This window comes from Oncorhynchus mykiss, chromosome 8, assembly GCF_013265735.2.
Source record: "Oncorhynchus mykiss isolate Arlee chromosome 8, USDA_OmykA_1.1, whole genome shotgun sequence".
NCBI lineage: Eukaryota > Metazoa > Chordata > Actinopteri > Salmoniformes > Salmonidae > Oncorhynchus > Oncorhynchus mykiss.
In genome coordinates, this window is record NC_048572.1 from 78,579,649 (window position 1) to 78,651,026 (window position 71,378).

At 43.6% G+C, this 71,378-nt stretch overlaps 4 protein-coding genes across 7 annotated transcripts; 3 read left to right on the plus strand and 1 right to left on the minus strand.

Moving 5' to 3' along the window:
* The first annotated feature begins 12,649 nt into the window (after positions 1-12,649).
* Positions 12,650-18,119, plus strand: LOC110530701. Of its 4 annotated transcripts, none has more exons than XM_036986358.1 (6): positions 12,650-12,806; positions 15,020-15,098; positions 15,991-16,116; positions 16,243-16,377; positions 16,555-16,718; positions 17,276-18,119. In XM_036986358.1, exons 1-6 carry the CDS (start codon positions 12,774-12,776, stop codon positions 17,645-17,647), a joined length of 909 nt encoding a protein of 302 aa, XP_036842253.1. In that variant the 5' UTR covers positions 12,650-12,773; the 3' UTR covers positions 17,648-18,119. The 4 variants fall into 4 exon arrangements, with proteins under 4 accessions (XP_036842253.1, XP_036842255.1, XP_036842254.1 ...); XM_036986360.1 differs by having other exon boundaries at positions 12,651-12,806; positions 16,555-16,652; XM_036986359.1 differs by having other exon boundaries at positions 12,651-12,806; positions 15,020-15,092.
* A 91-nt stretch (positions 18,120-18,210) lies between these two features.
* sf3a2 (splicing factor 3a, subunit 2) lies at positions 18,211-27,648 on the minus strand. The gene is made up of 8 exons (XM_021613946.2): positions 27,437-27,648; positions 26,540-26,821; positions 20,498-20,544; positions 20,292-20,401; positions 19,923-19,972; positions 19,261-19,401; positions 19,088-19,156; positions 18,211-18,969 (listed from the first exon to the last, which is right to left on the minus strand). Exons 2-8 carry the CDS (start codon positions 26,735-26,737, stop codon positions 18,658-18,660), a joined length of 927 nt encoding a protein of 308 aa, XP_021469621.1. The 5' UTR covers positions 26,738-26,821; positions 27,437-27,648; the 3' UTR covers positions 18,211-18,657.
* A 116-nt stretch (positions 27,649-27,764) lies between these two features.
* On the plus strand, positions 27,765-30,597 carry plekhj1 (pleckstrin homology domain containing, family J member 1). The gene is made up of 6 exons (XM_021613948.2): positions 27,765-28,228; positions 28,421-28,488; positions 28,587-28,653; positions 28,869-28,959; positions 29,096-29,159; positions 29,260-30,597. Exons 1-6 carry the CDS (start codon positions 28,135-28,137, stop codon positions 29,341-29,343), a joined length of 468 nt encoding a protein of 155 aa, XP_021469623.2. The 5' UTR covers positions 27,765-28,134; the 3' UTR covers positions 29,344-30,597.
* A 16,275-nt stretch (positions 30,598-46,872) lies between these two features.
* On the plus strand, positions 46,873-54,430 carry LOC110530703 (fizzy-related protein homolog). Its single transcript, XM_021613950.2, has 13 exons — positions 46,873-47,042; positions 48,390-48,460; positions 49,301-49,429; positions 49,807-49,870; positions 49,986-50,116; positions 50,269-50,351; positions 50,494-50,677; positions 50,818-50,883; positions 51,067-51,169; positions 51,385-51,569; positions 51,922-52,155; positions 52,314-52,511; positions 52,694-54,430. Exons 2-13 carry the CDS (start codon positions 48,392-48,394, stop codon positions 52,733-52,735), a joined length of 1,488 nt encoding a protein of 495 aa, XP_021469625.1. The 5' UTR covers positions 46,873-47,042; positions 48,390-48,391; the 3' UTR covers positions 52,736-54,430.
* The last annotated feature ends 16,948 nt before the right edge of the window (positions 54,431-71,378 follow it).

The window sequence follows — 71,378 nt, forward strand, 5'->3', positions numbered from 1 at the left end:
AGACTCTACAGCACTAGACTCTACAGCACCAGACTCTACAGCACTAGACTCTACAGCACCAGACTCTACAGCACCAGGCTCTACAGCACTAGACCCTACAGCACCAGACTCCTCAGAATCAGATTCTACAGCACCAGGCTCTACAGCACCAGACTCTACAGCACCAGGGTCTTCAGCACCAGACACTACAGCACCAGACTCTACAGCACCAGACTCTACAGCACCAGGGTCTTCAGCACCAGACTTTACAGCACCAGACTCTACAGCGCCAGGGTCTTCAGCACCAGACTCTACATCACCAGACTCTACAGCACCAGGGTCTTCAGCACCAGGCTCTACAGCAACAAACTCTACAGCACCAGACTCTTCAGCACCAGAATCTACAGCACCAGACTCTACAGCACCAGGGTCTTCAGCACCAGACTCTACAGCACCAGACTCTTCAACACCAGACTCTACAGCACCAGGGTCTTCAGCATTAGAATCTACAGCATCAGACTCTACAGCACCAAACTCTACAGCACCAGGGTCTTCAGCACTAGACTTTACAGCATTAAACTCTACAGCACCAGGGGCTTCAGCACCAGACTCTACAGCACCAGACTCTTCAGCACCAGACTTTACAGCACCAAACTCTACAGCACCAGACTCTATAGCACCAGACTCTACAGCACCAGAATCTACAGCACCAGAATCTACAGCACCAGGGTCTTCAGCACCAGACATTACAGCACCAGGGTATTCATCACCAGACTCTACAGCACCAGACTCTACCGCACCAGACTTTACAGCACCAGGGTCTTCGGCAAGGGTCTACAGCAGGACCTACTACTTTGCTCATCTCTTCTCTCCTTCTCTTGTTCCTCCTCTCTTCTCTCTTTCTCTTGTTCTTCCTCTCTTCTGCTCTCCTGTCACTGCAGATGTCCATTTAGCATGGGGAATATTATGTGGTTATCAGCCACCCTACTAACACCTGTGCCTGCTACTCCAGTATCAAGTATGCCAGTTCTCATGACTGGGACTGTGATTACTGAGGGACATCATTTGCCTCGCCAGTGACCCCCACCTCATCATCACCAGAGAGAGAAACATGCATACACTGTACACACACACGCTACACACACACACACCCCTACCTGCCTACTATATCCAACCTCACATGTACTCCAATAATCACCTTCATCCTCTGCTGACTCCTCCCACCAGGAACTACACCTTCTACCAGAACACAGAACACAGATAACAACCCAGAAGACCCTTGAAGATTCTAAATGAGGAAACAGGAGCTCCAGAGGCTGTAATCAGTGAGAAGCAATGCAGGGCCTGAACTGGATAGGAAACAATGTAGTTTTAGGCTAATGTAACCAGAGAACAGTATGGTAACATAGTATGACTGTGGATGTGTCAGCCCACCTCTAGGACAGTGGCTCATGCCCACCTCTGGGACAGTGGCTCATTACAGGCCACTGCATGCCAAGCACAGAACTCTCTGTTCTGCCCTTTATTCTCAAATGTCCCTCCTCTGCTTTCCTCTCCTCCGGTGGCAGAATGATGGACAGATCGCCACGGGATGAGACATCTGAACACTCGTCAAAGTGGGAATTGTAGTCTTTTCCCCCATAACTAGGGAGGGAACGACATACAGTATGGTACATGAAGGTGGTCTATGGAAGAAAAAGATGGGAAAAATTAAAATACAGAGAGTGTAAATTTTACAGTTTTTATTTATTTCTTTAATTCATTATTTCACCTTCATTTCACAACTGCGACCTGGCCAAGATAAAGCAAAGCAGTGCGACAAAAACAACACAGAGTTACACATAAACATAAAGAGTAGAGAGGTAAGGAAATAAATAGGCCATAGAGGTGAAATATTTACAATTTAGCATTAACACTGGATTGATAGATGTGCAGATGATGTGCAAGTAGAGATACTTGGGTGCAAAAGAGCAAGAGGACAAGTAACAATATGGGGATGAGATGAGTTGGGTGTTCTATTTACAGATTGGCTCTGTACAGGTACAGTGATCGGTAAGCTGCTCTGACAGCTGATGCTTAAAGTTAGAGAGGGAGATGTAAGTCTCCAGCTCCAGTGATTTTTGCAATTTGTTCCAGTTATTGGCAGCAGACACCAGGAAGTAAAGGCGGCCAAAGGAAGTGTCGGCTTTGGGGATGACCAGTGAAATATACCTGCTGGTGCGCGTGCTACGGTTGGGTGTTGCTATGGTGACCAGTGAGCTGACATAAGGCGGGGCTTTACCCGACATAGACTTATTGATGACCTGGTGTCACGGCTGATTTCCTCCTCTTCGTCTGACGAGGAGGTGTACCAGGGGTCGGACCAAAATGCAGCGTAGTTCGTGCTCAACATGTTTTAATGAAAGACGAATAACGTGAACAATACACAAATACAAAAACAACAAACGTGGCAAAACCCAAACAGTCCTATCTGGTGCAGAGAACACAAAGACAGGAAACAATCACCCACAATGTACCCACAGAATATGGCTGCCTAAATATGGTTGCCAATCAGAGACAACAATAGACAGCTGCCTCTAATTGAGAACCAATCTAGGCAACCATAGACATACACTATACCTAAAAAGGAGACAGCCCCATAAACATACAAAAACCCCTAGATAAGACTAAACACATACATCACCCATGTCACACCCTGACCTAACCAAAATAACAAGGAAAACAAAGAATACTAAGGTCAGGGTGTGACACCTGGAGCCAGTGGGTTTGGCGACAAATATGTAGTGAGGGCCTGCCAACGAGAGAATACAGGTCACAGTTGTGGGTAGTATATGGGGCTTTGGTGACAAAACGGATGGCACTGTGATAGAATACATCCAGTTTGTTCAGTGGGGGGTGGAACAATGTCCTACGACATATTGAGCAGGGCTGGAGGCTCTACAGGGAAATTAGACAATAATCACTAACCAAAACAGCAATAAACATGCATATTGACATTAGGGAGATGCATGTGTAGCCGAGTGATCATAGGGTCCAGTGAGTAGCTAGGCGAGCAGGAGACACAACGATTCAGACAGCTAGCGGGCCGGGGCTAGCAGGCAAGCAGATGGGCCTCCGGGGGACGTCGCAGCGGAAGAGCCTGTTGAAACCCTCTCGGACGGTTACGTCGGCAGACCAGTCGTGATCGATCAGAAAGGCTCCGTGTCGGCAGTAAAATGGTCCAGGCCAATTGGCAAAATAAGTATTGTAGCCCAAGAATTGGCTGATGGACCTCTTCGGCTAGCCGGGAGATGGGCCTAGCTCCAGGCTAGCTCCAGGCTAACTGGTGCTTGCTTCGGGGCAGAGACATTTGCCAAGAGTAGCCACTCGGATAGCAGCTAGCTAGCTGCGAATATCCGGTGTAAAGGTTCAGAGCTTGCGGTAGGAATCCGGAGATTTGGTAGAGAAAAAGCAGTCCGATATGCTCTGGGTTGATATCACGCTGTGCAGACTGGCAGGAATTGACCGGGCTGAGGCAGGCTGATGTCCGAGTTAATGGTGATGACCGCTAGCAGTGGCTAACTGACTACTAGCTAGTAGCTAGTTAGCTGGCTAGATTCTGATGGGGGTTCCGGTTCAAAAGTGTAAAAAATAGCAGATCGATACCACATTGGGTGAGCGGGTTGCAGGAGAGTATGTTCAGTCGGGACGGGACAAGACAAACAGACATCCGACTGCTACGCCATCTTGGAATCAAGAATAAGTTAATTTCTGATTGTTTTTTTCACTGTTGTTTATTATCTATTTCACTTGATTTGGCAATTTAAACATACACACTGACTATACCAAACGTTAAGAATACCTTCCTAAAAGGTAGTTCAACCCCCCCCCCCCCCCCCCCCCCTTTTGCCCTCAGAACTGCCTCAATTCGTCGGGCCTGGTCTCTACAAGGTGTGGAAAGCACAGGGATGCTGGCCCATGTTGACTCCAATGCTTACCACAGTTGTGTCAAGTTGGCTGGATGTCCTTTGGGTGGTGGACCATTCTTGATTCACACGGGAAACTGTTGAGCATGAAAAACCCAGCAGTGTTACAGTTCTTGACACAAACCGCTGTCTTTGCCCCTTCATCTACACTGATTGAAGTGAATTTAACAAGTGACATCAATAAGGGATCATAGCTTTCACCAGGATTCACCTGTCATGGAAAGAAACCTTGATCAAAGGGAACAGTAATGCTGTGGTTCCCACCTATCTCGAGGCCTGAAGTTAGAGTTGCTGTACATTCTATCTACCCCAAGGTGTTCTGGGGTTCCCTTTGTAATAGATCTTAACCAACATCAACAGTCTGCCTCTTCCACTCCAGCGTCGCTCAGTCTCTCAGTCAGCCTCTCAACTCACTTTAGTCTATGAAGTATTTTAATGTCAACTCATCTGAATTGCAAACGAGGAAGTGAGAGTCAGACGGCAGATGCCAGACTCATTGCCAGGCCTGGAGAGGAGCAGTCTGTCAAAGTCACTGTGATCAAATGGACCAGTGCCACTACTACTGGGATAAGGAGCACACTGTTGTAGCCCTAGCTGGACACTACTGCTGAATAATATCAATCAGATGATAGTCAAGTCTCAAGATGTATTATTCAGGATAATGCTTATCTATAACCATCCTTACAGGTCTGTAGTAGTTTAATTTCAGAGCCAAGATGGTAAGTTGTTTGTATACACATTAATTCTTCACTTTCGTTTTGTTCGATCAACCAATTCAACCAACTCCCACAAAAACTACTGAACTTCCTTTTACTCCTCTCCCCTAGGTCTGAACATTCTAGTCCCATTCTCCTCAATATTCTAACATTTGAACGTTCTAATTCCGGAACACTACCCCACTCTGAGTGTTCTGTTACTCTGTATGTGGAATCCTCAACGACTGTCTGTTCTACATTAGAACAGTTTATCAGGCAGAATCCTGATTTTTCACCACAGAAACACACATCATTCTATAGAGATTTGCATGGAATGGCTTTACCCTCACTCTCACTCCCATAAAAACACTACTGGCAAATCCAGTATCCGGAAGCAATGATTCATTCTCCTCTTTTGTTAATGGATTTGCCAGTCTGCTCATCAGGTTTCATGACGGCTGTACCTCTCCTCTGTTTTTTCCTCCCCTCATCATCATTGTCCCTTCGTTTGCCTATAATGCAGTTCCAGTTAATGCTGTTTCATACTTCCTCCTTTTCCTAAAAAGTTTTAGAAGTATGTACAGTTGAAGTCAGAAGTTTAAATACACCTTAGCCAAATACATTTCAACTCAGTTTTTCACAATTCCCTCACATTTATATCCTAGTAAAAATTCCCTGTCTTAGGTCAGTTAGAATCACCACTTTATTTTAAGAATGTGAAATGTCAGAATATTAGTAGAGACTGATTTATTTCAGCTTTTATTCTTTCATCACATTCTCAGTGGGTCAGAAGTTTACATACACTCAATTAGTATTTGGTAGCATTGCCTTTAAATTGTTTAACTTCGGTCAAACGTTTCGGGTAGCTTCCCACGATAAGTTGGGTGAATTTTGGCCCATTCCTCCTGACAGAGCTGGTGTAACGGAGTCAGGTTTGTAGGCCTCCTTGCTCGCACACACTTTTTCAGTTCTGCCCACACATTTTCTATAGGATTGAGGTCAGGGCATTGTGCTGGCCACTCCATTCCTTGACTTTGTTGTCCTTAAGCCATTTTGCCACAACTTTGGAAGTATGCTTGGGATCATTGTCCATTTGGAAGACCCATTTGCGACCAAGCTTTAACTTCCTGACTGATGTCTTGAGATGTTGCTTCAATATATCCACATAATTTTCCTGCCTCATGATGCCATCTATTTTGTGAAGTGCACCAGTCCCTCCTGCAGCCAAAGCACCCCCACAACACGATGCTGCCACTCCGTGCTTCACGGTTGGGATGGTGTATGTCCGTTCGCAAGCCTACCCCTTTTCCTCCAAACATAACGATGGTCATTATGGCCAAACTGTTCTATTCTTGTTTCATCAGACCGGAGGACATTTCTCCAAAAAGTATGATCTGTGTCCCCATGTGCGGTTGCAAACCATAGTTTGGCTTTTTTATGACGGTTTTGGAGGAGCTGCTTCTTCCTCGCTGAGCGGCCTTTCAGGTTATGTCGAAATAGGACTTGTTTTAAATCAAATCAAAGTTTATTTGTCACGTGCGCCGAATACAACAGGTGTAGACCTTACAGTGAAATGCTTACTTACAGGCTCTAACCAATAGTGCAAAAAAAAAGGTATGTGTGTGTGTAGGTAAGGAAAGAAATAAAACAACAGTAAAAAGACATTTGAAAATAAGAGTAGCAAGGCTATATACAGACACCGGTTAGTCAGGCTTATTGAGGTAGCATGTACATGTACATATAGTTAAAGTGACTATGCATATATGATGAACAGAGAGTAGCAGTAGCGTAAAAGGAGGTGTTGGCGGGAGGTGGGACACAATGCAGATAGCCCAGTTAGCCAATGTGCGGGAGCACTGGTTGGTCGGGCCAATTGAGGTAGTATGTACATGGATGTATGGTTAAAGTGACTATGCATATAAGATAAACAGAGAGTAGCAGCAACGTAAAAAAGGGGTTGGGAGGGGCACACAATGCAATAGTCCAGGTAACCATTCAGAAGTCTTATGGCTTGGGGGTAAAAACTGTTGAGAAGCCTTTTTGTCCTAGACTTGGCACTCGTGGGTGAACAGGGAGTACAGGAGGGGACTGAGCACGCACCTCTGGGGAGCTCCAGTGTTGAGGATCAGTGTGGCAGATGTGTTGCTACCTTCCCTCACCATCTGGGGGCGACCCGTCAGGAAGTCCAGGATCCAGGCCGTGTGGAGTGCAATAGAGATTGCATCATCTGTGGATCTGTTTGGGAGGTATGCAAATTGGAGTGGGTCTAGGATTTCTGGGATAATGGTGTTGATGTGAGCCATTACCAGCCTTTCAAAGCACTTCATGGCTACAGACGTGCGTGCTACGGGTCTGAAGTCATTTAGGCAGGTTGCCTTTGTGTTCTTGGGCACAGGGACTATGGTGGTCTAAATGAAGCATGTTGGTATTACAGACTCAATCAGGGATATGTTGAAAATGTCAGTGAAGACACCTGCCAGTTGGCCAGCACATGCCCGGAGCACACGTCCTGGTAATCCGTCTGGCCTCGCAGCCTGGTGTATGTTGACCTGTTTAAACGTCTTACTCAAGTCGGCTACGTAGAGCGTGACCACACAGTCATCAGGAACAGCTGATGCTCTCAAGCATGCCTCAGTGTTGCTTGCCTCGAAGCGAGCATAGATGTGATTTAACTCGCCTGGTAGGCTTGTGTCACTGGGCAGCTCGCTGCTGTGCTTCCCTTTGTAGTCTGTAATAGTTTGCAAGCATCCGATGAGCGTCAGAGCCGATGTAGTATGATTCAATCGAAGCCCTGTATTGACTCTTTGCCTGTTTGATGGTTCGTCGCAGGAACCATAGCGCAATTTCTTGTAAGCTTCCGGATTAGTGTCCCGCACCCTGAAAGCAGCAGCTCTGCCCTTTAGATCAGTGCGAATGTTGCTATAATCCATGGCTTCTGGTTGTGGTATGTACGTTCAGTCACTGTGGGGACGACGTCAGCCAGTGACTGATGTGGTGTATTCCTTTACTGTGGATATAGATACTTTTGTACCTGTTTCCTCCAGCATCTTCACAAGGTCCTTTTGCTGTTGTACTGGGATTGATTTGCACTTTTCGCACCAAAGTATGTTCATCTCTAGGAGACAGAACGCGTCTCCTTCCTGAGGGGTATGACGGCTGCGTGGTCCCATGGTGTTTATACTTGTGTACTATTGTTTGTACAGGTGAACATGGTACCTTCAGGCATTTGGAAATTGCTCCCATGGATGAACCAGACTTGTGGAGGTCTACAATATTTTTTCTGAGGTCTTGGCTGATTTCATTTGATTTTCCCATGATGTCAAGCAAATAGGCACTGAGTTTGAAGGTAGGCCTTGAAATACATCCACAGGTACACCTCCAATTGACTCAAATTATGTCAATTAGCCTATCAGAAGCTTCTAAAGCCATGCCATCGTTTTCTGTAATTTTCTAAGCAGTTTAAATGCACAGTCAATTTAGTGTATGTAAACCTCTGACCCACTGGACTTGTGATACAGTGAAATATAAGTTAAATAATCTGTCTGTAAACAATTGTTGGAAAGATTACTCATGTCATGCACAAAGTAGATGTCCTAACCGACTTGCCAAAAGTATAGTTTGTTAACAAGACATTTGTGGAGTGGTTGAAAAACGAGTTTTAATGACTCCAACCTAAGTGTATGTAAACTTCCCGACTTCAACTGTAAGTCCTCCTCGGGTCTGAAATCCTTGCCTGTTATTGAGACTAAGACTGCATGAGAATAAAATACCAAAATAAACATTTTATTCATACTTCTTTTTTTGGGAGAAGGCTTCATTTTTCTCGCTCTTTTCTGTTTTATTCCCTCTTGAAAATCACAGGTACAAACTTTATACAGCACTGGTAAAAATTGTAAATGGAGCACATCTGGCCCTGTGGTTAATGCACTGCCGCACTGTAAATTGTTGTAGCAGCCATTATCATTACAATCTGGGGCCACGTTCATCATCGGCAGACTGTCGCTGACTATTCAACAATAGAGTTAACATTCACGCTTACTTACTCTGTGAGGTCATCATACCCTCTAACTGGCAGCCAGGAAATAAGAGCTAATATGATTTTACGCTTCATAATGTCCCGTTGTGAGGCAGGGCACAGAGAGTATCTCACACGGTGGTGGACAGACACACAGTCTCTCTGCCCTCTGAATTATTTCCTCATTACATAAGGACAAAAGGGGCAGATTCAAAAGCGCCACAGCCAGCCATAGGCCTCCCTTGTGAGATAATGTGGGGCATAGGGAGTCCGGAGGCTTTGTTAGCCCACTTTACCCCGCACTGTATGTGGGGCTTCCGTAAGACCTTGAAACAGTCCCCAAAACTTTGGGACAAACTTGGCCGAGTATGACTTATCCCTATTGTACCAACAGCAATGACAAGATGACGAGAGAAAGTCACTCTGATTCCTCTGGTTATTTTAATCAAATGAGGCGTGAGATCATTCTGTTTGGAAATGGGGCGGAAAAGGCACAGTCTTGACGATCAAACAGATAACGCCTTCCACTCTCCAATTCTTACGAGGTCATGTCCTGATCACTAATCAACGATGACAAACCAACTCAGCAAAAAATGTTCACTTGGTTAATTAAGTCAGTTAAGACTTAATACTTCCCATTTATGAGCAACAATAACTTACAATGCAAACATCCAGAAATGTGACTGACATGTCCTGCAGCATATACAGTAGAGAATGTATACTATACATACAGTGCATTCGGAAAGTATTCAGACCCCTTGACTTTTCCCACATTTTGTTACGTTACAGCCTTATTCTAAAATGAATAAAACAATCATAATTCCTCATCAATCTACACAAAATACCCCATAATGACTAAGCAAAAACAGATTTTAAAAATGTTGTGCACATTTATAAAAAATACAAAACTGAAATATCACATTTACATAAGTATTCAGACCTTTTACTCAGTACTTTCTTGAAGCACCTTTGTCAGCGATTACAGCCTACAAGCTTGGCACACCTGTAGTTGCGGAGTTTCTCCCATTCTTTTCTGCGGATCATTTCAAGCTCTGTCAGGTTGGATGATGAGCGTTGCTGCACAGCTATTTTCAGGTCTCTCCAGAGATGTTCGATCGGGTTCAAGTCCGGGCTCTGGCTGGGCCACTCAAGGACATTCAGAGAGTTGTCCTGAAGTCACTCCTGTGTTGTATTGGCTGTGTGCTTAGGGTCATTGTCCTGTTGGAAGGTGAACCTTCGCCCCAGTCTGAGGTCCTGAGTGCTCTGGAGCAGGTTTTCATCAAGGATCTCTCTGTACTTTCTCTGTTCATCATTCCCTTGATCCTGACTAGTCTCCCAGTCCCTGCGGCCCTGTGTATGTAACCTTCTGAACCAGTAGAATTGTGATACAATGAATTATAAGTGAAATAATCTATAAACAACTGTTGGAAAAATGATTTGTGTCATGCACAAAGTAGATGTCCTAACCGACTTGCCAAAACTATAGTTTGTTAACAAGAAATCTGTGGAGTGGTTGAAAAACGAGTTTTAACCAGTTTTGTATGCAAAGTTGAAGTCGGAAGTTTACATGCACTTAGGTTGGAGTCATTAAAACTAGTTTTTCTGTATTCTGAAAGCTCTTTTCTCTATTTAGTTTTTCTGTATTTTCAAGGCCAATCTCAGATCCTCTTTGCTTGACATCATGGGGAAATCAAAAGAAATTAGCCAAGACGTCAGAAAATAAATTGGAGACCTCCACAAGACTGGTTCGTCATTGTGAGCAATTTCCAAACGCATGAAAGTACCACGTTCATCTGTACAAACAAAAGTATGCAAGTATAAACACCATGGGACCACGCAGCCGTCACACTGCTCAGGAAGGAGACGCGTTCTGTCTCCTAGAGATGAACATACTTTGGTGCGAAAAGTGCAAATCCCAGAACAACAGCAAAGGACCTTGTGAAGATGCTGGAGGAAACAGGTATAAAAGTATTTATATCCACAGTAAAACGAGACCTATATCGACATAACCTGAAAGGCAGCTCAGCAAGGAAGAAGCCACTGCTCCAAAACCGCCATAAAAAAGCCAGACTACGGTTTGCAACTGCACATCGGGACACAGATCGTACTTTTTGGAGAAATGTCCTCCGGTCTGATGAAACAAAAATAGAACTGTTTGACCATAATGACCATCGTTATGTTTGGAGGAGAATGTGGGAGGCTTGGAAGCCGAAGAACACCATCCCAACCATGAAGCACTGAGGTGGCAGCATCATGTTGTGGGAGTGCTTTAATGCAGGAGGGACTGGTGCACTTCACAAAATAGATGGCATCATGAAGAGGAAAATTATGCGGATATATTGAAGCAACATCTCAAGACATCAGTCAGGAAGTTAAAGCTTGGTCGCAAATGGGTCTTCCAAATGGACAATGACCCCAAGCATACTTCCAAAGTTGTGGAAAAATAGCTTAAGCACAACAAATCCATCACAAAGCCCTGACCTGTATCCGATTGAACATTTGTGGGCAGAACGTAAAAAGTTTATGCGAGCAATGAGGCCTACAAACCTGACTCCATTACACCAACTCTGTCAGGAGGAATGGGCTAAAATTCACCCAACTCATTGTGGGAAGCTTGTGGAAGGCTACCCGAAACGTTTGACCCAAGTTAAACTATTTAAAGGCAATGCTACCAAATACTAATTGAGTGTATGTAAACTTCTGACCCACTGAGAATGTGATGAAAGAAATACAAACTGAAATAAATCAGTCTCTACTATTATTCTGACATTTCACATTCTTAAAATAAAGTGGTGATCCTAACTGACCTAAGACAGGGAATTTTTACTAGGATTAAATGTCAGGAATTGTGAAAAACTGAGTTTAAATGTATTTGGTGTATGTAAACTTCTGACTTCAACTGTATGTGGTAGATAATGTATATTATACATATATGGTAGGTAATGTATGCTATACATATACGGATAGCGCCTGGTGTAGAATCGCAGGGTCATTTAACCAGTCTTACTGTAAAATGTCCTTCCCAGGGGGGCAAACAGCCAGCTCTGACAGTGACTCCCATTGCACTGCACTACTCTGCAGACTCTGATCAATAGTCAACAGTAGTAGTGCACTGTATGAGGAATAGGATTTGAATGGTCGATGTAAAAGTAGTACCCTTTCTGGGGAATATGATGTCATTTGTGCCACAGATCCTGTGCCCATGGGCGAGGTCGATAGCGGGTGACCACTGACGGGCACCGTCCGGATCGCGTGCAGTACCAGGAAGGCTAACCCTGGCACTAACAATGACATGATGACTCATCTTTCCTCCCCACTAGCTAATCCAGCTTCCCAGCTATTTGCTCCCTGCACACCCAGCCCCTCCAACACTCTGTCCAACCCTAACCCATTCTTCTGCATTTTCCCATTTCTCTTGAGTTAGTACACTATCTGCTATCACAAAGGACACACAATAGTATATCTAATCATATTGAAATGTCTGTTGAAAGAACCCTATTCTCTCTCTTAGGTAACACTGATTAATGAGACACACAGAATACTTCAACCACATGTCCCAGCCCCAGCCATGACCTGGTTTGGCCTCTACCTCTTGCCTTGTACCGCACCCTGGTGGTCAATTCTGTAAAGTACATCCTCATTCGGTACAGAAACAATGAACAGTACAGTTGTCGCCCATAAAGCATAATGGAAAAAATAACACATGTCTGCGTTTCATATTGACCCACAATATCAATGTCAAATTCTAAGCAGCCATGGGTAATTTCATTGACAAATAATTGAATAAATGACAATAATTGAACATGGGTTCATGCTGGTCTAGAACAAGCCTGCATACAAAGCAGCCCTGCAGCATCAGAAGTGGCCATTCCTGATTTAGCATAACCCTTGCTCTCCCCCCATCCCTCATTCTCCCTCCCCATACCTCTATCTCTGGATCTGTCAGCTGGCATGTAGTCCACCCAGCATCGTTCAACCCCTCTGGCTGACACTCAATGCTTTTTGTTTTTTCATTCTCAATGCTGCAGCTGTGCTTGGCTGTCACCCTCCACACAGAGGGTGTCTCTGCCACCACCCCGGCCCTGCTCCAGGACAACTGCTCATTGACAAAGGTCCTTGATGTTTTCTGAGGCACCCCTCATGTCGAACCAGGTAAGACGCACTCCGTCTGAGGTCAAGGGTTAGGGGTCAGGCCATACGGTTGGGGAGACAAGCTGCTATCCCAGCTGGAACATCATAGCATCCTCTGCAACTATCCATGCCTGTTTGTGTGTCTGTTTCTCTATAGTGTCGACTCATCACTATTTTTAGGACTGTTATAAGATCAGTTCAAGGTTCAATCAGAAATGTAATATCCTCAACTATGGCTTCAGTGGATTAGAATGTAATAATTTAGGTTAGTAGACTGGGCCTGAAGTTACTCAAGTGCCGGAGAGGTTGCCTTGACGCCTAACGCCTTTGTTGTTTGTTGTTGTTGTTGCTTTACTACGGTCTGTTACATATGTGTTGGTTATAATTACACAGTATATTCTACTGTAATGACTGATTATACAATGAGTATACTTAAGCAATAAGGCAAGAGGGGGTGTGGTATATGGCCAACATACCACGGCTAAGGGCTGTTCTTAGGCACGACGCATTGCGGAGTGTCTGGACACAGCCCTTAGCCGTTCCTTATTACTATTATAAACTGGTTACCAATGTAATTAGGGCAGTAAAAAGACATGTTTGTCATACCCGTGGTATACGGTCTGATATACCTCGGCTATCAGCCAATTAGCATTCAGGGCTCGAACCACCCAGTTTATTAAAAACATTAAGACCTGTTAGTTCCATGACACAGACTGACCAGGTGAATCCAGGTGAAAGCTATGATCCCTTATTGATGTCACTTGTTAAATCCACTTCAATCAGTGTAGATGAAGGGGAGGAGACGGGTTAAAGAAGGATTTTTTAGCCTAGAAACAATTGAGATATGGATTGTGTATATGTGGGATTCAAAGGGTGAATGGGCAAGACAAAATATTTAACTGCCATTGAATAGGGTATGCAGGTAGGTGCCGGGTGCACCGATTTGTGTCAAGAACTGCAACGCTGCTGGGTTTTTCACACTCAACAGTTTCCTGTGTGTATCAAGAACGGTCCACCACCCAAAGGAAATCGAGCCATCTTGACACAACTGTGGGAAGCATTGGAATCAACATGGGCCAGCATCCATGTGGAACGCTTTTGACACCTTGTAGAGTTCATGCCCTGATGAATTTAAGCTGTTCTGAGGGGAAAAGGGGGGGGGGGGGGGATTTGCAACTCAATATTAGGAAGGTGTTCTTAATGTTTGGTATACTCAATGTACAGTGCCTTGCGAAAGTATTCGGCCCCCTTGAAGTTTGCGACCTTTTGCCACATTTCAGGCTTCAAACATAAAGATATAAAACTGTATTTTTTTGTGAAGAATCAACAACAAGTGGGACGCAATCATGAAGTGGAACGACATTTATTGGATATTTCAAACTTTTTTAACAAATCAAAAACTGAAAAATTGGGCGTGCAAAATTATTCAGCCCCTTTACTTTCAGTGCAGCAAACTCTCTCCAGAAGTTCAGTGAGGATCTCTGAATGATCCAATGTTGACCTAAATGACTAATGATGATAAATACAATCCACCTGTGTGTAATCAAGTCTCCGTATAAATGCACCTGCACTGTGATAGTCTCAGAGGTCCGTTAAAAGCGCAGAGAGCATCATGAAGAACAAGGAACACACCAGGCAGGTCCAAGATACTGTTGTGAAGAAGTTTAAAGCCGGATTTTGATACAAAAAGATTTCCCAAGCTTTAAACATCCCAAGGAGCACTGTGCAAGCGATAATATTGGCGCTACAAAGTATTAACTTAAGGGGGCTGAATAATTTTGCACGCCCAATTTTTCAGTTTTTGATTTGTTAAAAAAGTTTGAAATATCCAATAAATGTCGTTCCACTTCATGATTGTGTCCCACTTGTTGTTGATTCTTCACAAAAAAATACAGTTTTATATCTTTATGTTTGAAGCCTGAAATGTGGCAAAAGGTTGCAAAGTTCAAGGGGGCCGAATACTTTCGCAAGGCACTGTATAATTATCCAGTCATCATTCATTTCATTTACACGTCTATATCGACAGCAAGCAAAAAACTCCCATCTAAAAATAGCAACTAAGCCATAGGTATGCTCTGACCAAATGCATTGACAATATAAAGTCTGTGTCTTGTTTCTACCCCCTATATACTGTATGTGTCTCAGGAAAAATAATTGTAACATAATTAACTGTGACAATCCTATAAATCTCTTCTCGCCTCTTACCCTCTCCCTCCTTTCTCCCCCTCTCTCAGGGCAGGGGTGGAGAAGAGTTTGAGGAGTTAGCCAGACCAGAACCTCCACCACAGAAGCCTGTCCACAGACCAGGTAAAGGTAGGTACACACACACACACACACACACACACACACACACACACACACACACACACACACACACACACACACACACACACACACACACACACACACACACACACACACACACTCAACTGAAGCTCACTGACCACAACAAAGAGCGTGAGTCAGACACTGTTTCAGTCTCTGTGGCAGACAATCAATCACAGATTGAAGTAAATATAGACCTTATTCCAAGTACCACTGGACCAGGAAACACAACCAAGCCTGGTCTCCTTTACCAGCTGAGTGACCTAAACCCCCCCATTCACGTAAATGGTTCGGTGCTACAGACAGTGAGTCACGTGGCTTGCTATATAAAGCAGGCAGACGAGCATCAAGGCATTCAGTTACTGTTCTACTGAACGTTAGAATATGCTGGTTCTAAATGAGTGTATCTAATAAACTGAGTGTATATACCGTTTTCTTATCTTTTAAGGTTATCGTTGGGGTCAAGAAGTCTTTACACCAAGTATACTAAAACCGTTAGGGTCCCTATTCCAGAACCCTGCGGTCTAATAACATGTGAGTGGTGCAGGCTGGTGGTAGCAACATTCCTCTACATAGTTACCACGTCATTGTAATATGATCTCTGGTCCTAAGAGCACCACGGAGTGAATTCACCTCACACAGCCTTACTGGGGAGCTTTAACTAGCAAAGCCCCTATCCTCTAGTTACAACCGAGTATGTATTTTCTCTCTCCCTCATCTCATTTCTCTCACACTCTACTCACCCGTTCTGCACCAGTAGCCGTTAGAGTATACACCACCAACACCATGTCCTTGCCTGCTCCCAATGGATGTACTATATTATGGTGGTGGTCAACCTAGTGAGTATCCCCCTGGCTAACTCTGATCTGTTTCTCTGCAGAAATGTACACTCAGGAGAGAAGGCGGACCCTCCAGGAGAGGACAATGCCTTCTCAACAGGAACCTCCAGTTAGGCAGCAAGTCCCCAAGATGATGCCCAGAGAACCCAGTCTCCCTGCCAGAAGCAGTGAGCCCACCTCTCTTTCTCTCTCTCCAAACTCTCTCTCTTTATCTCTCAAAAACATGTCAAAGACACCTGATTTATGCTATTATAACCCCCGTCTTTGTTTCTCTTCTTCTCTGTGTATCTCAGTGTCTCTGCGAAAAGCTATGTCTCTCCAGAACTTGAGCCAGATAGAGACACCCTGGGAAGGGGTCACCCTCAACCGCTGTCTGTTCATAGCCATCACCATCCTGCTGGTCAGCACTGTCTTTCAGAAACTACACGGCAAGTAGACAAGTGTAACCCACACCCCACTACATACAGTATACTGTATACAGTAAATCATCTCTTTTCCTTAGGAGAACTGGCACACCTCTGAGGTGCTGGGAATTAAAAAAGTACTTTGTCATTAATGATTAAAGTGATTTCCATGACGGATGTGATTGTCCTGTCATCCTATAGAAACCATAAAAGGTGGACGGGGTGTGGAGGAAGAGGAGTATGACATTGCACTGACTGTGAGGCGCTCCGCGCTGAGACACAAAGTCCAACCACAGGAGGTAGTGGTACAGACATACAAAATACTCTCCCGTCTCTCTGGGCTCAGAAACCTCATTCCCGACATGGTATGGATTACAGGAGATTTGATGCCAAGCAGCACTCATAAAAGCCTGCAGTGTGTGCTGGTTTTCATCTGCACTTTGCAGATCAGCTACTACCGTCACTGACAGTTAGCTGGACAATCCATTAAAATATAGATAAATATATAGATTGTAGCTGCATGTGTGTGTATGGAATCTCACACTTCCATTCAACAGGCTTAAGTTGAATCGTGCTTGAAATACACATTCACGTCATACAACATTCACTGAAAACGTGTATGGGACCACAACAATTCCATCCATTTCTACCTCAGAATGCATAGCTGGCAGAAAGGGACACCAGATAGTGCCCTACGCATGTCTCTGATTTGATTGACCGCTTTACCTGGACAATTTTCCCAAATCAGATTCTTAAGTTTGATAACGAGCGAGATATTAACACAAACACCACAGCATTTTCAAATAGTATGTTGTTTGAGTATAAAGTACATACTCATGCAGTGTTTAAGTTAGCCTGTAGTACCTTTTTCCAAAGATGTTCTGCACTTGTGTTTGCTTTTGACCATTTCCTGTTTCTGCAGCCTGAGACGTCTCTGTATGAGGTGCTCTTCTGGTGGTTACCTGACATTGATGACGATAATGAAGAAGAAGCTGATGAAGGGGAAACCAAACAAGGTCGAGTGAAGAAAAGGGTTCGAGAGAGGTCGCTGAAGGGCCTGAGAGGCAATGGAACACCAGAGAGAAAACTTGTAAAAGGCAGAGAGGGGAAGACAAAAGACAAGAGGGCCAAGAGAGAGAGGGATGAAGAAACTAAGGGAAAGAAAAAGGGAAAACAGGCCAAGCTGAGAGATGTGGAAAACATGGATGAGGAAGAGGAAATAAATGAAGGGGAAGATGAGGTAAAACCCAAGAAGCTACAAAAGGTTATGAAGTCAAAAGCCAGCAAATCTTAAGGCAAACACCACGCTGATGAAACATTTAGTAAAGGAGTACAACGATAGATCTAGTTCTCCATTTGTAATTGTATAATGAGGCCACATCACTTACAACTAATACATGCTGTTGGCTCATTGGCAGCCATTACAAGTGCCAGTCAGAAGAGCAAACCAGTTCTTAGTCTGCCATGTACTTCTTGCTTAGAATATTGAATGATTTGTGGTTTGTATTGTAAAGATGAGACTTAATTGATGAATTGTAAGGGTGCTATTGTAAAATAACTGCTCAACTGGGGCCTCTTTATAGCAATGCTGGATGTTTCAGACTGCCTGGGCAATTGATGTCGTTTTTTTGATAACACTGTAAATACTGTACTTGGAGAAAAAAAAATAATAACTTTTGTAACATCTAATTTCTGCTACCTTAACTCCATCACAAAGCATTGGACACATCAATAAAGCTTTCCCTGTGTACTCTTTGAGAAACAAAGAAGTATTGTATTATTCCACAAGCATATATTGTCTTTGTAGCTAAACACATTTTCTTTCCAGCCAAGCAGAGTACTATCACAAGACACAACTCACTTTTCCACATTCTTTATTATAAAAAAAAGTATATTTAAAGATGAATTGTGGATTGTCAAATATGTTGTTTAATTCAGAGGGCTCAAAATCTACAATACAGAGGAATCTATTCATACTGGTGCTATTACAGAGCTCACAAAACAATGACCACCTTACAATATCCACACTAGCAGAACACTTAGAATGCATGGCCATGACATGTACACTGCTTAATTCGGAGTAGTACCCCGAGTGTAGATGCTGCCAGAGACAATATTTCAGTATGACAAAATTCCCTTGGCAACTGTGTACAAAACCTAATGAATATGGTCCGTCGGTAAAAAAGCATGTGGATTAACAACGTGTCATCCAGTTTAGAAAGTGTACATTGAAACAGTACACTTGACACAGTCCAATGAAGGGGCACTGTAGTGTAATAGCAACCAAACGATAGGCAAACACAATCAGTTGTTTTGATGGGGCATTCCTCCATGACTGTCAGAAGGGAGCGGGGGTCTCATCAGGGGTGGCATGCCCATCCCGGGGCCACCGTGTTGCATCTGATGATGGTGGTGCATCTGAGGAGGGCCAGGGGCACCAGGTGGCAAAGGGGGCATATGCATCCCCCCTGGGGGTGGAGGGGGCATGGCCTCATTGGGGGGCCGAGGACCTATCCCACTCATCAGCGGAGGGGGGCGCTTTACACCCATCGGGGGTACGGGTCCGCTGGGTGGAGCGAGGGATTTCTCCATCTTGAAGTGGAATTGGAGGAAAAACTGGAAAGATATTGGGGGGGATTAAATGACGTGTACATTCAGTTCAGGATTCTATTAATACTCAAATATCCTTCGGAAGATACAACCATCTATGGGACTGTCAGCACCAGTACCAAACCTGCTTTGTATCTTTGTTCCAGTGGGTCCAGAAGCGACTCTCGGCTTTATCAATCTCTCTGCTTGGCACCTGCAGAAATACAGAACATACAAAACAGGTATGATTTGTCAGTACGAGGCAAAGACAAATTGGAGTGATTGGGGATTCCCTTAGGTCCAAATGAAGACACACACCTTGAAGGCGATGGTCTCATATGGTTCTGCAGCCAGTAGAAGGTACTGCCAACGACGGTCTGGGGGCTCAATGCGCTGCTCGTATGCAGACATGAAGCGATGCCTGGGCCCTATGCCCTCCGCTATCTCTGGGTAATCAATCTAATAAGGGAGGAGAAGGATAGTTACTCAAGGTAACCAGTATGTCCCAAGACTCAGAACAGTAGAAATTGCTTTCCCTCCATTGATCTGACCTTGTCGTATCTCGCTACAACAAGCATTTCGCTACACCCGCAATAACATCTGTTAAACACGTGTATGTGACCAATAACATCTGCTAAACACGTGTATGTGACCAATAACATGTGCTGAACACGTGTATGTGACCAATAACATGTGCTGAACACGTGTATGTGACCAATAACATCTGCTAAACACGTGTATGTGACCAATAACATCTGCTAAACACGTGTATGTGACCAATAACATCTGCTGAACACGTGTATGTGACCAATAACATCTGCTGAACACGTGTATGTGACCAATAACATCTGCTGAACACATGTATGTGACCAATAACATCTGCTGAACACGTATGTGACCAATAACATCTGCTGAACACGTGTATGTGACCAATAACATTTGACCCATGTTAATTATGTCCATGTCTCATTCAGACTCACCTGGAAAAGTAAAGACTGTTGCCCACTCTCTGGATCTCTCTGCTTGGTTACTGTTGACAAGGGAAGTCATATCAGTTCAGCTCCACGATTCTCCACAAAGAATGTAAGAGGGACACTGCGCCACCTTGTGGACTGCCCAACTATTTTTTTTAAACTTTTATCATTTAAGGACTATTTTTGCTCGAGGTTGCAGAAAATGGCATTTATAGCTATTCAAGAATGCAAAAATTGGGGCCACTGCACACCCACCCACACTCAGCAGCACCACCTTGTTAGAAAATCCTGGGGAGAACCCTGACAGTACATAACAGATTGTTCTGCTGTCATTGAATCGTTGATGACTTACTAACATCAAAACACATAACCTACCTTTGTACCCTGGTCGACCAATCTTCACAAATTTCTTGACCTCGACCTTCACCTTTTCGGGGGCTGGCTGGGCAGGGGCTTCTTTTGCTTCTTTGGCTGCTCTTCTCGCTCTGCATTCAACAAAACAGGGAAGTGAGCAACACCAAATATACAAAGTTCTTCAATTATATAAATGTTTTTTTAAGTGGTAATCGATATGTACTTACAAATTGGTCTGATGCTTCTTTCCCTGTGTATGGGCCAGATAGCTGCCCTGTGATGAGAAAACGGTTAAGATCATGAATTCAAATGAACCTTTTGAACTAGGGCTGACCACATTTTGTCGACTGGTCAGTTGTTTGGTCGAAAGTCTGTAGGTCGACCAAGATTTTATAGTCGAGCATTTGCAAATATATATATGCAGTACCGGTCAAAAGTTTGAACACACCTATTTAAGGGTTTTTCTTTATTTGTACTATTTTCTACATTGTAAAATAATAGTAAAGACATCACAACTATGAAAACACATACGGAATCATGTAGTGACCAACAACAAAAAAAGTGTTACAACAAATCTCAATATATTTTATATTTGAGATTCTTCAAAGTAGCCACCCCCTTTGCCTTGATGACAGCTTTGCTCACTCTTGGCATTCTCTCAACCAGCTTCTTGAGGTAGTCACCTGGAATGCATTTCAACTACCTAATATAAAATGCTACCTAATATAATGTTTACATACCCTACATTATTCATCTCATATGTATACGTATATACTGTATTCTATATCATCTACTGCATCTTTATGTAATACATGTGTCACTAGCCACTTTAACTATGCCACTTTGTTTACATACTCATCTCATATGTATATACTGTACCCAATACCATCTACTGTATCTTGCCTATGCCGCTCTGTACCATCACTCATTCATATATCTTTATGTACATATTCTTTATCCCCTTACACTAGTTTTGGAATTGCTAGCTAGATTTTCTTGTTGGTTATTACTGCATTGTCGGAACTAGAAGCACAAGCATTTCGCTACACTCACATTAACATCTGCTAACCATGTGTATGTGACAAATAAAATTTGATTTGATTTGAACTAACAGGTGTGCCTTGTTAAAAGTTAATTTGTGGAATTGATTTCCTTCTTAATGTTTTTGAGCCAATCAGTTGTGTTGTGACAAGGTAGGGGTGGTATACAGAATATATCCCTATTTGGTAAAAGACCAAGTCAATATTATGGCAAGAACAGCTCAAATAAACAAAGAGAAACGACAGTCCACCATTACTTTAAGACATCTAGGAAAATTAAGACCTTTGAAAGTTATATCCTTCCTGTTTGGTCCTGACTGGGGGTGTCATCCGATGGGGCCACAGTGTCTCCTGACCCCTCCGGTCTCAGCCTCCAGTATTTATGCTGCAGTAGTTTGTGTCGGGGGGCTAGGGTCAGTTTGTTATATCTGGAGTACTTCTCCTGTCCTATCCGGTGTCCTGTGTGAATTTAAGTGTGCTCTCTCTAATTCTCTCTTTCTTTCTCTCGGAGGACCTGAGCCCTAGGACCATGCCTCAGGAATACCGGGCATGATGACTCCTTGCTGTCCCCAGTCCACCTGGCCGTGCTGCTGCTCCAGTTTCAACTGTTCTGCCTGTGATTATTATTATTTGACCAGCCCCTTTTCCCCACCTTACCGTGTTTAGGAGTAATAAATGACCTGTAAACTGTATTTCTCTCTGCCTCTGTCTTTCCCCACACCAACAATCACATACTTTTTCACTCCACGGGGAGTTGAGATGTAGCAGGGTGTTGCGTTCCCTCCTCCAAGAGGCGTACGTACAGTAGGTGAACGGATGATCTCCACGTGTGGTTCCCACCATGAAGCATAGAGGAGGTGGTGTGATGGTGTGTGGCTGCTTTGCTGGTGACACTGTCTGTGATTTATTTAGAATTCAAGGCACACTTAACCAGCATGGCTACCACAGCATTCTGTAGTGATACGCCATCACATGTGGTTTGCGCTTAGTGGGACTATCATTTGTTTTTCAACAGGACAATCACCCAACACACCTCCAGGCTGTGTAAGGGATATTTAACCAAGAAGGAGAGTGATGGAGTGCTGCATCAGATGACCTGGCCTCCACAATCACCCGACCTGAACACAATTGAGATGGTTTGGGATAAGTTGGACCGCAGAGTGAAGGAAAATAAGCCATCAAGTGCTCAGCATATGTATCAACTCCTTCAAGACTATTGTAAAAGCATTCCAGGTGAAGCTGGTTGAGAGAATGCCAAGAGTGTGTAAAGCTGTCCTCAATGCAAAGAGTAGCTACATTGATGAATCTAAAATATATTTTGATTTGTTTAACACTTTTTTGGTTACTATATGATTACATGTGTTATTTCATCGTTTTGATGTCTTCACTGTTATTCTACAATGTAGAAAATAGTAAAAATAAAGTAAAACCCTTGAATGAGTAGACGTGTGCAAACTTCTGACCTGTCATCCATGACTGTCTCAGTGGACTAATCCATTGCGGAGGACACGGGGATGGCACAACAGTATTACCAGTAGTAAATGCATCGGTAATTACCATCATTTCTAGTCCACAATGTTTGTTTGGATACGTTAATTTATGTCAATGCACTCAATATATTATTACATTATTTTAGCGTTCTCATGGTCAGAGTGGACACATTGTTTGTAGACTGCACAACCTAGGCTACACTTGTAGGAAACAAGTTTTGGCTCCTGTCAATGTTGAGTAAGGACACAAATCTGATTATGCAAAGAATTAGGCCTAGGCTACCCGGACATTTCTGGGGGGAATGGCCCTAGCCCTCACCCTCTGATCCAACAGGTCCCAGACGTGCTCAATAGGATTGAGATCTGGGATCGTCGCTGGCCATGGCAGAACATTGACATTCCTGTCTTGCAGGAAATTACACAAAGAACGAGCAGTATGGCTGGTGGCATTGCTGGAGGGTCATGTCAGGAGGAGCCTGCAGGAAATGTACTACATGAGGGAGGATAATGTCTTCCCTGTAACTCACAGCGTTGAGATTGCCTGCAATGACAACAAGCTCAGTCCGATGATGCTGTGACACACCGCCCCAGACCATGACGGACTCTCCACCTTAAAAATCGATCCTGCTCCAGAGTACAGGCCTCGGTGTAACGCTCATTCCTTCGACGATAAACGGGAATCCAACCATCATCCCTGGTGAGACAAAACCACGACTTGTCAGTGAAGAGCACTTTTTGCCAGACCTGTCTGATCCAGCGACGGTGGATTTGTGCCCATAGGCGGCGTTGTTGCCGGTGATGCCTGGTGAGGATCTGACTTACAACAGGAACGCACAATCCCTCCATCAGTGCTGAGAGAGGCTGGACTGAGGGCTTGTAGGCCTGTTGTAACTTGGGCAGTTGTTGTTGCCATCCTGTACCTGTCCCACAGGTGTGATGTTCGGATGTACCGATCCTGTGCAGGTGTTGTTACGGTCAGCTGTCCGTCCTGTAGCGCTGTCTTAGGCGTCTCACAGTAAGGACAATGCAATGTATTGCCCTAGCCACATCTGCAGTCCTCATGCCTCCTTGCAGCATGCCTAAGGCACGTTCACGCAGATGAGCAGGGAACCCTGGGCAACTTTCTATTGGTGTTTTTCAGATCAGAGTCAGAAGAAAGGCCTCTTTAGTGTCCTACGTTTTCATAACTGTGACCTTAATTGCCTACCATCTGTAAGCTGTTAGTGTCTTAACGACAATTCCACAGGTGCATCTTCATTAATTGTTTACGGCTCATTGAACAAGCAACGGAACCAGTGTGTAAACCCTTTACAATGAAGATCTGTGATGTTATTTGGATTTTTACAGGGTCCTGAAAAGGGGACATTAATTTTTTTGCTGAGTTTAGTTCCTCAAAGTAGCCTATTTTTAAAAAATCATTCCTGCTTTATTTCGATAACCACTCAGCTTGAAAGAGAGGGAAAAAATGTAATTCTCTTATCCGGTGGAAACATCATAAAATAGGCCTACCTGATTACTTCTTATCCCTTGCGCAAATAGCCTACAGCTATGTCTGTCCGAAACTTACTGGAGCTGGAAACTCTGAAGGCCCAGAATATTTGAGACAATGTTGCAAGTTTGCTAGAGTGAGCTTCAGGCCAGACCCAAGTTAATAGTTGACACAATGTTTCAAGTTCCTTGCAGACAGGCCATGCATAGCCAATGCAATATATAGGATATTTATAAGGATATTTTCTATCTGCAGGCTGCAATGTTTTTATTTGTAGGCCATTTTTCTTTTACATAGTTGGCAACGGCAATAGAACTTACTTTTAGAATTTTGATTAACCGCAATCATTTTGCGATACGAAGACTTAAATTAAATTAAACTGTTCCACGAAAATCATAACTGGCACGCGGATCGGTAGAAATGGTAAGATATATTGGCACTCCAAATGGAAATGGTTGCCACCTCCTGGTGTAACCTCTTAGGAGCATAACAACAGAATCTGCGAAGGCCAGCAGCAGCGGAGGAAGAGGGTCGGGAACAGTTTTTCTTCTTGTTAGGCTATCTTGATCTCTGGCTCCCTCAAATCATTTGTGTCTTAATAATTTAAATCAATGTGCTAAAAGCATCAGACAAGCTCAGTAGCCTACATATAGTTGATTTTATTAAAACACATACAGTGAGGGAAAAAAGTATTTGATCCCCTGCTGATTTTGTACGTTTGCCCACTGACAAAGAAATGATCCGTCTATAATTTTAATGGTGGGTTTATTTGAACAGTGAGAGACAGAATAACAACAACAAAATCCAGAAAAACACATGTCAAAAATGTTAAATTGATTTGGATTTTAATGAGGGAAATAAGTATTTGACCCCCTCTCAATCAGAAAGATTTCTGGCTCCCAGGTGTCTTTTATACAGGTAACGAGCTGAGATTAGGAGCACACTCTTAAAGGGAGTACTCCTAATCTCAGCTTGTTACCTGTATAAAAGACACCTGTCCACATAAGCAATCAATCAATCAAGATTCCAAACAAATCTCCATCCAGGCTCCATGCAAGATCTCACCTCGTGGAGTTGCAATGATCATGAGAACGGTGAGGAATCAGCCCAGAACTACACGGGAGGATATTGTCAATGATCTCAAGGCAGCTGGGACCATAGTCACCAAGAAAACAGTTGGCAACACACTGCGCCGTGAAGGACTGAAATCCTGCAGTGCCCGCAAGGTCCCCCTGCTCAAGAAAGCACATACATGCCTGTCTGATGTTTGCCAATGAACATCTGAATGATTCAGAGGACAACTGGGTGAAAGTGTTGTGGTCAGATGAAACCAAAATGGAGCTCTTTGGCATCAACTCAACTCACCATGTTTGGAGGAGGAGGAATGCTAACTATGACCATGAACACCATCCCCACCGTCAAACATGGAGGTGGAAACATTATGCTTTGGGGTGTTTTTCTGCTAAGGGGACAGGACAACTTCACCCCATCAAAGGGACGATGGATGGGGCCATGTACCGTCAAATCTTGGGTGAGAACCTCCTTTCCTCAGCCAGGGCATTGAAAATGGGTCGTGGATGGGTATTCCAGCATGACAATGACCCAAAACACACAGCCAAGGCAACAAAGGAGTGGCTCAAGAAGAAGCACATTAAGGTCCTGGAGTGGCCTAGCCAGTCTCCAGACCTTAATCCCATAGAAAATCTGTGGAGGGAGCTGAAGGTTTGAGTTACCAAATGTCAGCCTCGAAACCTTAATGACTTGGAGAAGATCTGCAAAGAGGAGTGGGACAAAATCCCTCCTGAGATGTGTGCAAACCTGGTGGCCAACTACAAGAAACGTCTGACCTCTGATTGCCAACAAGGGTTTTGCCACCAAGTAAGTCATGTTTTGCAGAGGGGTCATACTTATTTCCCTCATTAAAATGCAAATCAATTCATAACATTTTTGACATGCATTTATCTGGATTGTTTTGTTATTCTGTCTCACTGTTCAAATAAACCTACCATTAAAATTATGGACTGATCATTTTTGTCAGTGGGCAAACGTACAATCAGCAGGGGATCAAATACCTTTTTCCCCTCACTGTAGGGTGTAGGAAAACTAAATGTTTTAATGTTGACCAATCGATTGAACAGACGACTCTAGGTTAACCAAGGATTATTTGTTTTATTTTTTTTTTGGGGGGGGCCCTAAATGTATCATCATATAAAGAGGAGTTATGGTGTGTTAAAATTAGCACTTTCTTACCTCATTGTTGTGTAGTGTCAGACACAGCTTACACTCATAAGAGCCCAAATGGTTCTTCATGAAATAGGGGTCCTTGTTGATGTCGATGGTCTCCAGGGCCAGCTGGCGGAGCCGCTCTCGCCTATCCCGGTTGCTCTCCGAGGAGGACGCCACGCCACCGCTCCCCGTCTTGCCCCCAGCTCTGTGTTGGAAATCCATCTTTGCGGGGCGATGGATTCACTCACCTTCAAACCTCCTCCTGCTGATAGGCAGCTGGTCAAATAGTCTGAAAATGTCTTCAGACTGGAGAAACATACAGGAAGAATATTGTCAATGTTATGTTTGTAACAAACACTAGCAAAATAAATAAGATTGATTAGATCAATTCCACAACTAATCTGCACTGTGGCATAGAAGGTGGAAACTACTTAACTAGCTAGCCATCTCTGTGGCTGTGATTGGCAATTGCCAATCTAACCTCCACCATTGGAGAACACGTAAAATATATTCATATGATGCATTTGCAGAACAACTGAAACAACGTAACGTTACCTAGCCAATAGATTAGCGTGCGACTAACTAGCTGGCTATTTATCCAATACTAACTAGTTACATTATCCATTTGCAAACATAACTACATCATTGGCTAACTTAACGTTACTACATCAAAAGCACTGCATGTATTAACTAAATCAAATGAGTTACATCTAATATACGTTACTGGGTTTTGGTGCGCATGTTAGCTAAAGTAGCTTTGTTGAGCTAACCGGCAAAGTAGCTCAACATAATGACGATTTTAACTTTAAACGAACAAAACGGGGCACCTTTTCATATCTGGTTGCCGTATATTCCGTAAAATAAATACATTACCCTAGCTAATACCACATTTACCAGATAATTACTAGTTGTAAAACTCACCAATTAATTTACGTTTCGATCACGCTGTTCACAAGTTAAACATTCATGCGCACGCGTGAACGTCACTTTTGTACGTTTGTATATCTTTATTGACAAACGTACAGAAAACACAATTTGACGATGTCAAATGCGGTCTTTCTTTAGCTTTACTGTACGAACTAGATTAACAAAAACATCAATATCTTAATTACTCCCCTCCCTAAAATTTGAGACATCCCTTTGGCCATAATTTATAGCCTATAATGTTCAAATGCGTATCAGTCCAACCACAAAATGTCCTCACACGGTCACCATACTACGAAAGCAAGTGTGACATATAAAGGAGTGTCCAAGTTTCTTTTTTTTCTAGGGACGTAGCTAGGCTAGTATCGGACACTTCGACCGCAGTGTTTAACCAACACATTTCATGACGCTTTGTTAGTTAGGCAGCGAGTAGTTGAAAGTAAGTGCACTTCTTCTGACAGCAGCAGCAGGAGGCGGCTTGAGGAACTAGCTGAAACGAGTTTACCCGCATGAAACTACCGCAGTGAGGCGTGTAACGATGTATATTACCAACACTGACATTTTGACAGAATAGCAAGCTAGGCTAGGTTGCCCTCAGCCATAAGGACATGGCTCTTTTTAGCTGAGAGTGTTGTTGACCAAAGATTTGTATAATTAACGGTCAACCCTGTGCTGCATTTGTGAACCGCCTCAGGATGCGTTTCAATGAGAAGGAACTAATTTCGTTGAGTCGCCAACCATCTGAGAGGGCGGCGGAACTTGGCATGCGAGGACCGAAGAAAGGAGATGGTATGACTAATCCGAGTGGGATCACTATCATTATCACTGATGTCCAACACCTAACGTTAGTCTAGATCTTAGCTACTCTAACTTGCCGGTTAGCAATTGTTACTCATTCATTGGAAGGCTACTGTAATGTCAAATTGATGGCATGATCAGGAAGACATTTGCTCATTCATTTGTTCTCATCTGTTATGCCAGTTGTGAAGAGGAGGTTGGTGAAGCTGGTGGTTAATTTCCTGTTCTACTTCCGAACTGATGAGGAGGAGGTAGGAAGAGTCACCACCACCATCTTATGTCTGTCTCTGACTGTATGGGGACTGGGCAAGTGACAGTGGGTGTGTTTTTTTTTTTCTCTCCTTGACAGCCTCAAGGTGCCTTGTTGCTAGAGCAGTGCCGGGTAGAAAGAGAGGACAGCCTTGCCTTCTCTATCAGTGAGTCCAAAACTGATCTCCTCTGCATTCATTGTTTGGTTGGCTGTGACCCACTTTTGTTTGACTTTTTTTGTAATTTAGCAGATGCTCTTATCCAGAATAAACATTGCTAGAGTGCTCAACTAGAAAAGGAAAACCAAAGTCCTTTTTAAGCTTTAGTCACTGTACAAAAACATTGTGGGAACTGCTGTCCTAAGGAACCAATCTTCTCTCAGCTTTCCTAGATGAGGCAGAGAGGAAGTACCTGTTTGAGTGTGACTCCCAGGAGCAGTGTCAGGAGTGGATTGACTCCATCATCAAGGCCAGGTAATATAGGACTGCCCCATTTCACTTGTCTATTAGTGCAGAGGGTACAGCTACAGAAGCTCTTCAGGGCCAGGGTGGGTGACTATTTTTGCATGACTCAGCCTAGTTGCCACTCTGTTCCTCATCTGTCCTACAGTTATGAGTTCATGAGGAAGAACTTGATCTTCTATCGCACAGAGATCCACCGGCTGACCGGCAAGGTAAGGCAGACGGACCTGTTATCTGGATGGTCTCTTCTAACCATAGACTTAACAAAGTAACTCTACACAACCTGAATACACACTGATTACCTTCTCCTAGGACCCTCTGGAGCAGTATGGTATTGAAGATGAGACGCGCTTCCAGGTCACTAGTGGCCTACATCTCATGCCTAAAGACATTTAAGATGTACTGTAGCCCCCGCCTACCTATGATGGACTTCTCATCACACCAACCACATCCCTTAGCATCTCAATATTATAGTGGTATTTTCTTGCTCAAGAGTCCAACCTAGGTAAATGGGGAAAGCCTCTTATATTTTAGATTGTTTGTTGTAATGATATGGCCTCCTATATCCACGTACTGTACAACTGTTTCACGGGCTACTGCAGTGATATTCAAAGTTTTTTTTTTTTTTTTTTTTTTACTCAATTTTATTCCCAGCAGAATTTCTGGGGACTTTTTTTTTTTTTCCTACAATATTAACTTCAACCCTTCTGTCACCTGCTGTACATTTAGTCATTTCACTCATTGAGTTGGCTGGCTGTGTGATTCTCATTTTCTATATGTGTAAATATGTTTTTTTTACTATGGTTTTCTAGTGTAAGAAGTTGTATTCTTAGTACAATGTGATGACTGTAAAGCTGTCAGCCATTGAATGTGCAGAGGTTTTTGACTTCTTGAACCCCCCAGTGAATGAGACTGAAATGATGTACAGGCTGCACTTTTATCCAACCCACTTATTTTTTCACTTCATGTTCTTGTATGTCATGTGTTTAGCCAGATTGGCAATACCTTTTGAGCTTGACCAATATTCCACGACAGTTGATCTTATTGGTGTTAGTTATGATTACTAATCTTATTTGTACTTTAGACCAATGTTTTTAGTTTTCATGATACTTTTGCACATGTTTGTCTCTCTCTGTAACAAATACTTGTCATGACTAGTTTAAGAATTGCACTCATCTACCTTCTTACCTGCCTACTTTTAAAGCTATTTTACACCAGTTAATCTGTTTAACACTTTAATTCAAATTGAGGACTACTGTTATTTAAATGTGAAACTGACAATGTCGTCCTCAAACTCCTTTATCCACAATTAAAGTCTGACTTGGAATAGAGCAGCAGTGATCCTACAATGGTAACAATGCATGTTACTTTTCTCCAGACTACAATTTCCTCAACACTGCATCACTGTTCTGGGACACTATCAATGGATTTGCAGAATGTCCTTCCAATAATGACAATGCTTTGATTATGTATGTTGAATGTTTCTGTTGCGTTACTTTGGCACGTTGAGTGTGTGCCGTGTGGTTAAACCTAAAGCCTGTTTATGCTTTTACTTCAAGTAATACAATTTAAATTTCACTGTCATACTTCAATACCACCAAGTATGAGTTCTATCATTTTTTTGAATAAAGTCAGCTTTTAAAGACTTCACCTTTTTTGTGAGTGAGCTTGTTTTATTCCAAGCTTAATCAATGTAGAAGTCAAAATGTAGTGTAAAAATGGTCTCCCTGTCACCAGTTGCTCTATTGCTCACACTGTGTCAAACAACTTCTGTCTAGTGCATAGAGACCGGATGCCCCTGATTTCCAACGACAGTCCCTGAGTCTGCTGGCCTGTCCCTGACAAGAGCTGTCTCAAATGTTCCTGATTATTCTTCAAATAAAAAAGCGAAGATTTAGGCTGATATTTCAATCAAATGCTATATTGCTGGTGACACCTTAATTGGGGAGGACTGGCTAGAAAGGGATAAATGGAATGCAGCACTCCACCATTCAGGCCATTGTGGTAGAGTGGCCAGAAGGCAGTAAAAGGCCACTGACAGCCCGCTTGGAGATTGCTAAAGGACTCTGACCATGAGAGACAAGATTCTCTGGTCTGCTGAAACCAAGATTGAACTCTTTGGCCTGAATGCCAAGTGTCATGCCTGGAGGAAACCTGGCACCATCCCACTGGTGCAGCACTGATGTTTTCCAGTGGCAGTGACTGGGAGACTAGTCAGGATCGAGGGAAAGATGTGCAAAGTACAGAGATCCTTGATGACAACCTGCTCAGGACCTCAGACTGGGGCAGAGGTTCACCTTCCAACAGGACAACCGCACAAAGCCAAGTCAACACAGGAGTGGCTTCAGGACAAGTCTCTGAACGTCCTTGAGGTTCCCATCCAGAGCCCGGACTTGAACCAGATTGAACATATCTGGAGAGACCTGAAAATAGCTGTGCAGCAATGCTCCCCATCCAACCTGACAGAGCTTGAGAGGATCTGCAGAGAAGACTGGGAGAAACTCAGCAAATACAGGTGTGTCAATCTTGTAACATCACCCAAGAAGACTCTAGGCTGTAAACGCTGCCAAAGGTGCTTCAAAGTACTGAGTAAAGTGTCTGAACACTTCTCTAAATGTGATCCTTCGGGGTATTTGTTTTAATACATTTGCAAACATTTCTACAAACCTGTTTTTGCTTTGTCATTATGGGGTACTGTGTGTAGATGAGGAAAAAAACAATTCAATCCATTTTAGAATAAGGCTGTAAAGCAACCAAATGAAAGTATTCACACCCTTTCTCCCCAAAAAAATATTCTTACAGCCTGAATTTTAAATGGTTTAAATTTAGATTTTTTTTGTCACTGGCCTACACACAATAATGTCAAAGTGGAATTATGTTTTTTTGAGTTTTGACTCAATATTAAAAAATGAAAAGCTGAAATGTCTTGAGTCAATAAGTATTCAACCCCTTTGTTATGACAAGCCTAAAGTTCAGGAGTAAAAATTTGCATAAGTTGCATAGACTCACTTTGTGTCAATAATAGTGTTTAACGTGTTTTTTTGAATGACTACCTCTCTGTACCCCACACACACAATTATCTGTAAAGCCCCTCAGTCGAGCAGTGAATTTCAAACAGATTCAACCACCAAAAGCAGGCATTGAATATCCCTTTCAGCATGGTTAAGTTATGAATTCACCTTCAGATGGTGTATCAATAAACCCAGTCACTAACTCAGTTGCTGGAGAGGAAAGAAACTGCTCAGGGATTTCACAATGAGGCCAATGGTGACTTTAAAACAGTCACATAGTTGAATGGCTCTGATAGGAGAACACTGAAGATGGATCACCAACATTGTAGTTATTCCATAATACTAACCTAATTGACAGAGTGAAAAGAAGGAAGCCTGTACAGAATAAAAATATTAAAAAACATGCATCCTGTTAGCAAAAAGGCACCAAAGTAATAATGCAAAAAGTGTGGCAAAGCAACTCCCTTTTTGTTCTGAATACAAAGTGTAATGTTTGGGGCAAATCCAATACAACACATTATTGACTCAAGACATTTCAGCTTTTCATTTGTAATTAATTTGTATTCAGTGATAAAAACATAATTCCACTTTGACATTATGGGGTATTGTGTGCAGGCCAGTGACACAAAATCTACATTCAATACATTTGAAATTCTGGCAGTAACTCAACAAAATGTGAAAAAAGTAAAGGGGTATGAATACTTTCTGAAGGCACTATATCATTGGGTCCTACATTTCAGCACTACGAGACAGGGCTCATTCGTTACTGTATTACAATAAAGCAGCTACCAGAATGACCACTAGCGACAAAGCTTTCACTAGCGACAAAGCCCGTTTTTTGGTGAATTCACTCACCTGTTCACAAATTCGGACTCCATTTTCCCTGTACAACATGTAATGGATATAATGAAAAATGTGAATTTGTCTTTTTCTCTCACTTTGTGACATCAGGGCTGGCAACATTGCAGAATGTGAAACTGAAAGAGACTCTGTTTCCATTTAGCCTACTGCCAGTTAAATCTTGCCCGAAAAATAATTGTGCCTTTTGTACGTGTCTTCTAACAGAGGTATTTTTCCAACAAACAAACAGGGGTTCCAGTGACACATTGTGGACAGAGTAACTGCTCCTTTCTGCTGTTCCTCCACCGTGCTCTGTAACCCACACCCTACTCAATTATTGACACAAGCGATCTCATTAGGTTTAAAAGAGTGGCCTCCTCAGAGCACCAGAGAGAGGGATAATGACAGAGAGAGAACATGTAGTTTTTTCCCTGTCCTGATGTGTGCCATTGTGTTTTTTGTTGTTGTTGCATACTTGCAGTTGTCTGTGTGTCTATCTTTGTGTGAAATAGAGAGAATTTGGCAGGGCGGTACATGTAGTATGAATACAAACAGAGACAGTACCAGCTAGGCTACTGCCCACACAATTGGCAAACAGTTGGAGTTCAAAGTTCGCAGGCTGGTCTTAGAAGATGAGACACCTCATGATAACAACAGCGTCAGCCAGGGCATTGAATCGTAGCCCAGGGTGCGACCAGAAATAACCCTGTTAAGACACTGTGCCCTACAGTTGAGGTTTAGACTGTGGTTGGTCTCTCTGTCTTGTTACCATTCAGGAAGGGACTTTCCCAGAGGACAGTTGTTGAATTCCTTCTTTGAAGGTACCCCAATGGGCACAGATGTCAGGTCAACATCTAGTTTTGATTTACGTTTGATTGAGTTGTCAACTAACGTGATTTCAAGGTAAAATCAATGGAAAATGTTAACCATGTCATTGGATTTAGGTAAAACATTTGGTGAAAATAATAATATTCCTGAAATTCCTTTACATTGATGACTTTTTGAAAATCCAATCACTTCTTGCACTTTGATTAAACGTCATCATGGCCAGCACAGACTGAAATAAGACATGTTGTTATTCCACATTTCATATTCTATGGGAGTTATTGGAAGAACGACTTGGGAGCATTCACTAGGTTTGAACTAGTTGAGAACACCAATTGGCTAACAGCTAACTAAACTCATCAAAAAAAGAAACGTCCTCTCACTGGCAACTGCGTTTCTTTAAATATAAATATATGTAAATATTTGTATGAACATAACAAGATTCAACAACTGAGACATAAACTGAACAAGTTCCACAGACATGTGACTAACAGAAATTGAATAATGTGTCCCTGAACAAAGGGGGGTCAAAATCAAAAGTAACAGTCAGTATCTGGGTTGGCCACCAGCTGCATTAAGTACTGCAGTGCATCTCCTTCTCATGGACTGCACCAGATGTGCCAGTTGTTACTGTGAGATATAAGGCACCTACAAGTTCCCGGACATTTCTGGGGGAAATGGCCCTAGCACTCACCCTCTGATCCAACAGGTCCCAGACGTGCTCAATGGGATTGAGATCTGAGCTCTTCACTGGCCATGGCAGAACACTGACATTCCTGTCTTGCAGGAAATCACGCACAGAACGAGCAGTATGGCTGGTGGCATTGTCATGCTGGAGGGTCATGTCAGGATGAGCCTGCAGGAATGGTATCACATGAGGGAGGAGGATGTCTTCCCTGTAACACACAGCGTTGAGATGGCCTGCAATGACAACAAGCTCAGTCCGATGATGCTGTGACACACAGCCCCAGACCATGACGGACCCTCCACCTCCAATTTGATCCCGCTCCAGAGTACAGGCCTCGGTGTAACGCTCATTAGTCGACGATAAACATGAATCCGATCATCACCCCTGGTGAGACAAAACCGTGACTCGTCAGTGAAGAGCACTTTTTGCCAGTCCTGTCTGGTCCAGCGATGGTGGGTTTGTGCCTATAGGCGACATTGTTGCCGGTGATGTCTGGTGAGGACCTGCCTTACAACAGGCCTACAAGCCCTCAGTCCAGCCTCTCTCAGTCTATTTCGGACAGTCTGAGCACTGATGGAGGGTTTGTGCGTTCCTGGTGTAACTCGGGCAGTTGTTGTTGCCATCCTGTAGCTATCCCGCAGGTGTGATGTTCGGATGTACCGATCCTGTCCAGGTGTTGCGAGGACGATCAGCTGTCTGTCCTGTCTCCTTGTAGCGCTGTTTTAGGCGCCTCACAGTACGGACATTGCAATTTATTGCCCTGGCCACATCTGCAGTCTTCATGCCTCCTTGCAGCATGCCTAAGGCACATTCTCGCGAGCAGGGACCCTGGGCATCTTTCTTTTAGTGCTTTTCAGAGTCAGTAGAAAGGCCTCTTTAGTGTCCTAAGTTTTCATAATTGTGACCTTAATTGCCTAAACGTCTGTCGGTAAACTGTTAGTGTCTTAACGACCGTTCCACATGTGCATGTTCATTAATTCATTGAACAAGCATGGGAAACAGTGTTTAAACCCTTTACAATAAAGATTTGTGAAGTTATTTGGATTTTTACAAATTATCAGTTGAAGACAGGGTCCTGAAAAAGGGACGTTTATTTTTTGCTGAGTTTTGCTACGTCACCAGCTAACGTACTACAAAAAATCCCCTTTTCCACATTTTGTTACGTTACAGCCTTATTCTAAAATAGATGAAATATTTGATTTTATCAATCTACACACAATACCCTATAATGACAAAGACAAAGCAAAAGCAGGTTTGTATACATTATTCAGACCCTTTGCTATGAGACTCAAAATTGAGCTCAGGTCCACCTGTGGTAAATTCAATTGATTGGACATGATTTGGAAAGGCACACACCTGTCTATATAAGGTCTCACAGTTGACAGTGCATGTCAGAGCAAAAACCAAGCTATAAGGTTGAAGGAATTGTCTGTAGAGCTCCGAGACAGGATTGTGTTGGGTACAGATCTGTGGCCAGACGGAAACCGCTCCTCAGTAAAAGGCACATTACGGCTCGCTTGGAGTTTGCCAAAAGGCTCTCAGACCATGAGAAACAAGATTCTCTGGTTTGATGAAACCAAGATTGAACTCATTGGCCTGAATGCCAAGAGTCACATCTGGAGAAAACCTGGCACCATCCCTATGGTGAAGCATGGTGGTGGCAGCATCATGCTGTAGGAAAGTTTTTCAGCGGCAGGGATTGGGAGACCAGTCAGGATCGAGGGAAAGATGAACGGAGCAAGTACAGAGATCCTTGATGAAAACCTGCTCAAGAGCACTCAGGATCTCAGACTGGGTCAAGGTTCACCTTCCAACAGGACATTGTCTTGGCTATGTGCTTAGGGTCAATGCAGGAGTGGCTTCGGGACAAGTCTCTGAATGTCCTTGAGTGGCAGAGCCCGGACTTGAACACGATAAAACATCTCTGGAGGGACCTGAAAATAGCTGTGCAGCGACGCTCCCCATCCAACCTGACAGCTTGAGAGGATCTGCACAGAACAATGGGAGAAACTCCCCAAATACAGGTGTGCCAAGCTTGTAGCATCATACCGAAGGAGACTCAAGGCTGTAATCGCTGCCAAAGGTACTTCAACACAGTACTGAGTAAAGAGTCTGAATACTTATGTAAATGTGGTATTTCAGTTTTTTTTTTTTCAAACATTTGCAAAAATATCTAAACCTGTTTTTGCTTTTTTTCATTACAAAACAATTTTAGAATAAGGCTGTAGCGTAACAAAATGTGGAAAATGTCAAGGGGAATACTTTCCGAATGCATTGTATGTAAATGAGAAATTTCTGTATTTCCTTTTCACTAAATTATCCTAAAATGTATAGAAACATGTTTTCCCTTTGTCATTATGGGGTATTGTGTGTGGATGTGTGAGAAAGAACACTCAAATTTGATCCATTTTGAATTCAGGCTTTTAAACAACAAAATGTGGAATAAGACAAGGGGTATGAATACTGTGTGAAGGCACTGTAGCTCAGGTGAAGACAGGGCTCATAAGTGATTGTAATGAACTCCCATGAGGGGTACTGAAGGAGCCTTGGGGTGCACCTTTTAACTAACTACGATACTAGAGGGTGTGCCCTGATGTTGCACCTGCAATCTGGTTATGACCCATAGAGATGGCTGCCATACACACGTTCAATGTAGATGGGGCCTTTCCTGAAGCCATGAGCTCATGGAGGAAAGTGAAAATGACAAATTGGACAGGAAGGTGACATTTCTGCATGGTCGTCACAACACTTCCTGAACACATTTCACTTGCAGGAATACAGGGATCGCATAGAGCAGGCATCATCTAGATTTAGCCGCTGGCCGTTTCCTTCATGAGTGGATGGTCAGGGAGCAGAAACATAATTACAAATCATGTGTAGACTGCAAATTGACCGCAAGAATCCCAAACAGATATGTGACTAAAACAGAATTGTTTCAAACCTTGCTTACCTTTGTATATACTGAACAAAAATATATTTCAATGATTTTACTGAGTTACAGCTCATATAAGGAAATCAGTCAATTGAAATAAATAAATTAGGTCCTAATCTATGGATTTCACATGACTGAGCAGGGGTGCAGCCATGGGTGGGCATAGGCACATCCATTGGGGAGCCAGGCCCACCCAATAAGAATGAGTTTTTCCCCACAAAAGGGATTTATTACAGACAGAAATACTCAGTTTCATCATCTGTCCGGGTTGCTGGTCTCAGACGATCCTGCAGGTAAAGAAGCCGGATGTGGAGTTCCTGGGCTGGCTTGGTTACACGTGGTCTGCTGTTGTGAGGCCGGTTGGATGTACTGCCAAATTCTCTAAAATGACTTTGGAGGTGGCTTATGGTAGAGAAATTAACATAAAATTATCTGGCAACAGCTTTGGTGGACATTCCTGGAGTCAGCATGCCAATTGCATGCTCCCTCAAAACTTGAGACATCTGTGGCATTGTGTTGTGTGACAAAACTACACATTGTAGAGTGGCCTTTTATTGTCCCCAGCACAAGATGCACCTGTGTGTTGATCATGCTGTTTAATCAGCTTCTTGATATGCCACACCTGTCAGGTTGATGGATTATCTTGGAAAATGAAAAATGCTCACTAACAGGGATGTAAACAAATTTGTGCACAAAATTTGAGAGAAATACGCTTTTTGTTCTTATGAAACATTTCTGGGATCTTTTATTTCAGCTCATGAAACATGGGACCAAGACTTCACATGTCATTTATATTTTTCTTCAGTATATATGATCACATCTCTATTAGGCTTTGGGAACAGATTCAAAAATGTAAATCAATTGGAGCCGATTTCCTGGTGTTTTTAAAGTATTTTATGTCCAACAATTATTTATTTTTTTGCCCAGAAAAATTGGGGGGCCAAATAAAACCATCCGAGGGCCAAATTTGGAGGGCAATCCTGGAGCTACAAGGCAGTCACATTCAGGGGCCACACCCACAACTTCAGTATGCTGGGTTTGCCAAAGCTTGCCATTCACTTGTGACAGGTTCGCCCGAAGAGGGAGTTCCTATGGTTGAGAGCTGTACAAGGTCTGAAAACCAGTGATGTTGTGGCCAATGTGGAGCAACAAGTAGAACTGATGCGCTCTCAAGACTAATGTTCCTCAATACTTGAGGGAGCAAGGGAATTGGTGGAAGTGCATACAGCAGCCATCTGTGTGATAGGGCATCGACCCTGAGTGGGCCTGCTGGACTCTTTATTGAAAACCACATAGGACAACGGGTTGAGTCTTGCGATGCGAGCAGACAGCGATGGCCCTTCCGAATCGAGCCTAGATCATCTTCATTACTGTAGGATGTGTCCTCCAGTCTGAAGGAAGAGGGCCTCCTCTGGAGAGAAGGTCTGCTGCCTGATTCTCCAACCCCGGTGGGTATATTTCTCTGAGGGATGTAAGGTGTCTGCTTGCCCAAAGCAGTAGCTCACTTTCTACCTGGTGCAGTTAAATTATTTATATTAGGGATGCACCAATATGACATTTTTGGCCGATACCGATATCTGATATTTTCCTTTCCCCCAAAAAACAATACCGCTAACCGATATTTAACATTTTTGCAGCCTTTTAAGCATTCTAGTACAGTTAAATAGTTAACACACACATACAGTGAGGCAAAAAAGTATTTAGTCAGCCACCAATTGTGCAAGTTCTCCCACATAAAAAGATGAGAGAGGCCTGTAATTTTCATCATAGGTACACTTCAACTATGACAGACAAAATGGAAAAAAAAATCCAGAAAATCACATTGTAGGACTTTTTTATGAATTTATTTGCAAATTATGGTGGAAAATAAGTATTTGGTCACCTACAAACAAGCAAGATTTCTGGCTCTCACAGACCTGTAACTTCTTCTTTAAGAGGCTCCTCTGTCCTCCACTCGTTACCTGTATTAATGGCACCTGTTTGAACTTGTTATCAGTAAAAAAGACACGTGTCCACAACCTCAAACAGTCACACTCCAAACTTCACTATGGCCAAGACCAAAGAGCTGTCAAAGGACACCAGAAACAAAATTGTAGACCTGCACCAGGCTGGGAAGACTGAATCTGCAATAGGTAAGCAGCTTGGTTTGAAGAAATCAACTGTGGGAGCAATTATTAGGAAATGGAAGACATACAAGACCACTGATAATCTCCCTCGATCACAAGAACGGTGAGCAAAAATCCCAGAACCACACAGAGGGAACTAGTGAATGACCTGCAGAGAGCTGGGACCAAAGTAACAAAGCCTACCATCAGTAACACACTACGCCGCCAGGGACTCAAATCCTGCAGTGCCAGACGTGTCCCCCTGCTTAAGCCAGTACATGTCCAGGCCCGTCTGAAGTTTGCTAGAGAGCATTTGGATGATCCAGAAGAAGATTGGGAGAATGTCATATGGTCAGATGAAACCAAAATATAACTTTTTGGTAAAAACTCAACTCGTCGTGTTTGGAGGACAAAGAATGCTGAGTTGCATCCAAAGAACACCATACCTACTGTGAAGCAGGGGGTGGAAACATCATGCTTTGGGGATGTTTTTCTGCAAAGGGACCAGGACGACTGAGCCGTGTAAAGGAAAGAATGAATGGTGCCATTTTTCGTGAGATTTTGAGTGAAAACCTCCTTCCATCAGCAAGGGCATTGAAGATGAAACGTGGCTGGGTCTTTCAGCATGACAATGATCCCAAACACACCGCCCGGGCAACAAAGGAGTGACTTCGTAAGAAGCATTTCAAACATACCTTGTTCAGTCTCCTCAGGACTTTGAATGGCCCCACAAACTGCGGGCCCAGCTTCCGGCAGGGCAGGTTTCGGGTCAAGAGCCAGACGCGGTCCCCCGGTGCAAACACCGGGGCCTCACTGTGGTTGTGATCTGCGCAGGTTTTCTGGCGCCTCACGGCCCGAAGGTGCACGTGAGCGGCGTCCCAGGTCTCCTCAGCGCGCCTAAACCAGTCATCCACTGCAGGAGCCTCGATCTGGCTCTGATGCCAAGGCGCGAGGACCGGCTGGTACCCCAGTACGCACTGGAAGTGGGAGAGGTTAGTGGAGGAGTGGCGGAGCGAGTTCTGGGTCATCTCTGCCCAGAGCACGAACGTTTTCCACTCCCCCGGCCGGTCCGGGCAATAGGACCGCAGACACCTACCCACATCCTGGTTCACTTTCTCCATCTGCCCGTTACTCTCGGGGTGAAAACCCGAGGTAAGGCTGACCGAGACACCCAGACGTTCCATGAACGCCCTCCAGACCCTTGACGTGAACTGGGGACCTCGATCAGATACTATGTCCTCAGGCACCCCGTAGTGCCGGAAGACGTGTGTAAACAGGGCCTCCGCAGTCTGTAGGCCATAGGGAGACCGGGCAAAGGGAGGAGACGACAGGACTTAGAAAACCGATCCACAATGACCAGGATCGTGGTGTTACACTGTGATGGAGGAAGATCACGTTAGGAAATCCACCGACAGGTGCGACCACGGCCGTTGTGGAACGGGTAAGGGTGGTAACTTCCCTCTGGGCAAGTGCCTAGAGGCCTTGCACTGGGCGCACACCGAGTAGGGGGAAACATAAACCCTCACGTCCTTAGCTAAACTCGACCACCAGTACTTCTCACTAAGACAGCGCATTGTCCGACCGATGCCCGGATGCCCAGAGGAGGGTGACGTATGGGCCCAATAGATCAAACGGTCACGGACAACAGACGGACCATACAGACGCCCAGCTGGACATTGGGGGGGGGAGTGGGTTCTGTACATAACGCCCGCTCGATGTCCGCGTCCAGCTCCCACACTACCGGTGCCACCAGACAAGAGGCCGGGAGTATGGGAGTGGGATCCATGGGCCGCTCCTCTGTGTGACGAGGTACTCATAGTGCCCTGAGGTGGTACTAAATGCCGTCTTCCACTCGTACCACACTTAGATCTCGTACCACACACTCGTACCACACCTAACTGTACCACACCTAGATCTGGTTGATGCCTCGATAGTCAATACACGGGCGCAGACCTCCATCCTTCTTCACAAAAAAGAAACTCGGGGAGGCAGGTGAAGTGGAGGGCCGAATTTACCCCTGCTCCAGGGATTCGGAGACATATGTTTCCAGAGCCGCCGTCTCCTCTTGTGACAGGGGATACAAGTGACTCCTGGGAAGTGCTGCGTCTACCAGGAGATTTATCGCACAATCCCCCCCGTCGATGGGGTGGTATTTGAGTCGCCTTCTTCTTACAGAAGGTGAGAGCCAAATCGGCATATTCAGAGGGGATGCGCACGGTGGAGACCTGGTCTGGACTTTCCATCGTAGTTGCACTAACGGAAACCCCTAAACACCTCCCCGAGCAATCTCGTGACCATCCCGTGAGAGCCCTCTGTTGCCACAAAATAGTGGGGTCATGACAGGCCAACCAGGCTATCCACAGCACCACGGGAAATGCAGGAGAATCAATAAGGGAAGATAAAAAAAATATATCCTTGTGATCCTCCCGCGTAACCATGCCCAGTGGAGCGGTGGCCTCCCTAATTAGCCCCGACCCCAATGGTCAACTATCTAGGGCGTGAACTGGGAAGGGCATATCCACTGGCACAATAGGGATCCCTAAACTATGGGCAAGTGATCTGTCAATAAAGTTCCCAGCTGCGCCTGAATCTATGAGCGCCTTATGCTGGGAATGCGGGGAAAACACAGGAAAATTAATATACACAAACATATGTGCAACAGAGGGCTCTGGGTGAGCCTGGTGCCGACTCACCTGGGGTGACACAAAAGTGCCCTGCCTGCTGCCTCGACTCCCAGAGGAACATCTCCAGCACTGACCGGCAGTGTGCCCTCTGCAGCCACAGATGGTGCATGGACTGGCCCCTCCTCCGATCGCCCTAAGTGCAGCACCTCCCAGCTCCATGGGTGTAGGAGCTGTGGTGCTGGGGAATGGAATCAACAGACCCTGATTTGGACATCCGCAGATAGCCAGCAGGTTATCCAACCGGATGGACAGGTCCACCAGCTGGTCAAAGGTGAGAGCGGTGTCCCTGCAGCCCAACTCCCGACGGACGTCCTCGCTCAAACTACAATGGTAGTGATCGATCAGGGCCCTGTCGTTCCATCCCGCGCTGGCGGCCAGGGTCCGAAAGTCCAGAGAGAACTCCTGTGCACTCCTCGTCCCCTGCCTAAGTTGGACGAGCCGTTCACCCGCCCCTCAGGCGGGTGGTCTAAAACGGGTGAAATCTTCAAATTGGTCCAACACCGTTTCTCCTTCCTCCCATACGGCGTTGGCCCACTCCAGGGCTTTCCCTGAGAGACAGGAGACGAGGGCAGACACGCTCCTACGGCCCGTAGGAGCCGGGTGGACGGTTGCTAGGTAGAGCTCCAGCTGGAGTAGGAACCCTTGACATCCCACAGCCGTCCCATCATACTCCTTCGGAAGATCGAGCTGAATCCCACTGGGACCAGGTGAAGGAGGGGTGACTAGTGGTGTCCTTGGTGGTGATGGTGAAGGCACTGGAGGAACTCCTCTTCTCTCCCAGTGGTCCAGATTCTGCAGGACGCGATCCATGGCAATGCCGAGATGTTGTGATAGGGCTGCATGCTGCTGGACGCGCTCCTCGACCCCTAATCCGGGGTTGTCTGCTCCTGCTGACTCCATATGGTTTGGGTGCGTGATTCTGACAGAAGGTGAATGTAGCTGGTGCATGAAGTCAGGCGCAGGAGAGCAAAATGAGTAAGCAATGTACTTTACTCAAAAATAAAGGCACAAGGTAAACAAATACACCTGACCAAAATACCAACGGTAAATATAACGCACGGGTGAACACAGCACCCATCGAAAAAAACAGCCATCATAAACCGAACTGAACATACAAATAATCACGCACAACAAACATGGGGGAAACAGAGGGTTAAATACATGAACATGTAATTGAATAATGAAAACCAGGTGTGTAGAAAATAAAGACAAAACCAATGGAAAATGAAAGATGGATCAGTACAAGGAGAGGGACCGACCTCGTGGAAGTCGTGACATGTGCAAAGAATGGATTTTCAATTAAAAGAAGTGTGTTCCAAGAAAAAAGTTTTTAAAAAATGCTTTTTGTTTTGGCGTGTTCCTGTGCATGCTTCAATTGCCTATGTATCGGCTTCAGATGCTTCGAGAGAAAGTTATACTCCTGCCCATATGAAGCTATCTTACTGGCATTGTCAAGTGTGTCTGTCTCGGTGTTGGTGGACTCGGTTAAGTGAGGACCGGTAGCCTACAGGACCGCTGAGCTCTGTGATCACTCTAAGCTAGGGAATAGTAATGCTGGATCAACAGGCTGGTATGGCAGTGAAGCAGGGACTGGCACGACACCACGAGTCAACAAGTGCCAACAACAAGTACAACAAGCTAACTAGCTATGGTAGCATTGTGTGGCTAACTTAGCTAGCTAGCTATGAACTGACTTCTGAGGTAACTGACATCTCTATGTGGCCGTGTATGGAAATTGTCTTTCTGGGCCGGGCAAAAGTTAAATTGTAGTACCAAAGCAAAACTGTAGGAGCAGTCAACCAAACATTAGGGTGTTTTTGTTTGACCCACTCAAACATGACCAAAGACATGACTAAAACAGAAACTAGTGATGGGCATTCCAGCTCTGTGAGCCGGCTCGTTTGGCTCAGCTCACCAAAAAGAGACGGCTCTTTTGACTCCCAAACGGCTCTTTAAAAAAAATATATGTTTTGTATTTTTTCAAATCAAACAGTTTGCGATAGTTTCACTGTGATTGGTGTTAAAACAATTCTAATTAAATTATTAAATGAAATCATTCTCTACCTTAACCACAAAGTATTTAAAAATACATTGGTTTGTTATGAAAATGAATGCTATTAAACATTTGCATTTAAAGTATAACATTTTAATGTATATAAACAAAGTGCATATAAATCTAACCATTCAAAACTAATACAATCTAAGCAGCATAATAGAATATTGCACAATATCAAAGAAAAATAAATAACAATTTGCAAAACTGCAACATCCCAAAAATTGAAATAAATTACCTCCATTATGGCATCTGCTGAAGGATTCCTTTGTGCTGCATCCCCAGTTGCTCTCTCGTCAAACAGCATCCAAACAGCAGATGTTTGTGGCACTACTGCTGGTTTTCTGCTCCCTCTTCATCCTGTTGCCCTGGTGCCTGAGCCAGCTGACTGCTGGGGCTGTCCCTCCCTGCTGCTGAGGTTATTCTTTGAAGAGCCTCATCAATCACTCTGGCATCACTGAAGGCTAACTTCTTAAACATGGGGTCAAGTGCAGCGGTTTCTGATAGCACGTGATTATATTCCATTCTGTGGAACTTTCTGTCCATTGATGAACATAGGGTGTCCATCAACTCTGTCGCATGTCCTGTGGTTACATTTGCTTCTCTCTGGCAGCTGTCGGTGATTCGCTGCAGACCCTTACACAGGAGTATCATTTTTGAGGCTGTCACATAGCTGAATAGAGAGAACAGTAACTTATTAGTTCAGGTTCATGTTTTGTCTACTGATACTACATTCTCATCTACTGCTCATAAATATATATAATACTGGATTAAATAATGATGTAGTAATAACTGCTTACTCTACCTCTCTCCACTGATCTCCACAGTGACCTGCTCAAAGGGTTCCAGGACTCTGCACACTTCCTCCACCACCTCCCATTCCTCTTGGGTCAGAGCATCAACAGCTGCATTGACAATGGACAGGGTAGAGATGATGGCATCCTTTGACTCAAGAAACCGCTTCAACATATAAAATGTTGAATTCCACCTTGTAGTGCAGTCTTGTTTAGGCCTCAGCTCAGGCATTCCCATCTGGCGTTGTGTAGACTTTAGTTTTTCAGCACCTACTGTGCTCCTTCAGAGCATCTCTTACAATCAGGTTGATTGTGTGGGCAAGACATGGATGATGGGTCCATTTTAACGGCTTTGCTTATGTTACAGTGTTAAGGCAAACTGCAGTAGCTTCTTGGACTCTTTCCAGCACTGAAGCCTGTGTGCTCCCATACAGTTGTGGAATAAGTGATTTTGAAAGGGTTTTCCTGCTTGGAATTGTGTACATTGGATTTAGACTATTGCTATAATTTCTAAAAACCTCTGTCCTCCACGATCGAAAATGGCTGGAAATCGGTGGCAATCATTTTAGCCAATGCAATATCAATTTGGCCTTGTTTTGCTACAGACATAGACTTTGGCATAAACTGGTCCATAGAAGACTGCGTTGCTGTGGGTCGCGGAGTAGGCCTACTTGACTGAGTGGATACTTGCTCCACCACTATCACTAGCAGGCCCGCTAGTTTCTCGAAGCTCCGCTACAGCTAGCTTCACAGTTGGGTGCACAGTTCGCATAAACCGGTGTAGCTTGTGCGTAGAACCGGCTTTATATGAGATTTTGTTTTGGCAAATTCTACACTGTGCTCTAACATTGTCTTGTTTATTAAAATGCATCCAAATGCTACTGTGCTTTAGACTCATTTTCCAGCTGTTGTTTTCACAGCTGTCCTACCTCTCTCTCATCGTCTGCTACGTGTGTGACTGTGAGCGAGTTGGCTCGGCCCTCCCTCGCGCATCTTTGGTTCATTGGTTGACACAGCGTGTCTGATTGACAGGAACAACAGGTGAGGCTATTAGTCTGAGCAGACGGTCAGAACGAATGTGTGTGCGCTTGAACATTTAGGCCTATATTATTATTTTTTTTTCGTTCTTTGAATTAGTTAATTATATTCATTTCAATATTTTGATTATTTATATCTTAATTTTTTTTATAAATATATTTGGCTCTTCTGATATGTGAGCCGGATCCCAACGTTCACCGACAAGAGCCGACTCGTTCGCAAACGACCTATCACTAACAGAATCTAATTTACCTGGGATATATACAAATTGGTGTGATATTTGAGGCTCTCTCTCAATTGATTGTATATTGAACACACATATGATTTCAGTTCATGAGTGTGTGATATGGGGGTTGGAGACATGTTTATTTCAACATTATAAAGAACGTTTTATGTTAAGAACGTTTTATGTTGCAGATCACCTCCCGTCGACTTCACTCCTCGACTTTCGGCTACAGTCGGTTGCTTTAGCCTTACTAGTCAAACGAGCCCATTATTAGCTTTCAATGGAATGTCTCAACTGTAACAAAGAGACTATCCCATTATGGTGCTTCTTCTTAGTTTCACTTCAAAGTAATTGCATTTTTTATGATTGGGTTATCAATGGTAAATATCTTTAGCACAGTAATGTCCTCTTAAAGATGTTTCATCAAAGATGGTTTAGAAACTATGGTTACTGGTTTCACCTCCCTGCCGGCCCCTATGCCTGGTAGTCCTTCGTTACCAGAAACACAATGTAAAAAACAACAACTTTTTCTACCATTTCTCTTCATAAAATCTGACTGTACACCTAACCCCAACCTTAACCATACTGCTAACGTTATGCTTAACCCTAACCTTAAATTATGACCGAAAAGCTTAGCGTTGACTTTGTGGCTGTGCTAACTAGTGGAAACCCTCTGTTCCCTTGACGACGTAAAATGTGTGATTCAAAAACAGTGACGTCACCGCGCCATTCCCATGTTGCTTTGCGAATCCCAGTCGAGCGTTTGTTCGATTTGTTGGTCTAAACATTTGTCTCTGTCTGGGCTGGAGAATAAATAAAATTTATTTATTTTACAAAATATCTAGCCAAACAAACCGTCTCAAACTTGGTGCATAACTGAGAGTCTTTGACGCTGCACGGTAGGTCAATCTGAAAAAGAATTGTGTGAGAAACAAGTTCGAACGTTTGGAGATAAACAATCACAATAGCTAACGTTAGCTAGATAGTGCTAACTTTTAGCCTATTCAGCGTGCTAATGGTAGTCTAGCTACTATCAGTGGCCTTATCTAATGGTGTTTAAAAGTGGCGCCCATGTTGGCTCTCTTGTCTTGAACTACGTTAGCTAGCTATTAATACCTAACTAGCTAACGTTAGCTTTGTAGCTAGCTAGTGCAACGAGCACTCAGGTTTGTCGACTAATTAGCTAACGTTAGCTGTCTACAACATCGATTAGTATTTGAGCAGACTGGTAGAACTTTAATACAAAATTCCAAGAAATCTGCATATTTACACTCCTTCATCGAGATACATGAAAGTGACAAGCGTAATGTTAGTTATGGGATGGAAGTGATGTTCACCCGTTCTGAGGCCTTCTGTCAATGGGCTAAGTTTACAGGTCACGACATCAATAAGCAATGCCAACAGGTTTCTGATGATACTATATACACAACAAGCACGACAGAAGACAAATCGAGATTAGTGAACCAGCTGGTCAAGTCTCCACACAAAACGACCCCAATAGTTAGGTACAATTTCCAGAAGTAAAAGCAGTGCCATGAATCTGAGGTGTTGAGTTTATATACACCACGCAGTATAATATAGTAGTGGTTCCCAACCTTTTTGGGTTACTGTACCACCAAGTAAAATTTTCTCTGCCAGGAGTACTGCTGAAGTCAAGTCAATTTTACCAGTAGGCCAGGTACCCCTGGTTGGGAAACTGTCATAGAGGTGGTTAGAGCATTGGGCCAGTAACCAAAAGGTTGCTGGATCGAATCCCTGAGTTGGCAAGGTAAAAATGTGTCGTTCTGCCCCTGAACAAGGCAGTTAACAAGGCCGTCATTGTAAATAAGAATTTGTTCTTAACTGACTTGCCTAGTTAAATAAAAAATTATACTCTTTTGAGGATCTGTGTAGATGACAATGTTTGAAGTTATATCTATCCATCCATGCTGTATCTTTTCTGGGGTGAATTTATAGAGTGAAACGGAATAAAATGAGCAGGGACCTTTTGTCCAATTGAAGCTCACATTTTTGTTGCTTTTGCTACAGTGTCCAAATAATGAGTTGGTCTACTGCGTCCCTGTTGTAGGGCGGCAGGTAGCCTAGCAGTTAAGAGCATTGTGCCGGTAACCAGAAGGTTGCTGGTTCAAATCTGCGAGCCGACTAGGTGAAAAATCTGTAGATGTGCCCTTGAGCAAGGTACTTAACCGTAGTTGCTCTGGATAAGACTGTTTGCTAAATGACAATATAAATGTGCTCCTTTACAGACATGGACCAGGACTATGAGTGTCGGCTGCTCAGGCAGATCAACATCCAGAACGAGAACGCCAGCCCTTTAGTAAGACTCAATAAAAGTTGTGTATTATTCTGGATTGACTTGTGTTGCACAATATCATTCTGTATTGAGGTGGCATATGATGTTACAGATGCCAACATCTAGGTGTATTTGTCTGAATTGGTTGGCACACTCCGCTGACAGCATAATGTTCAGGGATTTCAAGAGTAAGTTCTAGTTCAGTTGACAATATGGTCATCTATCCAGAGATACAAATCCCCTGAAAGTAGGTCAGGTGTACCAGTAGGCTAAACTATATCAGACATACATTTAGCCTAAGCAGAACACACTGTCAGTGTTTGAAGTTGATAGCTACTGAACAAAGACTATAGATTTTTTCAGATTAGCTTGACAATAGTCTGATACTGGCTCCTCCCTTACATGTTTAATAACAAAACTGCTTTGTGAAGACTAAAGAGGATGTCTAATGTGTGACACGAGCTTTGCTGTCCAACAGTGTGTGAAGTCTAAAAGCTACGGTTTTATTCAATTCAACTCTGTCAGATCCCCTGATGTTTTGTCTGCATTAAAACCACCTCTCTGATTGACCCCTCCTGTTGACTTTACGTCGAGTTTCACCCCTCCTCTCTCCCTGTGGAAACCCATTAGAAAATAGGCATAGGCTACATCTTAGAGCATTCCTTTTAATTGTATCTCTATTGAACACCTCATCCGCAAATCACGAAACCCCCTTGGTTAATTGTTTATCTCGCCTGGGCTCTGCAGATCTCATGAGCTATTCATGTGCAGTGGTTGTCGTTTTCTCATCTTTCGTGGTTCAATTGTCCTCTCTGTGAACGAGTCCCTCTCTGACCCTGTATCCCCTTCTCTCTCCCCATGAAGAAGGCCATAGATACAGTACGAGCCCTGACACCCACCAACTCCCCCCTATCGTCACCAAGCAAACATGGCGACCGCTTCATCCCCTCCCGCGCCGGCGCCAACTGGAGCGTCAACTTCCACCGCATCAATGTGAGTCCCCCCGCAATGAACTTCTGGATTTTTTTGTGCCCCAAGTTTTATATCTGTGTTGATCGTGTCACTTGCTGGGTTTCTGTTTTCTGTCACCCTAATGAAGGGTGTTGTAGCCGCAACATGTCGGTGCATTTAATTTTTTTTGCTATGCATTAAACAATAAAGGCTTTTAAAATTGTTCCACTACATGAGTGCCTTGATTACTTCCGGAAGTTTGGTTGCAAAGGCTTTTCCAGCATTGTTTACTATCCAGCATCAAATCATCTACAGTATTTCACCCCATGATCAAAGAGCACCTCATGGATTAACTATAAACCAATGAAGCGCTCCTCTACTGTCTCTACATATTAGTCACTGTTAATGTTGTTGTGTAGGAGAATGAGAAGTCTCACAATCAGAACAGGAAGACAAAGGATGGCACTACAGACACTAGCAAAGGTGAGCCTCTTGACTGTTGAATTTATTGTGTTTCTGTAGTGTGCATGGATTCTGTTTTACTCATTCATTCATTCATTCCCATTAAAATGGAGATTAACATACCCCTCCCTCCTAGCGGACGGCCTGGCGTACTCTGCCCTATTGAAGAACGAGCTGCTGGGGGCAGGCATAGAGAAGGTCCAGGATCCCCAGTCAGAGGACCGTCGCCTCCAGCCCTCCACCCCCGCCAAGAGGAGCCTCTTCAGTGTACTTAACATAGGCCCTTATACATTCTGTTGGAATAGCGTCTTTTTCAAAGCTACCAGGGCTAGTGTATTGTGTGTGCTGCAGTTTTAATTTGTTAGTCGTACAACATGTTTACCTTTGATACTAAATATGCCAGTTGTTTGTGTTTACAGTATTCTGTCAGTGCCAAGCGATCTCTACCCGAGGATGGCAACACAGTGTCTCCATACTCCTTGTCTCCAGTTAGCAGCAACAGGTTTTCACCACTTTCACCTATGCATTGGTTTTATATTATATGGCTAACATTGGTATTCTAGTTCTCTCCCTCTCATTTCATTATAATTAGTATTTTCTGTGTCACATTGAATGAGTCATCTGTCTTGTCTCCCTCCTTGTAGTCAGAAGCTGTTACGGTCGCCTAGGAAACCCACGCGTAAGATCTCTAAGATCCCCTTTAAGGTGCTTGATGCTCCAGAGCTGCAGGATGACTTCTATCTCAACCTGGTGGACTGGTCCTCCCTCAACGTCCTCAGTGTCGGTCTGGGAACCTGCGTCTACCTCTGGAGCGCCTGCACTAGCCAGGTGTGTGTGTGAATGTGTGTTATCACACTGAAATCAGTGACACTGTCTCCATTTATCGCAAATGCCTCTCTCTCGTAAACTCTTTCATATGATGTGAGTTGGAAATTGACAATCTATGGATTGTGTCTTTTGGTCTTCAGGTGACGCGTCTGTGTGACTTGTCAGTGGAAGGGGACTCTGTCACGTCAGTGGGCTGGTCAGAGAGGGTGAGTCTGTCTGCTTTAACTCCTATGTGTTGTCATGTACACCCCTTATTTACAGTTTACCCTATACCTCCAGGGCTCTGTAGTCCTGGCTCTATACGCTTCAGGGGGTGTGATGGATTTGCCCTGATACCATGTGTGTCTGGTTATTGTACTCTTTTGTGTGTGTGTGTGTGATTTCTCAAGGGGAACTTAGTAGCGGTGGGGACACATAAGGGCTATGTACAGATCTGGGACGCAGCAGCAGGGAAGAAACTGTCAGTACTGGAGGGACACACAGCCAGAGTGGGTGAGTAGGAGGAGGCTGGCTGTCCTACAGAGAGAAGAGGAGAGCTTCTCCTCTGACTCAGAGGAACGGTAGTGCTGCAACAATGGAATATAATATCTAGTAATTCTATTGCTATGGCTTCATCATGAAATATTCATCCTTAAGTCAAAAGAAAACTATGAAAACTGAGTGCATTTCAGCTGTTTTTATATTTTTTGCTAAATCTTTCTCTCTAGGTGCGTTGGCGTGGAATGCCGACCAGTTGTCATCTGGCAGTCGTGACAGGGTTATCCTGCAGAGGGACATCCGAGCCCCACCCCTCCAGTCAGAACGTCGTCTCCAGGGACACCGACAGGAAGTTTGCGGCCTCAAGTGGAGCACCGACCACCAGCTACTGGCCTCAGGGGGAAATGACAACAAGGTACACACAGCACAGACCACCAGCTTCTGGTATCGGGGGGGAAATAACAACAATGTACACACAGCACAGACCACCAGCTACTGGTATCGGGGGGGAAATGACAACAAGGTACACAGCACAGACCACCAGCTTCTGGCCTCGGGGAAATGACATCAAGGTACACACAGCACAGACCACCAGCTTCTGGTATTGGGGGGAAATAACAGTAAGGTACACATAGCACAGACCACCAGCTACTGGCCTAGGGGGATTACAGGACAAACAAACCTCTTGAATAACTATTGTACACTCCTGCTTTTATCCTTATCCTATGGCATTAACTTCCCAGAAAAATAACAATCCCTCCCCATAGCTGCTGGTATGGAACCACTCCAGCGTTCTCCCGGTGCAGCAGTACACGGAGCACCTGGCAGCAGTGAAGGCCATCGCCTGGTCCCCCCATCAGCATGGCCTGCTGGCGTCTGGAGGGGGCACGGCCGACCGCTGCATCCGCTTCTGGAACACCCTGACAGGCCAGCCCCTGCAGTGCACCGACACGGGCTCCCAGGTCTGCAACCTGGCCTGGTCCAAGCACACCAACGAACTGGTACGTAGGTAGGGGTGGCTTTTTAGGGTCATTCTGTGGGAAGCACATTTTTTTATGAAATGTGATCTTTTCCATATATTTAGCACAAAGACAGGCCCTTTTAAAGGAAATCATTTTGACTCCTAAACATTTGTGACTAAAGTCCTTTTTACCTCCAGGTAAGCACTCACGGCTACTCCCAGAACCAGATCTTAGTGTGGAAGTACCCCTCCCTCACACAGGTGGCCAAACTCACAGGCCACTCCTACAGAGTGCTTTACCTGGCCATGTCCCCAGACGGAGAGGCCATCGTCACAGGAGCCGGAGACGAGACGCTGCGCTTCTGGAACGTCTTCAGCAAGATGAGGTCCACCAAGGTAGCCAGACACCTCATATTGATTGGCGAACATAGATATTTGTGCTGCGTGTGCCCCATATGAAGTCTACCTTTCAAATGATTTTGTTACCAATAACAACCCAATAAGCAAAACCACTGTCTCAGCTGATATAGAGGATTGTAGTGTTTTAGAGATCTGACCCCTGCTCTCTTCCTCTGCAGGAGTCTGTATCTGTTCTGAACCTGTTCACCAGGATCCGGTAGCCAGAGGGGCGCAGCTGTCCGGCAGGGGGAAAAAGCGGGGTGGGGGAACAAGCGGGGTGGGGGAACAAGCCCATAGGGAATAATGTACTGCACACAACAAGTCCGACCCCTTTTCTCTTCCTAGGCCTCTGGTAGGCTAGGGTCCTTTCACATACCCAAGGCCGGGTCGTCAAGCCGATAGAGGAGTCTTCTTCCACTGCCTCACCGCCCATCATAACCAGTGTGACATCACAAGGTCACACCCCCATACCCATATTGGTGCTTTCCCCGGAAGAGGAAGAAGAGGACTCTGGAACTTTCCCCCAAGTGATTCTGTTTTTTGACAGACACTGTGTGCATAACTGCCAAATACGAAGTTTGTCCTTTTATTGAATGTTTATTTATTGTTTTTCTTTTCTTTTTAACATCGTTATCACGTGTCGTCGCCAGTCTGCTTCTGCAGCCTATGTTTGGTTTTTGTTTTCTGTGTGTTAATTTTTTCTGTGTCAGACTTTATGAAGAGCCTGATGCTTTTGTGTTTGTGCCTGCCTTAAAGGGATAGTTCACGTCTAAAATCAAACTCATGTTTTCACCATTGAAGGTATGGAAATGTATGACATGCTTTGACTTCAGGGTGAGCTGTCCTGTACCTGCTTGTAAACTAGTGATGGTTAACCCTAGGGCTTGAGAGGTGGGAGCTCACAGGTTTTTTGCATGTTGTAGACCATTGTAATTTATTCACCCTGTAAAAACACCTTTTTAAGTTCATTTGAAGTGTGATGATGCGTGATAATAATAATGGTGGAAATCTTATGTTTTTTTTAATTAGAAAAAAATCTGCAATTGTAATTTGAGCAGTGGCCGCAAACAAACTACATATACTCACTTACAGTTATTACCTGTAAATACTCACTTACAGTTATTACCTGTAAATACTCACTTACAGTTATTATCTGTAAATTGTATTGTTTTGGCAGTTGTCTTTTCATTTTTAACCAGTTTCTATCTTAACCTACATTTACCTAGACACATTTCACATTATTGCTGTCTTGAGTTACAATTTCACTCAGTCTTATAATGGGCTAGTAGCATTCAAAACAGATGTAAATAACGAGGCATAACCTTTGCATTGAGACTTATACAAGAAAGAAAAAACTGATGTCAAAAGTACCATTTTTAATCTTAATCAGGGTAACTTTTTTTCCTGGGTGTAGCAGGAACTGAAAGTCACTGTAAAGAAAAAAGGAAAGCTGTTGATGGCCTCTTAAAGGCATTACTAGTGCATTGTGCTGTGTGTGTCTGTGGTAAAAAAAAAATGGGGAAAATATATATATTTAGTCCATGGCACTTATCTTTTTCCTCAGCTTATGTTTTGCTCTTGACTCTAAGCAGATGTGAAAATATCTCATTTTGTCTTAATTCATTTAAAAGAAATGTTTAGGCTGATTTTTCTAGTGATTATTTTTCATTTTCTCAGTTTGGATGTGGTGTTGGTGTGACCTGGTGTGCCATCTTTGAATGAGTGGTATTTATTTGAGCTGTGTAAAAGTGTCCAGTAGTACACCCATAGCTTGTTCTGAGAGTTGAATATTATCTGAGAAAGGTGGAACGCTGATCTGTTCGGTGTATATACTAGCTCCAGTCCTAAATAAGCATTTGTACTCCTTTTATGCCACTTAGAAACAAATAAAAACAAAGAATGCTGCCAACTTGAAATGCCTAAAGAATGTTATGAATTTCTGTACTGAGAGAAACTGAATTTTTTTTTTTTAAGAGAAAAAAAAGTGATTGTATATAAGGTTTTCGAGTACGTTTTTATCATCAACTGTGTCTGAATGGGAATGTGGAGCATGTGTAATCGTTTGTGTCAACTGTGTCTGAATGGGAATGTGGAGCATGTGTAATCGTTTGTGTCAACTGTGTCTGAATGGGAATGTGGAGCATGTGTAATCGTTTGTATCAACTGTGTCTGAATGGGAATGTGGAGCATGTGTAATCGTTTGTATCAACTGTGTCTGAATGGGAATGTGGAGCATGTGTAATCGTTTGTATCAACTGTCTATGAATGGGAATGTGGAGCATGTGTAATCGTTTGTATGATCAACTGTCTATGAATGGGAATGTGGAGCATGTGTAATCGTTTGTATCATCAACTGTGTCTGAATGGGAATGTGGAGCATGTGTAATCGTTTGTGTCAACTGTGTCTGAATGGGAATGTGGAGCATGTGTAATCGTTTTATATCAACTGTGTCTGAATGGGAATGTGGAGCATGTGTAATCGTTTGTATCAACTGTGTCTGAATGGGAATGTGGAGCATGTGTAATCGTTTGTATCAACTGTCTATGAATGGGAATGTGGAGCATGTGTAATCGTTTGTATGATCAACTGTCTATGAATGGGAATGTGGAGCATGTGTAATCGTTTGTATCATCAACTGTGTCTGAATGGGAATGTGGAGCATGTGTAATCGTTTGTATCAACTGTGTCTGAATGGGAATGTGGAGCATGTGTAATCGTTTGTATCATCAACTGTGTCTGAATGGGAATATGGAGCATGTGTAATTGTTTGTATCAACTGTGTCTGAATGGGAATGTGGAGCATGTGTAATCGTTTGTATCAACTGTGTCTGAATGGGAATGTGGAGCATGTGTAATCATTTTTATCATCAACTGCGTCTGAATGGGAATGTGGAGCATGTGTAATCGTTTGTATCAACTGTCTGAATGGGAATGTGGAGCATGTGTAATCGTTTGTATCAACTGTGTCTGAATGGGAATGTGGAGCATGTGTAATCGTTTGTATCATCAACTGTCTATGAATGGGAATGTGGAGCATGTGTAATTGTTTGTGTGATCAACTGTGTCTGAATGGGAATGTGGAGCATGTGTAATCGGCAGAACATGTGGAATAATCCCTCAAGACATACATCACTATTGCTAAAGAGCTTTGATTGCTGTGTGTGATGAAGAATATCGTACTATGAACTGAAGCCCTCTGTTAGATGGCTCTTGTAGCTGTCCCAATGCAAAGGAATGACCAGAGGACATTGTCTCCTACAGCAGCATCCTCATCCACACCCCTGTTCCATTTCCGCACCAAGATCAGGCTGTAGTTTGTGCAGGTTTTTGCTGCTATTTGATTCAAAATAATCATTTGAATGTACAGCCTGGTCTTATAGACTAGTAAATGTAAATCTAGGACATTAGTAGGCCTTACGTAAGACAGAAGGTCACTTAGGTCAAAAATGAAAGTAGGGTGGTCGTATAATGCGAATGTCTAGCAACCCAAAGGTTGTGTGTTTGAATCTCATCATGGACAATTTTAGCTAATTAGAAAATGTGCAACTACTTAGCATGATAGCTAACCTTAAAGCTTTAACCTTTTATTTAACAGTTAAGAACAAAATCTTATTTTCAATGACAGCCTAGGAACAGTGGGTTAACTGCCCGTTCAGGGGCAGAACGAGGATTTGAACTTGCAACCTTCCGGTTATTAGTCCAACACTCTAACCACTAGGCTACCCTGACTCTTAACCCTAACCGCTAGCTGACGTGTTGTGGTTGCAGGTTCACCTGCATCATCAAAAGCCTATTATTTTAGGGTGTTGCTATAGGCCACCAAGTGCTAACAGTCAGTATCTACACTGAACAAAAATATAAACGCAACATGTAAAGTATTGGTCCCATGTTTCATGAGCTGAAATAAAACATCCCAGAAATGTTCCAAATCTCTCAAATTTTTGCACAAATTTGTTTACATCCCTGTTAGTAAGCATTCTTCCATTGCCAAAATAATCCATCCACCTGACAGGTGTGGCATATCAAGAAGCTGATTAAACAGCATGATCATTACACATGTGCACCTTGTTCTGGGGACAATAAAAGGCCACTCTAAAATGTGCAGTTTTGTCGTAACACAATGCCACAGATGTCTCAAGTTTAAGGGAGCGTGCAATTTGCATAATGACTGCAGGAATGTCCACCAGAGCTGTTGCCAGAGAATGTAATGTTAATTTCTCTACCATGAGCCGCCTCCAACCTCATTTTAGAGAATTTGGCAGTACGTCCAACCGGCCTCAACACCGCAGGCCACGTGTATGGCATTGCGTTGGCGAGTGGCTTGCTGATGTCAACGTTGTGAACAGAATGCCCCATGGTGGCGGTGGGGTTATGGTATGGGGAGGCATAATTTCAACACAATTTCATTTAATCGATGGCAATTTGAATGCACAGAAATACTGTGACGAGATCCTGAGGCCCATTGTTGTGCCATTCATCTGCCGCCATCACCTCAAGTTTCAGCATTATAATGCACAAGGATTGGTACACAATTAATGGAATCTGAAAATCTCTCAGTTCTTCCATGGCATGCATACTCACCAGACATGTCACCCAATAAGCATCTTTGGGATTCTCTGGATCGACGTGTACGACAGCGTGTCCAGCAACTTCGCACAGCCATTGAAAAGGAGTGGGACAATATTCCACAGGCCACAATCGACAGCCATGGTGTTTACAAACACTACAGGAACTATATCATCCATCTGTATTGATAACATTTTTACTAATACTGTCAAACTTTGTTCTAAAGCTTTATCCGTTGGATGCAGTGATGCGCTGCTATATCCAGGAAAGCCAAGGTTCCAAAAGCTGGGCCTAAAATAGTGAGATTGTACAAAAGATTTTGCTGTGACATGTGAATGTTTAAAATATTTTTTGGTCTGGTGTGATTAATGAGGATCATCCAGAATCTACACTTGATGAATTTATGAAATTTCTTCTTAAAATGATAAACATTGACCTGTTAAGAAACTGACTGTTAGAACTGTTAAGGCCCCATGCATTGACGGGGAATTGAAAAACTGTATGGTTGAAACAGAAAGAACAAAAAACTGTATTATGAAGCCAAGATCAATGATATAAAAACACTTTGGAATATTTTAAATGAAATTATAGGCAGAAAGACAACTCCATCTTTCAGCAAATCAGATGTCTTATTCATCACAAAACCATTTGATGTTGCCAATTATTTTCATAATTACTTAATTGGCAAAGTGGGAAAATTTAGGCAGGAAATGCCAACAATGAACAGTGAGCAGTCCTATTCATGCATACAAAAACAAATAATGAAAGAAAAGCAATTTTAATTTTATAAAGTCAGTGTGGGAGAGGTGGAAAATGATTGTTATCGAACAATAATGACAAACCTTCTGGCACTGACAACTTAGATGGAAAGTTACTGAGGATGGTAGCTGACTCTATAGCCAGTCCTATCTGTAATATATTTAATCTGAGCCTCAAGGAAGGTGTTTGTCCTCAGGCCTGGAGGGAGGCCAAAGTCATTCTGCTACCAAAGAATGGTAAAGCAACCTTTACTGATTCTAACAGCCAACCTATCACCTTGCTGCCAGCTCTTAGCAAACTGTAGGACAAAATGGTGTTTGACCAAATACAATGCTATTTCCTTGCAAAAAAAAATAACAGACTTTCAGCACTGACACAAATGACAGGTTGTTAAAGAGACAGTGACACGTTTTCACATTTCATTTTTTCATAATGTAAAATGCATATTCCGTATTATACAGTCTATGCTTGATATTTTATTCACCATAGGAAGATTGTGGGAGCTGTACAGTTAGATTTCAGTGCAGCCTTGGATATTATTGACCATAACTTGTGTTGTGGTATTTTCAACCTCTGCTATATTGTGAATTCAGAGCTATCTATCTAATAGAACACAGAGGGTTGGTTTTCTTTAATGGAAGCTTCTCTAATGTTAACATGTCAAGTGTGGTGTACCGCAGGGCAGCTGTCTTGGTCCTCTACTCTTCTATTTTTACCAGGAAGTCAGCAACCACATATAGTGAAATCACTACAACCCTAAACAAATAGTTGCAGTCAGTTCTAGAATGGGTGGCCATTAATATACTGGTCCTGAACATCTCTAAAACTAAAATTATATTTTGTACAAATCATTCCCCAAGTTCTAGACCTCAGCTGAATCTGGTAATGAATGGTGTGGCTGTTGAGCAAGTTGAGGAGGCTAAATTACTTGATGTTACCTTAGATTGTAAACTGTCATAGTCAAAACATATTGATTCAATGGTACTAAAGATGGGGAGAGGTTTGTCTATTATAAAGAGATGCTCTGCTTTTTTGACACCACACTCCACTCCACATCCTGCAGGCTCTAGCTTTTATCTTATCTTGATTATTGTCCAGTCATATGGTCCAGTGCTGCAAAGAAGGACCTGTTTAAGGTGCAGCTGGCCCAGAACAGAGCGGCATATTTTGCTTTTCATTGTAATCAGAGGGCAAATATCAGTACTATACATGCCAGTGTCTCTTGGCTAAGAGTTGAGGAAATACTGACTGCATCACTTCTTATTTTTATAAGAAACATGAATGTGTTGGAAACTCCAAATTGTTTGCATAGCCAACTTACACACAACACTGACACACACACACACTTACCCCGCCAGACATGCTACTGGTGTTTTTTTCACAGTCCTCAGGTCCAGAACAAATTCAAGGAGACGAAAAGCACCGTAGAGGGCCATGATCACATGGAACTCCCTTCCATCTCATATAAGGCAAGTGAACAGCAAACCTGGATAAAAAAAAACTAAAAAGAAAGCAACACCTCCGGGCACAATGCCTCTCCCCATGTGACCTACCTTTTGTGTCTATGTATTGGCACACACACACACACACACACGTTTTAAAATGTATGTCAATTGTAAAGTCTTTTGTCTCTAATGTCTTTTTCGTTAGCTCCCACCCCTTCAGTGTTCACAGGTGTGAAACGACTGGGGAAGTGGGAGAAATATGGTGCTTCTGCTTCACTTAGTACCACAAATGGCTACAAAAATGTCCCACAATATTGTCCTTAGAGACCTGCCAACACCAAAGGGTCAGGAACTGGTAATGTTCCATTTGGGCCCATAGGACAGCTGCATCCTAATAGTATTGAATTGCTTCCTTTACTTGTCTCCTTTTCTTCATGACCAATGAACTGAAAGGTGAGGCCAATGAGGTGCCTCTTTACCCTTCACTGTTCATGGTGAGGTAGAGGGGATGGAGGCTCATTCTGAAAACAACCCTTACCAAGCTCTATCCCTTTATCTAACCTGGTTGCTTGCTTACTAATCTGAAGGAACACAACTGGTTTAAGTAATACAGTGACTGGTCCACCATTGTTTACACCTATACAGTCCATTCAGATCTGCAAACACAGAGAGATTAGCAAACAGGCTGTTGTTTTTTGGACCGGATAGACAATTGGAAGCTACTGGAGACTATTGGACCACAGACACAAACAGAAAAACAATGAAAGATCAAAGCGGTGTGTTCGTCAGACAGATAATGGATTGTGTCTGCTGCCTACTGTAGAACCCAATCATAATCCAATGCAAATTACACAGATGTATTGTGATGTAGGCATACAACAGGGTATGTAAAGCGTTACTGCACCCACAGCAGCTTAGTTGCTTTACCATTAAATTAAGCATTGAGAGCAGGCTGGAGAATAAAGGGAGATGTCTTCATATGCATAATCCTTCCTCCCAATGAGTCCATCAGGAGACGGCCCAGAGAGAGAGAAGTCTTTAGGATCCATATTAAACCCAGCTGTAGTGCTAATCACCACCAGACTGCTGGGCTATCAAAGACTCTGTTATACCTGCTGTTCACATGCGTCCTTCTTCCTGATCTTGTCTCGATCTTGCCTGTTTGAAATTAACAGATCTGATCACAATCAGATCACAATGCGTCTTTTAATCATCCACAATTGTCTAAACATGTGGGCACAATCAGAATGTGGACAAGATCAAGGACAAAGGCTACATTTTAGAACCAGGTATAAACAGGGCTAAAGGAGTGTGGCTTTGTGTTGCCTACCCAGAAAGACATAGGCTATATCTTGGGTTGGTTTTCAATACAACATTGTAAGGATACGTGACTTGATGCTTTATCCTATTTCTAGGCCATAATACTTTGCCTATCCTATTTGCTGTTAAACATTAGTTTGGTCATTCAATAGGCTGTGTCCTTATAGGATTGTATGCCTCTCTAACCAGCTGATTGTGGACTACAGAAAAAGGTTGACCGAACAGGCCCCCATTAACATCGACGGGGCTGTAGCGGGTCGAGAGTTTCAAGTTCCTCACCAACGAACTATCATGGCCCAAACACACCAAGACAGTCGTGAAGAGGGCACGACAACGCCTTTTCCCCCTCAGGAGACTGAAAAGATTTTGCATGGGTCCTCAGATCCTCAAAAAGTTCTACAGCTGCACAATCGAGAGCATTGTACGGCAACTGCTCGGCATCTGACCATAAGGCGCTACAGAGGGTAGTGCGTACGGCCCAGTACATCACTGGGGCCAAGCTTCCTGCCATCCAAGCCACAAAAAATGTCAGACTCCAGTCACCCAAGAAATAGACTGTTCTCTATGCTACCGCACGACAAGCAGTACCAGAGCACCAGGTCTAGGACCAAAAGGCTCCTTAACAGCTGCTACCCCCAAGCCATAAGACTTCTGAACAATTAATCAAATGGCCAACGGACTATTTACATTGACCCCCCCCCCCCCATTTGTTTTGTATACTGCTGCTACTCACTGTTTATTATCTATGCATAGTCACTTCACCCCTACCTACATGTACAAATTACCTCAACTAACCTGTACCCCATGCATTGATATTTTCTTAACTCTTTCTTGAACTGCACTGTTGGTTAAGGGCTTGTATAAGCATTTCACGGTAAGGTGTATTCGGCGCATGTGACAAATAAAGTTTGATTTGATTTGACACTACATAGCATCCTTAGTCCTTACAGACTCACGCCCAATATGATATATTGAGAAACAGGGTGTTCAAGTGATACAGTCAGAAATATATGATTTTAAACTGCACCCATTTTGTACCTCACATTTGTATTTGTACGTGTTTTTGAGTTTGCATGGCTCTGGCCTTTTGGGGCCCTCTTGAGGCGCGAGCGGGACTCTTCACAATTAATAGCGACCTTTACACACAATGCTCCTGCGTAATTGAGTTTATTCATAGGAAGGGCAGTGGTGCACCAAAAACATCCTTCAAGGTCCTCAGATGGGAACATACTCACATTTTAGATTTTAGTCTACAACACACTGGCTATGAGACGGCTTCAACCTTTTTAGTAATTAGGTATTTGTGTGGTATAAGGGGTGGGGGGGTTAAAATGAGCATTGAAATGGAAAATAGAACCACTTGGGTTTTCCAAATATGTTTATCTGAGAGATGAGTGAGATGAGCAGCATCCACAATAATGAGTCACACATAACCTTCGGTGGTTATTGAAAGTTTGCCAATCTATTTTCCTTTTAGATTATTTATGTTTCACTCCATTGGTTTTTATTTGTAATTTCAGGTCATAATTTGTTGGGGCCGCACCCCTGATTTTCAAATATATATATATAAAAAAAAACATCGAATCTCAATTGTTTTTTTCCTGTAGACGTGATCTACATCGATCCAGCCCCCTTTCTGTTGTTTGGACAATATATAAACGGACATAATTTCATCTCTCGCTGAGCTACCTAGTAACATCCTCATAACCATTACGTGAACCGCAGATGGGGAGGGTTTACAGCTGAGATTGACGTGTGTTCAACCGCAGCCGGAAAGAGAGAAAGCGGGGCGACAAGACGAGCATACAGCCCAATAGAAACGGTACCAAGGAGTCACCTGTTGATCCGTAGGCTTTATGATGGTAAGTCAGACGTCCTCTATTTCACTTTCACATGTTAGACAGGTAAAAAAATATACATGTTAACTTGTTGAAAAGACGTTGCCATTGTAGAGAGAATTGTACAGACGATATATTGTGTTGTTTACTCAATTATGGTTGAAGGGATCCAGGACGTGCCCGAAAGAAGAAAACGGTCAGTGTGAGAAGTATATTTGTTCGTATCATTGACAAATTAACAGTGGACTCCATATTTACAGCAATTATTCTGAAATGCAATGTCATTCTCTCGCTCGTCTGCCAGCATATAGCTTGAGCCCCGAGAAAAATATTCCCATCCCGTTGCTGGTTTTTTTTGTCGAACAAATATCAAAATGTTGTGTATCGGTTAACTTTCAGTAGCCTATTTACGTAGTTTGTCTTCATTTACGTCGAATATCTAGGGTTTTTTAATCAGCATTAGATTGAAAACTTTCGTGTAACATGTGGTTTCCGGGGCCGGTGTAAGGAAAGGCGAGTCTGATGCTGGGGATAGGGCGTCATTCAGCACTGAGCCACTGGACAGCTCCCACGTCCACAGTGTCTATTCGACAATCAACAACAAATATCGTTTATAAAAATAAAAATATTCGCTACTAGATTTTCAAATTGTTTGTTGGTCCTGTTAGCAACAAGATCAGACCATGTAATGACTGCTAGTTCCTCCACAACACCTTTCATTCATCTGGCCTGGTTTTCTTCATTGAAATCCCCAGTTACTTTCAAGGGGAAAGCTTCATGAAATCCATGTCAAAAAGAGCCATTGAGATGTTCATATATAATTTTACATTTGAGTGTCATTTAAAAAAAAAGATATGTTACTGTCAACAGAAAATGAAGGAAAGGCATGACTTGGAAAGAAAGGCCTACTCAAAAGAGGAATTGACTTTTCCACATATAATGACACATTTCCTCTAAATGACCTGTTTCCCTGAGAGCGAGCTTTCTCTGCCTGTGATCAGCCAGCCTCTCTACAAACCATGGTTGCCAACATTTACTGTCCTTTCTCCCCCCCCCCCCCCCCCCCCCCCACACACACCTTCCCTTCTCTTCCCTTACTAAATTGTCACCACCACCCCACTCTCCCAGTTGCTCCCAGTCCTGTTGCATAGCTACCTGCTCTGGCCATGAAACACATTGGAGATGGAAGACAATGATTATAGCTGTGAGTGTGCACGCTATCCAGATGATAAAATCAAGCCAAAAGCAAACAAAAATGTGATTTATCTTCTATGGGAAGTTCAGTCTTTGACTGTCGTCTGTTTTCCTTAGTGGTGACCGTACTGTGTAGATAATGTAACACAATATGAACACTATGACAATGTAGAACCGTTTTCACAACTATCTACAGTATGTAGCTCAGGCAAACCCCATTATTAAGGCCAGCTCTATTTCTTTAATATTGGAATTTGACGAGAAAAGAAGGCACTCCATGCAGTAGCAGTGCTTTAGCAACTAGGGTTTATTATGAGTGCTATGTTCCCCTCCCCCATCTCCCCTCATACTGCTGTCCTCCTCCTCTTCCCCCTCTCCTCCTATCATCTCCTCTGCCTCTTTGAGAAGGGCTGAAAGGTTGGCATTAGAACAAAGGCAGAACGGAATGTCAACAGGCTTGAGAGAGAGAGAGAGAGAGACCCCCCCAGGGATGAGAAAAGGACAGTGCCAAATAAACCTCTCACCTCTACACCCTGTGTCACTTTTCATATCTTCCACTAGAGTTCCAACTACAGCTTCCAATAAGTATGAGTAGTAGAGTGTGGTATTTACATGTTGAGTGCATACTGTATAAATGTGCAGAGAGGGAATAAAAATGTTAGGTGGGTGCATATGTGAAATGTCAAGTGGAATAGGATAGCTCTGTGCTATCATGTCTTTCTTAATATTTTATTTCAGCTGAAGCAAGGGATCCAGAACACCAGACTGATGGATGGAGAGAGAGACAACTGATCCTAGTGCTGTGTGGAAGACTAGTGATTTTGTTGTGATGCTGAGCAATGAGAATAACAACAAGTCCCAGTCTGCCCCTCAGCACAGGGCACTGGCCTACAGTCTGCTGCATACTACAAGTTCAAGTCCCAGTTTTTTTATTGGTCATATACACATGTTATACACAGACTACCCAGTGAATTGAAATGCTGACTTGCAGGTTCACCTCTTGACAGTGCAACAACAAAATAAACAGGTAATAAAACAACCAAATGAAAACTCAATGGGATAAAATAGAGTAGTAATTTAGAAAGAATATATTATAAAATATAATGCAAATTAAATTAAGACTGATATTTACAATATGTGGCGGGAATTGTGCAATAGATTGTGCAACAATAATAGAGTCCAGTAACATCAGTCGTGTGAGTGGGAAGGTGTGTGCGTGTGTGTGTTTGTTTGAGCCTATGTGTAGGTGTGTGTGGGTGAGTATACAAACACTGTGTGAGTGTGTGGCTTTGTGGTGTAATGGAAGTTAATTAAACACTGGAACATTGATAAAAATAAAAAACGGGTACAAATGGTCACATCCAAACAATCAGAAAATACATCAGACATGTGGAATCTCGTGAATATACATGCAGTTGTCCAGGCATACTGCTCAAAGGGAGAAGCAGCCATTTCCCCTGGTAATCTTTTGAGATTAGCGTTTTAACCTGATATATTTGAACTAGGGAAAACGTACAGCTCAAAGTACAGAAAGCCCACAGTGTATGGCTCTATGACTACACCTCATAGATAAAAACACTTCTAGAATTGCTTTATCTGACATCAAAGGATGTAAAATGTGGACGTAACAGAGGAAAGCATTAACCATCCCCACCTCATTACAATGGAAAGCATTCACCATCCCCAACACCATTACAATGGAAAGCATTAACCATCCCCAACACCATTACAATGGAAAGCATTAACCATCACCATCCCCATTACAATGGAAAGCATTAACCATCCCCACCTCATTACAATGGAAAGCATTAACCATCACCATCCCCATTACAATGGAAAGCATTAACCATCCCCAACACCATTACAATGGAAAGCATTAACCATCCCCACCTCATTACAATGGAAAGCATTAACCATCACCATCCCCATTTACAATGGAAAGCATTCACCATCCCCACCTCATTACAATGGAAAGCATTCACCATCCCCACCGCCATTACAATGGAAAGCATTAACCATCCCCACCTCATTACAATGGAAAGCATTCACCATCCCCACCTCATTACAATGGAAAGCATTAACCATCACCATCCCCATTACAATGGAAAGCATTCACCATCCCCACCTCATTACAATGGAAAGCATTAACCATCCCCACCTCATTACAATGGAAAGCATTAACCATCCCCACCTCATTACAATGGAAAGCATTAACCATCCCCACCTCATTACAATGGAAAGCATTAACCATCCCCACCTCATTACAATGGAAAGCATTCACCATCCCCACCTCATTACAATGGAAAGCATTCACCATCCCCACCTCATTACAATGGAAAGCATTAACCATCACCATCCCCATTACAATGGAAAGCATTAACCATCCCCACCTCATTACAATGGAAAGCATTCACCATCCCCACCTCATTACAATGGAAAGCATTCACCATCCCCACCTCATTACAATGGAAAGCATTAACCATCCCCACCTCATTACAATGGAAAGCATTCACCATCCCCACTGCCATTACAATGGAAAGCATTTTGATCACAGGATAAGCACCACAAAGATACAACATCCAACCATAGGTGGAGTCGGGCTTCCTGTGTGGGAACAGTGGTAAGTGGTTAATGCCATAGACTTGTGGGGGTTCACTTAAAGGGCCAATCCGCAGTTGAAATATAAAGAAAGTGTTGTCCCCACCACTGTTTCGGTAACAAGCTGATGGATGGGGCTGGAGAAATGTAATCACTCTCAAATACATAGATAGAGCTATGGATGCATGGACTGACCATCCATGATAAACTACATGACAAATAGTATGTGGACGCCTGCTTGTCGAACATTTCATTCCAAAATCATTGGCATTATTAATATGGAGTTGGTCCCCCATTTGCTGCTATAACTCTTCTGGGAAGGCTTTCCACTAGATGTTGGAACATTGCTGCGGGGACTTGCTTCCATTCAGCCACAAGAGCATTAGTGAGGTCAGGGACTGATGTTGGGTGATTAGGCCTGGCTCTCAGTCGGCGTACCAATTATTGGTCACATACACACGGTTAGCAGATGTTATTGTGAGAGTAGCGAAGCACAGAATAGTCTAGAGTGTCATTGTATTCTGTAGAGTTAAGATTTTCCTTCACTGGAACTAAAGGGCCTAGCCCGAACCATGAAAAACAGCCCCAGATCATTATTCCTTCTCCCCCAAAATGTACAGTTGGCACTATGCATAGTGGCAGGTAACGTTGGCCCAGCTCATCAGCACGTCTTCCGGATAATGGACTGCCCATGGACATGGTCTCCGACCGGGGTCCTCAATTCTCGTCCCAGTTTTGGAAGACGTTCTGCACCCTCATTGGGTTGTCTGATCGGCCCTCCTCAAGGTCACCTCTAGGTATCGACGACAAGTGGATTACCATCAGACCCCGGCTCCCCGGGCTATCCACCCGGGATCTACCCCTCCAGGTGGAATCCCGCAAACTCTCCCCCCGGTCCCTCTGCTGTTCATCTTCTGTTGCCCCATGCCCTTCGTATACACCCCACCTTTCATGTGTCTCTTGTTAAACCCATGTCTCACAGCCCTTTGTCTCCTGTTTGTCAAGTCAACCAGTGTTTTTTGTATCAGCTCCTGCTTTTCCCCAGTCTCTCTTTATTCGTCCTCCTGGTTTTGACCCTTGCCTGTCCTGACCCTGAGCCCGCCCGCCTGACCACTTTGCCTGTCCTGACCCTGAGCCCGCCTGCCTGACCACTCTGCCTGACCCTGACCCTGAGCCCGCCCGCCTGACCACTTTGCCTGTCCTGACCCTGAGCCCGCCTGCCTGACCACTCTGCCTGACCCTGAGCCCGCCCGCCTGACCACTTTGCCTGTCCTGACCCTGAGCCCGCCTGCCTGACCACTCTGCCTGACCCTGACCCTGAGGCCGCCCGCCTAACCACTTTGCCTGTCCTGACCATGAGCCCGCCTGCCTGACCACTCTGCCTGACCCTGACCCTGAGCCTGCTTGCCGTCCAGTACCTTTGCCCTGTCTCTGGATTACCAACCTTTTCCATGACCTGACCCATAGGCTACCTGCCGTCCTGTTCCTTTGCCCCTGTTGCTGTAATAAATATTGTTACTTCGATACGGTCTGCATCTGGGTCTTACCTTATCCTGATAGAAATATGACTCACACTCATCCTCTTGCTTAAAAACTGAAGAAACGAAGAAAGATAAACAGCTAAATCAAAAACCGTCTAACCTATAGACCCCTTTCTAGTACACAACACACTGACGTAACATACAGATGTCACTTCTCTTGGCTGCAGTAAGAAATCCATCGCCATCTTCGCCCATTCAATAGAGCTTAGATGTACATTTTTATTACATCTAAACAAAAGCACTTTTTGGGGTTCTTATACACTTACAATGATGTTTTGATTCTTGCTTGAACAGTCGTTAACATTATATTTGGATGTGATCTTTGCAAAATAACTATTTTGGATGCAGCAGTTGTTAGCTAAAATGCTAACGGTCATTAGCATAGGCTGTAGCAAAAGCTAGCCGAAGAGCCATTTTACTGGTACAATGCAACAAGTGCACTGTAGTTGATTTGCGATAATGACACAAACATTATATTAAGGAGAACATTCGAATGAGCCTTAAAATCCAATATCTAAAAGTAGAGTGAAATGCACTCATAAGAAAAGTGTAAATATAAACTGTTTTTGTGTTCTGTGTTCTGCCACAAACTTGAGCCCATAGCCCTCATGCAGCAATGTTTGCAAACACAGAAACGGGTCTATAGCGGAGCGCTATCGACACACCCACTCCTTTCCACACTCCCACTACTTTCCTTTCAACACAACTCCTTGCGCATCCTTTGGTTTCCATATTGAGCTGCAGCTACCCATACTTGAACAAATGGCAAAGGAAAATCTACGCAAGGAGATCAACTGAGGCCAAAGCCGCAACTTGATCTCATAGTTTCAAGTCAAGATTTGACGTAATGTGGATGAACGTCAAATTTTGACCCATTAATTCCGCATTGTTAAAGGGTTCAGTCCGTGTAGTTACAGGGTTCAGTCCGTGCAGTTACAGGGTTCAGTCCGTGCAGTTACAGGGTTCAGTCCGTGCAGTTACAGGGTTCAGTCCGTGCAGTTACAGGGTTCAGTCCGTGCAGTTACAGGGTTCAGTCCGTGCAGTTACAGGGTTCAGTCCGTGCAGTTACAGGGTTCAGTCCGTGCAGTTACAGGGTTCAGTCCGTGCAGTTACAGGGTTCAGTCCGTGCAGTTACAGGGTTCAGTCCGTGTAGTTACAGGGTTCAGTCCGTGCAGTTACAGGGTTCAGTCCGTGTAGTTACAGGGTTCAGTCCGTGCAGTTACAGGGTTCAGTCCGTGTAGTTACAGGGTTCAGTCCGTGTAGTTACAGGGTTCAGTCCGTGCAGTTACAGGGTTCAGTCCGTGTAGTTACAGGGTTCAGTCCGTGCAGTTACAGGGTTCAGTCCGTGTAGTTACAGGGTTCAGTCCGTGTAGTTACAGGGTTCAGTCCGTGCAGTTACAGGGTTCAGTCCGTGCAGTTACAGGGTTCAGTCCGTGTAGTTACAGGGTTCAGTCCGTGCAGTTACAGGGTTCAGTCCGTGCAGTTACAGGGTTCAGTCCGTGCAGTTACAGGGTTCAGTCCGTGCAGTTACAGGGTTCAGTCCGTGTAGTTACAGGGTTCAGTCCGTGTAGTTACAGGGTTCAGTCCGTGCAGTTACAGGGTTCAGTCCGTGTAGTTACAGGGTTCAGTCCGTGCAGTTACAGGGTTCAGTCCGTGTAGTTACAGGGTTCAGTCCGTGTAGTTACAGGGTTCAGTCCGTGCAGTTACAGGGTTCAGTCCGTGCAGTTACAGGGTTCAGTCCGTGTAGTTACAGGGTTCAGTCCGTGCAGTTACAGGGTTCAGTCCGTGCAGTTACAGGGTTCAGTCCGTGCAGTTACAGGGTTCAGTCCGTGCAGTTACAGGGTTCAGTCCGTGTAGTTACAGGGTTCAGTCCGTGCAGTTACAGGGTTCAGTCCGTGTAGTTACAGGGTTCAGTCCGTGCAGTTACAGGGTTCAGTCCGTGTAGTTACAGGGTTCAGTCCGTGTAGTTACAGGGTTCAGTCCGTGTAGTTACAGGGTTTGAACAGAAACAACTCAAAGGGTTACGGTTAGAGCTTTGGTTTGTGGAAAGCATAAAACAAAATACAACAAAAAAATGTGTTTCCATTTGGAAATTCAGGGCTACTGAGTGGACAGCACTGCCACATATAAAATAATTGTTTAAACAATGACTTGTAGGGGTGTTCGTTTAATTTGGAAGCTTTTATTTTCATATTTACCACTGTACATTAAATATACCACTACATTTTAAACAAATAGGAGAATGGTTAAATTAGCATTCTTTAGAGACACAGAACAGAATCACATTTGTCTTGGTAAAATGTATTTTATACAATAAGGAAGTGAAATGTCATCAAACCAAGCGCGTGTTCACCCAATCTGTGCCGGAGTGGGTGAACACCCTACTATACAGTATTTCTATCTTATCCTGAACAACTGTTCCCTAACCTAACCCTGCCTACTCTGTGTACTATATATTTGTATTTATTATGGAACCCCATTAGTTACTGCAGCAGCTACTCTTGCTGGAGTCCAGCAAAATGAAGGCAGTTATATACAATTGAAAAAACATGACATTTTACAATACATGAAGTGTGTGCCCTCAGGCCACTACTCTACTACCACACATATACCACATAGCTCCCCGTGTACATTTAAGGGCCAGCCATGCTGCCCTGTTCTGAGCCAATTGTCATTTTCCTAAGTCGTTCTTTGTGGTACCTGACCACACGATTGGACAGTAGTCCAGGTGCCACAAAACTAGGGTCTGAAGGACCTGCCTTGTTGATAGCATTGTTAAGAAGGAAGAGCAGCACTTTAATAAGGACACACCTCTCCCCATCGTAGCTACTGTTGCATCAATATGTTTTGACCAGGACAGTTTACAATCCAGGGTTATGTCCTCAACTTGCTCAATTTTCACATTATTCATTACAATATTTAGTTGAGGATTAAGGTTTAGTGAATGATTTGTCCCAAATACAATGCTTTTAATATTTGGGACTAACTTGTTTCTTGACACCCATTCTGAACCTGACTGCAGCTTAGTTAAGTGTTGCAGTGATTTCACTTGCTGTTGAAGCTGATGTGTGGAGTCATCAGCAAACATAGACACACTGGATTTACTCAGAGCCAATGGCAGGTCATTAGTAAAGATTGAAAACAGTAAAGGGGTCTAGACAGCTGCCCTGGGGAATGCCCGACTCTACCTTGATTATGTTGGAGAGGCTTCCATTGAGGAACACCCTCTGTGTTCTGTTAGACGGGTAACTTTCCATCCACAATATAGCAGGGGATGTAAAGCAGTAGATTATGATCAATCATGTCAAAAGCTGCACTGAAGTCTAACAAAACAGCTCCCACAATCGTTTTATTATAAATATATCTCATCCAATCATCAGTAATTTGTGTAAGTGCCGTCCGCACATGTTGAATACCCTTCCCTATAACCGTGTTGACAATCTGTTGTTCATTTGTTTACTCAAAGGTTGGTAAGGCAGCTGAGCCAGTAAAGGGTGCTTTGCTATTCTTGGCCTGAGGACACACGTTCCTGTAGGCTTAGGTGCTTCCTTAACTAGCGGTATGGTGGCTCCTTCAGTATGTGTAGGAGTTCTGGATGATGA

What these genes read in the sequence shown, in the direction of transcription:
- LOC110530701 (XM_036986358.1), top strand. Translation starts at nt 12,774, where the DNA reads ATGTTTTCTGAGGCACCCCTCATGTCGAACCAG. An exon ending in CACCCCTCATGTCGAACCAG is followed by an intron (nt 12,807 to 15,019) that starts GTAAGACGCACT and finishes CCCCTCTCTCAG; the next exon opens with GGCAGGGGTGGAGAAGAGTT. An exon ending in CAGTCTCCCTGCCAGAAGCA is followed by an intron (nt 16,117 to 16,242) that starts GTGAGCCCACCT and finishes TGTGTATCTCAG; the next exon opens with TGTCTCTGCGAAAAGCTATG.
- plekhj1 (XM_021613948.2), top strand. Translation starts at nt 28,135, where the DNA reads ATGCGTTTCAATGAGAAGGAACTAATTTCGTTGAGTCGCCAACCATCT. An exon ending in AGGACCGAAGAAAGGAGATG is followed by an intron (nt 28,229 to 28,420) that starts GTATGACTAATC and finishes CTGTTATGCCAG; the next exon opens with TTGTGAAGAGGAGGTTGGTG. An exon ending in TCCGAACTGATGAGGAGGAG is followed by an intron (nt 28,489 to 28,586) that starts GTAGGAAGAGTC and finishes TCTCCTTGACAG; the next exon opens with CCTCAAGGTGCCTTGTTGCT.
- sf3a2 (XM_021613946.2), bottom strand. Translation starts at nt 26,737, where the DNA reads ATGGATTTCCAACACAGAGCTGGGGGCAAGACGGGGAGCGGTGGCGTG. An exon ending in TGACACTACACAACAATGAG is followed by an intron (nt 20,545 to 26,539) that starts GTAAGAAAGTGC and finishes TTCTCATCACAG; the next exon opens with GGCAGCTATCTGGCCCATAC. An exon ending in AACAGTCTTTACTTTTCCAG is followed by an intron (nt 19,402 to 19,922) that starts GTGAGTCTGAAT and finishes CTCCCTTATTAG; the next exon opens with ATTGATTACCCAGAGATAGC.
- LOC110530703 (XM_021613950.2), top strand. Translation starts at nt 48,392, where the DNA reads ATGGACCAGGACTATGAGTGTCGGCTGCTCAGGCAGATCAACATCCAG. An exon ending in TCTCCAGTTAGCAGCAACAG is followed by an intron (nt 50,352 to 50,493) that starts GTTTTCACCACT and finishes CCCTCCTTGTAG; the next exon opens with TCAGAAGCTGTTACGGTCGC. An exon ending in GGGACACACAGCCAGAGTGG is followed by an intron (nt 51,170 to 51,384) that starts GTGAGTAGGAGG and finishes CTTTCTCTCTAG; the next exon opens with GTGCGTTGGCGTGGAATGCC.